The 72,089-nt window shown below is 42.9% G+C and overlaps 2 protein-coding genes across 4 annotated transcripts; both read right to left on the bottom strand.

Moving 5' to 3' along the window:
- Positions 1-5,751: 5,751 nt before the first annotated feature.
- ntn2 (netrin 2) lies at positions 5,752-50,218 on the bottom strand. 3 transcript variants are annotated; one of them, XM_042226009.1, is made up of 7 exons: positions 49,861-50,218; positions 35,721-36,975; positions 23,232-23,420; positions 18,763-18,912; positions 16,384-16,437; positions 11,316-11,390; positions 5,752-11,220 (listed from the first exon to the last, which is right to left on the bottom strand). In XM_042226009.1, the coding sequence occupies exons 2-7, from the start codon at positions 36,769-36,771 to the stop codon at positions 10,835-10,837; spliced, it is 1,905 nt and encodes a 634-aa protein (XP_042081943.1). In that variant the 5' UTR covers positions 36,772-36,975; positions 49,861-50,218; the 3' UTR covers positions 5,752-10,834. The 3 variants fall into 3 exon arrangements, with proteins under 3 accessions (XP_042081943.1, XP_005935583.1, XP_042081944.1); XM_005935521.3 differs by lacking the exon at positions 49,861-50,218 and adding an exon at positions 47,335-47,706; XM_042226010.1 differs by lacking the exon at positions 49,861-50,218 and adding an exon at positions 42,911-46,402.
- A 14,215-nt stretch (positions 50,219-64,433) lies between these two features.
- nog2 (noggin 2) lies at positions 64,434-67,202 on the bottom strand. Its single transcript, XM_005935518.3, has one exon. The coding sequence runs from the start codon at positions 65,795-65,797 to the stop codon at positions 65,138-65,140; it is 660 nt and encodes a 219-aa protein (XP_005935580.1). The 5' UTR covers positions 65,798-67,202; the 3' UTR covers positions 64,434-65,137.
- Positions 67,203-72,089: the final 4,887 nt, after the last annotated feature.

Below are 72,089 nucleotides of genomic sequence, written 5' to 3' on the forward strand. Positions count from 1 at the left end.
GTTGTTGTCTTGGATATATCTGTCCCTCAAACCAACAACATGATGCAGCTGCCACCATGCTTATGACTTGAGGCTGTAATTGCTGCCAAAGATGCTTTAACAAAGTATTGAGCAAAAGCTAAGCAGGCTATACTAGAATTTCAAGCTTTGCAGTTGTTGTTGTTGTTGTATGACAAAATGTGGAACAAGTGAAGCACTGTGAATGCTTTCTGGATGTGCTTTACAGTCTCTGGAAGTACATGTGGAATTTATATTTAGGGCAGTTTTAAGCAAATGATTCTATATATAAAATCATCATTTGAATGAAGGGGTTAAGCTATACAAGGCATGGCATGCCTTCATGTTCTTCCCACATATCCCTGCTTGTCCAACTGTTACAACACAAATCCCACATGGAAAAACTTTACAAAATAGACTTCAAAACTTGTCTTTTACATTTTTGATCATGTTGGGTTGCAGACTGTAGAGAATGACAGCATGTCCCATCTGGGACATCTCACAACTATTTAATCAACACTGGTTGACAATCAATCTTATTCCCACTTTTTTCACATAGTATGCCTTCCCTGATCACTTTCTTTACTTAACTTTTTTCCTCCTAACCCTGCTTACCCCCTTCTTGTTTTCACCCATCCCCCCCTTGCTCTGCTCTCTGCCTGTCCTCACAGATAAGTAGGAATCCCTCACCTTTCGCATAACGTCACATGGTAGCAATCAGAGTGGGCTTTGGCAGACAAATTAGGGCAGTTAATGTCGACCGGAGATCTGTGCAGAGGCGGGGAAGCTGGTGCTAAATGCCAACAGATGGGGCCTGAAGTGGATCGGTCCAGCCTGACACAGTCTGTTACAGTATAGCCTGAGGTGTAGAGCTTAAAAGGGCTTGAGCCTGGAGGAAAGAGGAGCGTTCTTCCTAAATTTATTAGGAAGTGAGTAATGGAAGACTTGGAAGCGAGGAATGTAGAGAGAAAGATTGGCAACTTTGGAAAAACTATTGAACCTGGGACCTACCTGTGATCCACGGTGGTGTCTCAAATCAGATTTTTTTGTTTTGTTTTGTTTCTTTGTGATTAAAAAACTTATTGTCATGATCATTCCTCCACCACCACCCAGGAGCTGTTTATACTGTATGTACTCCAAAAAAATGAGTCATATTCATCTAAAATGCAACTTCTCCTCCAGTTTACCCCTGAATTTTTGCATATTTCATCAAATCTTTGGCCGTGACGTTTGCATGCATCGCAAAGCCAATAATGCATAAGGATACTCCTCAAATGGCACATTTTCTGTCATCACTTCTAAATTATGAATGGATAACGCTCTCTGAATTTGATTTATCCCGAATAGATTATCCCTCTAAAAAGTGGGTGCCGCTACACACATATTTTTTCCTCATATTCTCACATATTTGGGAGTTAAGTGTTTGTCCACTTTGGAAACCCCCGATTTAGCCCACAGGGCAAGTAATAATTGAGATTCTAGTGTGGCCAGCTCATATTAATGCCAAGACTTATTGTTACAGTCACCATAACTTCAGAAACACTAATAAAAAAGCTATATTTTCTTTTTGGTATTTCCTCAGATTCCCAGGCGCGCCCTAATTTTTGTATTCAGCCCTTTTCCCAAACCTAAATGTTCACCCAAGGCCTGATCTCGATGCTGAAGTATCCCATCGCAATCAGACACGGCATTCTTAGCCAAGCACAATATTGAGTGTCTGGTTATTGTTGTTTTTCTTTTTTAAATACATGAATAATTTGGCACGGGCATGAAAGTTTAATAATTACTGAAGTGCTGAAGCCAGGACTGTAATTGCTTAAGCAATGGCTTCAAAATGCTCAGTAATAAGTGAAACAGCTCATAAAGGGCTTATGCAAAATTTACCAGTGTAATTTCTATTTGTCCATCTGCACACAATCCGCTTTTTGTGATCACCTTAATACAGACACACACACACTTTGACTCACACACACATTCCTCTTATGTTACAGGCTTTGAAGAGGCAGACTCATCCCCATTTTCAACAGTACCCAATCAAACACAAAGCTGAGGGGCGGATTAGGAACAGGCTTGTGGTCCACAATGCTCCTATCAGGGACCACACTGGTTTTAAATTACCCCCCTATTCCTCACTCATTTTCAATCACTCACTAGCCCAATAAAGTTTGTTTCTGCAATAAAATGAGAAAAAAGAGAGCACTGAATTCCAGTTTTGTGCGGCGGCAGTCCCCTACAATTCCCGACGCTCTCTGTTTGTGTCTGGAAAATCGCTGGCCAGCAAAAGAGATGTGATTAGCCCATTTGCAGCCTAGAAAGGTTGAACGTTGTGAAAGCGAGAAGACGATGTTTCCCTGGGAAAGATGAAGGCAAAATGGAAAAATGGAAAGTTGGAAATATGAAGAGACCGAAGGATGACAGATGTGCGAGCAGAGGTGTGGTCATTGTCACGCATGTTGTCAGATCCAGAGGGAGCGGCGTCTCTTCAGACGACAGCTGGTTTCACTCAGAAAAGGAAAAAAAACAGACACACAGCAGAGAGGAGAGAGAAAGAGATCAGACCTTCACCACTGAATATTTATGATCTCGGTCCACACAGATTTCTCGCCACATTTTTGTTGCGGTTTTCGGGGGGTTAGTACTTGCTGACCCACACACACACACACATACACACACACACACACACACGAGTGTTCACAGATATATCGATGATGGAAAAGAGATAGGGGCTGGGGGAGGGCGGCGTGAAAAAGAGAAATAAGTCCCATTAGATCATTAGGATGGTAAGTTGTGGTGAAAATAAAAGAAGAGCATGAGGGGAAAAGAAAAGTCTTAGGAAAGAGACCTGCAGACACATTCAGAGACCCCATGCTGGAAAATGCCGTTGTTGAGCTTTGAAGCACAGTGGTAATGAGGCTCCATTTAAATCCAATGAAGCCGCTTTGGCAGCTTATGAAAGCACAATTGGTAAGCCCCCTTCGTCTGCTGATGGGTGTGTGTGTGTTCCTGTGGTTGTGTGTGTGTCAGTAGAATAGGGAGGGGACAAACTGGACAATATTTGGCTTTACTTTAGTTTCTCTTTTCATCAAAGCAACAAATTATTCACAAAACTCCCGTAAGTCAGTTTATTCTATAAACACTAGTAAACAAAGCTTAAATGTGACAGTGATTTACACTGGCTATAATTGATGTAACTTTCATTATAGCAGTAATTCGCAATGAACCCTATGAGGGAGCCCCTTAGCTCTTTAGATCAAGGTTTTCCATTACTGATGCATTCATCAAGGTGAAGGAAACAAAATTAGCTGACAGAGATGAATGCAGCGTGAGAGCAGTGCAGGTGATGAGGGAAAGTAATGTAGATGTTTTTGATAAACCTTTATAGAGACAAACAGTAGGTGGGCTGCATTACTTTAGAAAACATAGTGTAGAAGAAGCTTGTTAAGGGGCTTTTTGGATCAAGTGCCACTTGCAGGCCTGAAAACTAAAGTCAACACCAAAAAGTGGAGTTGCTCAAGTGGGTACTTGAAGCTGACTCCAAAAATCAGTCCCCACAAGAAAAAGAAGTGGTTTTGGTCTCTACAATAAAAGAAGCTGTACTGGGAAGGATTTTGTGATTAACTGACTTGTTTGAATTGTATTAGAAGCTTATAAATTATTAGGAGTTTGGCCATTCTGAATGAGGGCTGCCGTTATCATCTAATTCTGACCAGTCAGCTGAACCTAGTCCCATATTTGTGGTAGCAATTATCCCATGTGTGACACACTTACCCTGGATACACCTTTCTAACCAAGCAATAGCTAATAAATTAGCACCCCATAATCTTTCGTCCAAGTGGCTATTTCTGATTAGATTTGAGTCTTCATAACAGGACTTTATAAACCAACATCGCCATGATCATCTTTATGGGTAAACCTTGAAAACCCTAAACCTTTCAATGAGGTTTGGCAACCACCAGTGGTAAGGGAAATATGTGCATTTCCCAGCTGGTCGCCAAGCGGTTGCTTGAGGTTGGTGGCAGTTGCTGTGAAATCAGTTGCCAAATCCCCAGCCACGCAGGCTGATCAGTGAGGTGTATCGCTGGAGACTGCTGGCAGTCGCAATCTGAAATTGGTTACAAAGAGGTATGCCACGTTGCACCAAAAACATACCAGCATTTTCTTTGCTTGCTAACAGATTTTCATGGTTCCCCTAGATTGCAATACACTGACTTGTCAAAAAAACATTTAACCGTTGCTCTCCGAGCTGTAGTGAAACTGTTAAAAGCGCAACACAAAACATTAACGGAGAATGTTTGCCTTCAAAGTCAAACTTCCACCCTTTGAAACATGTTGGCTGCCTCTGTGAATCACAGCTTTTAGCCACTTAACTAGTAATTTCCAAGTGTTATCATGTTGTCATCTTCAATGGAAACTACAGGCAATTGCAGCAATCTGCTAGTGACCAAAGCAAAAACAAGGACCTTTGCTGCACCCTCTTTTCGACTGATGTTCACCCAGCGATTCTCAACAACCAGTAAAGGAACACACATTATTCCCACCAGCTGGTCTCTAAGCCTGTGTGACTGAGGCCTTAAAAGTTTCGACCACTCAAAGATTAATCGCTAAAAATCGATGTAGCAACCAGCAGTTTGTAAAATGTTGTTATGAAGACTCAAATGTCAAATTTTCAATGTTGTTTCTAACTGAAGAAAGAAAAAGGAAACTGTATGTGACAGAATTCCCCTATCTTTGTGATTCACTAGTATAGTCTATGGATAAACCTTGCTAACCAAGGTAACTGGGACTTATTGATAGCTTAGGACTCCACCCTGCCATCCCAATATGTTAATAGTTAATGGTAGCCAAAAAGCTAAAGCTGAGGCTTCAAATGAACTTTACAAAATAAAGGGTGACATCAAAGTGGGTTTGGGGTCTGGGACTCGGTTATTGGTTGTCACAGAGATTACAAAAAAGGAGAAAGCTTGGTGCCTTGTAAAACAACATCTTAACATCTTTAGTTTGTTATTCATAAGAAGAAGCGAAGAACTGAGGCAATATTTTGCTCGTGTAAATGCTGATCATCTTTAATGACTGAATGTCCTACAGGACAAAGGGTTTCCAGTTTTGTTCTGGTTGTAGACGGTTTTTCTTTGGTGTATAGTTAACTGAACTCAATATAAACAGCAACTTGATAGAAGGCCAGGATGTCCAGGAGAGAGATGCTTGATTCAGAGATTCAAGATATGTTTCAGTGTGTGTGTGTGTCCAGTCTGTGAAACCTCTATTCTCAGAGCCTCAGTGGCCATGCCTGGGGAGAGTGATGATAAATGACTGCTTTCCTGTAATTTACCTTCAGGAGAATGGATGGAGCTGGCCTGTTTGGTTAGTGGGTGGGGAGATGAGGAAGAGAGGACACTGTAGGTGAAATAAAAAAAGAGAAAGAGAGTAAGGAGATTCCTGCTTTGAGCCTTTCTCTGGAGTTGGGTTTCCTCCAAGGTGAGGAACGCATTAAATTGTGTGTATATACTGTGTGTGTGCGCCTCATTGTTTATTTACAGAGCTTTAGCTCTTGCAGCGTTCATAGAGGAGGGGAGCCGCTCTACCCAATATTCTCTTCTTCAAACCCCCATCTAGCCCCCGTGAGTGGAAACATACCAGAGCAGTGCCAACTGTGTTTGAGCAATGGAGAAAACACACATGATCAATTTTATATAATTTCTGCAGCTAAGGCTAATAGCCGCTATTAAAGAGACAGATGATCAACACAACGCACAGTTCATTACCTAATAATTTATTTTTTACCATTTAGATTAAAAAGTCAGTGGTTCATTGCCTCAGAGGAAAATGTACAAGGAAGACTTCGATATAACAGAAGTGAAAAGCAGTGCTAGACTGAGGGCAGGATCCCTTTGTTCCCCCCAGAAAGGTAGGTGGACAATTTTTGTGTGAGTGAACCATTATTCCCAGGACATTAATGTAACAGGACATGGTGGGCTTTGTGTGTCAGTTTCCATCTGTACCTCTATGGGAAAAGCAGAGGGTCCAGTCAGTCACGTTTTTACTCCATTCACCTCAAAGTCATTTACAATTGGGTGGTTGTTGTCGTCTGGAAACAACATAAAACCGAAAGGAATACATTCTGTGTAATATCTGAACCACGTCTTCTGGTCGTGATCACGAAAGCATATGTTCCTGGTTTCTACATCCATATAACATCCATAATCATCTGGTTTGTACATCCATAAATGTGAGTCATCCCAGGCTAAGTGATGCTTTACAAAAGACAACATAAACGGCAGAGGCAGTTCAGTACATATTTACAATATTTAAAAAAAAAATGCATCAGGACGAGCCAAATGTGTGGATGAAAATGACGCATGTGCACAAAGAAAAAAAAAATAATAGTCAAAAAACAAACAATGGGAAGTTGACCAAGAAAATTTGTGTGATATAATTCTTCATCACGGACCGTTTCAGAACCCTACCCCCACCCAAAAACGCTAAACTTCAAATAAGTTTCCTCTCACCTCTCTGCAAGTTGTGTGTGTCACTTGTTTGCTCGGGAAGGTTAATTAAACACACAAACTCACACACCTGTGAATGCTATAAACGCTGTGGAAAAAAATACACAGGGGGGAGGAAGCAAAGTGAAGCAGTTATGGTCTCAGTTCCACTGCCAAGCTGCTGGGCTTGTTAATATAAAACAACAGGATGGCTCTCTCTATGAGGCTCACAAAATAGCTTTCACAAGCGCTACACTTCCACCCCCTAACCCCCCACTCAAACAAAATCTGGCCAATTTTAACCTATTTTGATTTCGATGTTCAGGGTGGGCACTTAAGAAAAGGAAAAGCTGGTTCGTAGTTTTCGATCATGTGACCTGTGCAGAGGCCTGCAGGGAAAACTGTATTTTTTTTCCAGCTTACATACCAGACCCTCCACAGAACTGCAGGAGAACCGTGTAAATATTTCATCTTTTACAATCCATGAATGTTTAGATCACCCTTTTAAAGGATTCACACAAAGATGTGATCCCGCTCCATTCTGGTGATGTTTTACTTGAACTCTACATGGATAAAAAATTTTGGACCACACCTTTTTATGAATTCAAGTGTTTTCAAACCCATTGCCACAGGTGTATAAAATGAAGCACCTAGCAACGCAGTCTGCGTTTACAAGCATTTGTGAAAGATCAGTTCTAAAGAGCTCATTGAAATCCATCACATTTGTAATTTTTCCCCTCTTCTGGATATTCTACGATAAGCTATCGGTGGTATTATCGCAAACATGGGTGTGTTTAGAAATAGTGACAAAGTGGAAGGCCATGTGAGGTTACAGAGCAACCGCTAAGGTGCACCTGTGACTCAGTAACTGCAGATTTGCAAACCTTGTTTGCTGTGTGCCAGGAGCTTCACGACATGGATTTTGGTACCTGAGCAGCTCTTGTAGGTGTGAGGTAAACTACTTTTGTCCATATAGTGCATTTAGTGGAGATTCCTTCACTTTACACTGCAGTGCAAAAGCACAAACATGCTTAATCTTGATTTGATTTGCTCTTTTAGATTTGAAGGTAAAAAAAGCTCTCAACTATTAAAACAAAGGCAAGGGCGCTTTAGCTAAAACTAGCTAGCTAACACATGGTGATCCATCACCTGCTGGCTTCAGATGTTTTATGGCAGAAGTGACACACCAGTAACATTTTGTTTAACATCATTATAGTGAAACTTATTTCCTGTTGCTATTGACAAGATCAGTTGCTGTGGTGGATTGGTGTGATCTGTCCGCAGTAGCTGCATGACAGGATGCCTCAGTATACCTTTCACGCTGGTCTGTTTGTGCGCCACAGGCAACGTCATCATCATAGTCCTAAACATTTATGGTGCAGGAAGCTGCTACAGTACTCCTCGGAACAATAGGTGTCGCTACTCTGAAAAAAAACCTCTGCATCGGCACTGATATAAGGGAAATCGCCTCCATCTATACTTTTTTCTCCACCAAGTCATCTTACAACATGTCCGTCTGATCTGTGACCATGTGAGCAGTAAAACCTGACATGATTGTACACTTTTATCTGCTTGGCTGGTACAACGGGGCCCTTAGGCTAAATGTGTTCCCATGCAGTGCCACACTCTAAAGATTTGCTGGCAGGATAGTTATACATGTGTATAGTTTAAGAACTATCCAGCATTTTGGGTAAACTGAACTGGCAAAAATGATCAACAGGCATCGGAAAAAGCCTCTTTTGGAAGCGTTCCTATAGTGTGACATATCACGTGAAAACTAGAAGAGAAAGAATTTTGTGGAATTCCTTCACGAGGGTGTTGGGTGCTCAAGGAGCTGAGGCAAATATTTTGACAATTCATTGTAATGCCAGACTTGCATACCAAGATGCGGACACGGGTGCTACTGTAACACCACCTGTCTGACAGGTCACAGAGGACAGCCGACACATAAATAAAGGACTGCTTCTGCATTTTTGAGAAATTCCATCAGTGGGATTTGTGCCCTCAGCATAGTGCCATAGAAAACTTTTTTTTTTTTGTCACACATCAGAAGTCGTGGTGGCTTATAATTCATTTTGGTTACAACTTGTTTTTGCATTGTATTATAAAAAACAAAAACAAAAAATGTCTTGATGAGAGAGAAAAGCATGAAGAGCCACAATCTTTTGAACAACATCTAGTCATGTTCAGAGTTCATAACAGCATCAAATATCATGCCATTAGACGTCCTCAGTTCTAATAACACTTCATAAACACAATCAGACCATTTACCTGTGTGTCTTTTCTTTGCAGATTGATTTACATTCTCAGAAAACAAGAACTACAGTGCAGTACTATACACCACAGAGGAGTCTGGAAGCCTCTTTCTGTGCTTTCACTTATCTAAAACACTAAATACACAACATGCAAAATGGGTTAAAAGGAGAATTCGGGGAGGGGGGGAAGGGGGGGAGGGAGGGAGTTTGTGGCTGACACACAGACGAGAGCAGAGGAGAGACACTTTTGGAGGAATGACAAACCAAACATGCCGCCAAAGCCAAAGGAGCGTAACCACAAGCTAGCATGAGATGCCTGTAGGAACACTCAATGCTATGTGAGCTTGATGTGCCCCTCAACTAAACTGTGTGTTTATATTGTACTCTATTTAAATAAATTGTAAAGTCGTTTACAAAATGAAATAACTGCAAAAGGCAGATAAAAAGCTTGAGAGCAACCAGATGGGTCTCTCTGCGGTTAATTCGTTGGTCCTGACTTTCATAGTCTCTTAATTGAATTTAAAAACTGACTACTCTTATTTGGCAAGGCATGACAGGGTTATGCATTTGGGGTGGGCAAGTGGTGGAAGATGACCTGGGAAGTTTTCCTTTGGATCTTCATGCTCATATTAGTTTACCTCTCTCTGCTCCCTGTAAGGATTTGATGGACCAGCAAAAGAAAAAAGAAAAAACCCCACAAACATGCAAACTTAACAAAGCACATGAGGACTGAAATATGATCCTCTCATGTCATAATACAATCAGTGAGCACTAAAAATGTTCCAGGCTCATTCATTTTGTCGAAATACTAAGCAAGGAATGAAAAACAAAAACGAAAAAACCCAACAACACAGCTACGTCTTTTCTTTATCCAACTTGTTTTTGTGTTTTTACTGCATGAAAAAGGAACTCTTGTTTCAATCTCTTGTTGTGGCAAACAAAAGCCTGCCAGTCTTCATCAGTCAATGCAATGAAATGTTCGGCCATTTTTAAAGACATAAGTGACGCTGGCCACACAGCAACGTCTGGAAGAGCTGTACCCAGCAAAGAGAATATCCACGAAGCGCAAAAGTCTCAATGGAAAAGTTGGTTTTGTTCTGAAATTCGGTCTGCGCCGCTTCATCTTCCACAAAGTGACAGGCCATGAGTCATGATGGTGACTTTATAAACCACTCATAAGAGGGAACAGTGGTGAAGAGGCCTGCGATGTGACTCACTCGTGCCCAATGCAACAAAGGGATACATCTCAAATAAGGATGTGGATGGCTGAGATAGCAAAGTAGCCACACAAGATATACAAACTCTAGTATGAGCAGTGACATCGGGTACTTGACCGTATAAGAGCCTACGTGAGCAGTTTATTCTGTGAGGGCTGTGTGGTAGTGGCGGCAGCAGCAGTGGTGGTGTGACTGAGGTTTGCTGTGGAAAATGTCCCTGCAAAGGGAGCCCTTGGTTCCTCGTAGGACATAGAAGTCCTATAGTCCAAAGAAGATACTGCAAAGACCTTGAGAAATTAGGCCTGTTTTGACAGGAAAATTCTGAAGGTCATCAGTGTGAGGTGGCCAAGCTGGAGATCTGTAGCTTGTCTTGTTGCTGATATCAGTCTGTGAAGTGATAAACACTCTATAATAAAATCCTCAGAGAACAGTGAGGGGTGAGCATTGGTAGTCTTGCATGGAAATACCTTAAAATGGCAGAAGACAGGCAGTTTTGACAGGTGGAGGTCAGGGGGTTGTATTTTTTAGCAGGGGGTTGGACAGTTCAGTTGCCGTCGTCGAGGGGGGGGGAAATGGCGCCTGCTTTTGTCTACACTTCACACCCTTTTTAATGGTCCCTTTTTAAGGCAAACCAATCGGACAAATAGACAAGTGGCCTTACAATGAAAAAAACTTGAAAAATAAAAATGAAAATAATTATACAATATACACAAAACGTGGTCCTTAAAACAGGCAGGGTACATGCAGTCTTTGTAATGTGCAGCGTTCCCACAATGGAGGAGAAGAAAGGACTCGAGTGGCCGGGGATAAGAGAAGTCAAGAGTCAGGATTTGTGATTGAGTGCTGTGGAGGGAGAGGTAGGGATGGACGCTGCTTTTCCCAATCATGCTTTGCTGCACTTCCCCTTCTTCTCCTTGCGCTGGAACTTCCTCAGACGTCTCGTCCAAACGTCTCTCCACTGGATCACCAGGCTGTTCTTATCGGCCACCAAGCCTATGCGCTCCGCCCCTGGACTGCTGGCTCCACCTCCGGGCCCGACTCCTGGACCTGCTCCTGGGCCCGTTCCACCTTCAGCGCCACCCATCACCAAAAATCGTTTGCTCATCTGGATTTTGGGACACTTGCAGGCAAGGTCCTTCATGTGTACCCACAAGATGTTGTCACCTCTCTTCAAGGGTTCGCCCCGGCTCTTGTACACAGCCACCACGCTAACGGAGAACTTGGCCCAGTCACCCACCGTCTCCATGTCCAGCACGTTCACTTGGACAGCTGGGAACACATTTGCAAGAAACACCCTCAGGTGAACACTCTAAACTCTTTACGCTTTTTAATTAATGGTATGGAAAGGAATTCTGCTCTCTTACCATAATCCTTCTTGCAGTATTTCTTCATGTTGATCTTCAAGTTGCCTTTCACTGGTTTACAGTAGGACTCACAATCTGCAAAAATAAGGACAACCAAGTTCACACCTGAAATGCAGGCAGTGACTCCAGTGCTTGTTTTCCACCAACATGTGGCTGGGGCCAGTTCTCTCTTGGTGCACTGAAAACCATCCTTCATTTTGACAGATTTGGGAACCAAATGTTGCATAGTGTTACTAACAGAAGTCGGTGTGATTTCCTTGGGAAGAATATCATGGTCAACAGAATCTGCAGACTCCAAATGCCAGTCACTTGTCCCTTTGGGACAGATTTTTGACACAAGTCATCAGTCTTCTTTTTTGTGGTGGAAATGTGTTTAAGCATTTATAGGCTAGGCACAGTCACAGTATTGGTGAAAAAGGTACCAAAGGAGCACATGAATCTTTCATATTTGCTCAGTCTTACTAACACGTTGTAATGCATAATTAGTGTCACATCACTTTAAAATATAAACCGCAGTGATCAAGCAAATATAAACATAACATTGTGATATGTGCTGATTTCTATATAGAAAGGCCAACTTTGACTCCCCGTCCCATTAATATATTTCACATTTTTCTATAAATACAAAAAATACACATCAAAGCATGATCTACTTTTTAAATACATGTGTATTTTTTTTCTATAATAACTGAGTAAACTTATACTTGCCTTTACAAACTGACTGATGTTGCCAAAGGCTGAAAGGAAAACTGGAGCAGCGCTAAATAATAGTTGGGCTTTGTGTGGTTTTTGTGTGCTAAAAAACAGCTTCTGACAAATCACACATCCAAATCCCTGCAACAGCCAGTGCTGGGAGGCAAGTGAAACATACCAGAGGAGTAAAAGTGTTCAGTTTGACATGTTCTCCGGGGCCTTGAGAAAAGGCAGAGCGTGGTGGAAGCAGGTCATGGTTGGATGAATGTGGATAGGCCTTGGCTGCCAGAGTGACAACTAAGACCACACACTGGACCAATGACCTCTGCTGACCATTAGTAGGTGGGGTTGCAAATGATGTGGTTTTTACGTTTATGAATATGACAGTCAAAATTGATTTCTAGGCTGGATGACCATTCTCTGATCTTTTTCTGACCGACTTTAAGGCCAGCCACGGTTTGGTTTAGTTGTTCTGTGTCCTCCAGCATCTTTTTCAATCCAGCTTTTCCCTCATGCAGATTTTGGCCAAAGAGCAGGCATGTGGCGCTGGAAACACTTTGGCGCTTGATTTCAGCATTTGGAACCTGAGCAGCCACCTTTCCTTCTATTATATGACTCACAGCTTACCTGCAACCTGAATCAAATTTAACAAAAAAAAAAAAAAAAAAAAAAAAAAAAAAATATTTTTAATTTTTATATATATATATATATATATAATATAAATAATCATCATATAATATATATATATATATATAATATGTATATATATATATATATATATATATATATTATATAATAATATAATAATATATAGTATATATATATATAATAATATTTTTTTTTTTTTTTTTGAATTTGTTTGTAATTTTATGTTGAGGAATAGCTGTGTACAGCAGTTTCAATGGACCAGAAAGGTCGGAAAGAAACTCTCAGTTGTGTTATAGAACCCTTCAAAGATTTGAAAGCATATGCATGTAATTACATCGCGTGGTTTATTTTCTTGTAGTCCTGAAATATTTGTTTTGCCATGTCGGTATTCTCGGAGATCGGAAAACATGTTTTGCAAGAACAAAGAGCAAAAGGAAAGGGAAACTGAGAAGATAAGCATGATTAAATAGGCTTAAACAGATGAAGTGCGCTAAAACAATGATAAGAATCCCTTTTAAACTTTAAAGCATTCACTGTGCTTTTAACTCAATTTCTGCCAATGGAGCTGCAGAAAGAAAAATGCTGTTGTTTGTTAGTAAGACTCATCTGTGGTTGACACAGGCTGCTGGATTCTGTGACTCATTGAATTTTGGATCCACAGCATAAAAATAAAAATCTATGAGAAGGATACAAAATAAGTTTTGAAAAAATGAAAATGGTGAACTGAAATTGCAAAAGAAACAGAGTTTTAGTCACTTCTAATGAAGGGACGTGAAAAGTTGACCACCAACAAACCACACGCTGGTAAGTGGACTGGTATCTCTCGTTCCCTTCAAGAGGAATAACTGTTTAGCCGTTTTTGCTTTCCAAAGAAAACCAAATAAAAATCGCTGGACATGAAATGTCCAAGTTTAAAAACAAAAAAAAGAGAAAAATGACCCTTTTGGGAATGTTGTATGAGTGAAAGGGTGTTGTATTGTTCATTTTTTTTTGTGGAAGAACTGAGGAGGAGGAAGAAACGGGGGACCGAGGAGCTCATTAAAACGTCCAGAAAGGTTGGCTGTATATCAGAGTGCTGGAGATTTTATTAGCCAGAGAGAGGAAAGAAAGGGAAACACAAAAGGAGAAAGAAGATGACTTTCAATACGCTGCAATGAGTGAAGGTGTGGATGAGTGCAAAGGTGTGTAGTGCATGTGTGTACGTTTTACTTTAAATAAATGTTGCAGAATATCACAGTCTACTTAAGGGCTTTCTCATTAGTACAGAGTATGTGGTATTCATGTAAGTATGCATGCAGCTGTGACAGGCGTGCATGTGCATGAGATGAGCATGGATTTCATTAGATCACAGCTGTTTTGTGTATGTAGGTCTCTGTTTTTGTATACAGTGGCTAACCTGCTCTTGAAACTCTGGCTGGGGTGACAGTATGCTCTTTCCCATGAAGCACTACTTACTGCTGGGTGATCACCTGGAAAAGCTCTCGGTGAATTGCCCAATGACCCAGAAGGCCAGCCTGCTGAAAACATGCACAATTGGCTCCAAGACTCTCGATGCCCTCTTTCCCTTGAGCCCCTTTCACTGTGCCATGACAAGGACAAATTGCATCCAACGCCCCTTACACAAAAAGATTTTGGGGGCCTTAGGTTTCTGATGGTGAAGCTCTTTCTGTGGTAGTTTAGGAAGGAGAAAGATGGGGGAAATGCGCTGGTGTGTTTGGTAGAAGCTGAGGTGAATTGACAATCAATGACTCTTGTGTTCTTAGACCCTGTAACATTTTCCCAGGAAAGTAGTAAACAAGAAAGGGCTGGACTCTGCTTCTTTGGGTTAAAAAGACCCAAGCGATGGCGGTAAAAGGTTATACAGAACAAGTTGTAAATGAGTGAAGAAGCTGCGAGTCTAAGGAAAATTAAATTCAGGACTTACAGTCACAGTAAAAAGAAAGTACACCCTCTGTCAGTTCCAATGTTTCCAAAGGAACTTTTTCCAGATGCAATTTTGCAAACTTGAGTTGTGCTGCCATGTTCGAAAGAGAAGAAGTTTCCTCCTGGAGACACTTCCAAACAATCCATACTTGTCCAGTCTTTTTCTAATCGTATTATCATGAACTTAACATTGACCATGCTGAGACACGTGCAGTCTGAGGTGTAGCCTTTCTGTTTTGAAGTTTCTCTGAACATTGTACGGTCTTGACTTTGGGGTGAATTTGCTGGGACATCCACTCCTGCGAACGGTTTTGAATGTTTTTCACCAGTGGAATAATCTTTCTCACTCTACAATGATGGATTTCAAATTACTAGTTCCAACTTCGCAGATTGGTGAGCAGCATCAGTTGCTTCTCTGAGATGATTTCTGATGCATTTCTTCTTTAATGTTGTGCTAATACACAATTGAATACTCCAGACCTGCAAACTGTCCGAACTTCAGCTTTTATAGAGATGCTCACACTGAGGGTGTACTTTCACACACACAATTCTGCGTTTTGCGTTAGTATTTTTAAAAATAATAACACAGTATAATCATGTGTTGTTCTTCTGAGGTTGTATTTACATAATTTTAAGACCTGATTTTATGTTTACTTTAACTACACTCACTTGTAAACATAGTCATGGTAAAAAAAAAATGAGATGAAAGATCTTTGGCTAGAATTGACCTCACCTAATTGAAATCATTTAGGTAAAGTTTGATCCCAATTAGATTTATTTTATGCAATTATCTGCTCTAAATCTCAATAATTAACCTACCACGATTAATCTGTTGTAATAAACCATTTCTTTCCCCCATTTTTTGTCCAGGATTTTTGCTAAGCTAACCAGTAACCGGTAAGCTTAGCTTAGCTAGTTTACAACATTTACCTCAGAAACTTCACGAATTCTCCACCAGAAGAATGTTTTTCATTTCACACTATTAGACATATCTGGAGGTTTTTATTTGGAGTGTACAACCAATTTTGGCCTTTTATGTGGACCTCGGTAAGAGCCATTATAAACATCTTGAACTCTATGAATCGAGTCCTCAAAATTTATAGCATGCAACCTCGAAAGTTAAGTCGAAAGTTAAAGTTTGAAAATTTATTGTGAGGGTTCTGAAAATACGTATTATTTTTAGAAGAGAAAGGACATAAAAACAAGAAAACCATTATTGCTTTAAAAGAATGGCAGTAATAGCAAATTTGGGAGGGGTGCACAGTCTGCCGCTTCAGTGATAATATATGATATAAATCCACTAATGAATCAACGTTTCCAAATCAACACCACCATTTAAATCAAACAGTTGTAGAATGAAAAATGCGGACAGGGTAATTGACCGAAGCCTAGAGTGTTAGAGGGAGTGACTGAACAAATTTCCCCCAGTTACTTGCCAACACTCTTTTCATGCCTCGCAACGTTCCCCTTCCACTATATCTCCCAACTAAACTGTAACTAATCACCTCAGCTGCCTATCTGCTGCCCTTGGCTTAAAGCTGCACTTAAAGTCTGAGCACAGCATGTCTCCACTAACTTGAGGCTAGCGGTTGGGGAAACTATGCCAAGGACACAGGTTTTTAAGACAATGTAAAATTTTTCCGTCCCCAGTGCAATCGTTTCCCTGAGAACTTCAAATGAGCGAACCCGCCCTCTATTAATATTTATTCCACGCCTTAATATTTAATATTTCTGGACACGTATTTTATGTTTTTGTTCCTCTCATAAAGTAGGGGTGCTCAAGGTGCAAGGAGTATATACTAACCTGCTGGTTCCTCTGTGCTGCTCACGACAGCTGTGGGGTTGACCACAGGGATTTCTGAAACACGCACAAAAAACACAAAGTTATTTCAACGATTAATTCTAAGTCCACACCTTTCAAGTATGTCTGAAATGATCTGGCTGCCGGCCTACAATGAGAGCACGTGTGGTCAAAGAAACAAAGTGTGTCCAAATTCATTAAATGTGATCCCAAATATGGGGGTGGGATGGGAAATAGTACTGAGAAGTAAAAAGTGCTATTTGAGGTCACTGGGGAAAAGAAGAAGAATCAGGGTTGCCACACAGTAGGTTTGTGGTGTACTATATGTCAAACTTATGAAAATACACAGGGCTTTCCAGACAGACGTGCTAGATAAACGCTAAGAGACTGACAGGAATACTTATTGGTGGTGAGAGGGAAGACCGGTTCAAATAAACCATACATGCCATAGACTAATGCAGTGGTTTCAGTGTCTTTTTTTAAGGAGATCTTCAGACTAACTGGAAGAAATAATCAAAGTCCAATGTTAGTTGATGCTTCACAAGAATCACACCATAAACCAGTTTGGAGGAGTCAGCGCATTGAAAGTAGGCACACAATGGCAAGGTGGCTACACTAGATTAGTTTCATCCTCCTCTAACAGATGTGGGGTTAACACTGCTGTGCAATCTCCATGCAAGCATGTATAGACAGATGGACGGATGGCAAAGGGGCAATTTTGGTGGGATCATCTTGAGACAGATACAGCCCTCCCTTGTTGTGCCCGCTGGCTACAATAAAAAAAAAAAAGAAAAAAAAAGTGCCTTGTAGAATTCCTCCAGGACTTCTCCTTTAATCGTATGCATCTTTCCAATACAAATGCTAATGCTAACAACAGGCCCCTCTCCTTTTACCGTAAACAGAATTACTGGAACGCCGGCTTAGCATCCACCCAGAGGATCTGCTTTTGATTGGATTTGGAGGTTCAGGGGTTGGACCGAGTGTGTGAGAGTGTGTTGGCAGGAGGTAGAGGGGGGTTTCTTGGAAAGCTGTTTTGAGGCAAAAGCAGCAGTTGTCTCTCTAAAATTATGGACACCCTGCCAACAAAAACAAACAAGGGCACGGAGCTTTGTGAAGGCAGGCACAGCTGCTAGAAGCCACTTTGAGACCCTTTGCCCCGATGGCCACATCTTGTGAAGATAGACAGATGATGAAAGGATCATTCAGATGTGGGTTGCTGCCATCATACTAATTGGCTTCTTAATGGATTTGTCTTCTGTCTTGGGATACAGTATCCTCCAGGGGTAATATGCTGACATCAGGCTATAATGGCAGACCGGGTTGTCATAATGTGCATAGCTTAAGCATGCCCACACCCACTATTCCTCTTGTTCTCGATAGACAGTTCACCTAATGGCACTTAAACGAGTATAGTCTGCCATCCATGACCACGGTCGTCTTCTCCTTCTTGCCTATCTGCCATCTGCTTCGGAGCTGCATGCAAGAGGAACAACATGGCACCGTGTGGCAGAGCTGGACACGGCACTGGGCGGCACGGCATGACTTGATTTGGTGGAGGCTATCTTTTGATTGTTTGCAATGTGGCACAGACACGTGCTGGGCCCACGGGCAAAATTCGTAACTTGCGTGGACTCACATTCGCTTGTTACAGGAAATCAAAAACCTAAACACAGCTACTAGAGCACACACACACACACACACACACACGGTACATAGTTAAGAGAAAGTAGAATAACAACACAAGCGTTAACAACAGTATGCCTCTTTGTTCCTTTAGCATGGATCGCGTTTCAATTTAACCCAACTTTATGCTGGGGCGCTCGTTTGGCTCACGTTTTGGGCTCTTCTCCATGAAATGTCATTGCAGTTTCAGTGGCTATGCAAGTAAACACACACACACACACACACACACCCACCCACCACCCCTAGTGAGGACATCTGATTGACTGACAAAAGGCTTTCCCTAACCTTTCAAAAATTAATGCCTTAACCATAACCCTTAGCCTAAACTTAAAATGCCTTCAAACTTGTGGGGACAGGCATTTTGTCCCCATAACTGACTGTTGTCCCCACAACTAGTGTAGCATTCCAATTTTTGGTCCTCACAAATATATCCAAATACGGCAGGCGCGCACACACACACACACACACACACACTTGGGTTATGTCTGTCCGATAGCCAGAAAGACTACATAAAAGTATGTTTTCACTTATGTTCTGTATTCTTCATGGTTTGGGTATGTGCTGCCTTTAGCTATGGATCATGCTTTTTGTCAGATTTTAATAGTCACAGGCAAGCTGATAAAATTAACCATGACGATCTGATCAGTGTCGCATGCAGTAACTGGTAGCTGCGTGTGGATGTGTGTCTGAGTTACTCACTGATGCAGGGGGCCACGGGCGAGCGGCTCTGCTGGTACCCTTTGGCGCAGCGGTTGCAGGTGATGCCCGTGACACCGTCCTTGCAGGGGCACTGGCCTGTGGTCTGGTTGCATGTCTTGCCTGCTGCACCCACAGGGTGGCAGTCACAAGCTGGCGTGGGGGGGTTGGGGGAAGATGTCAAAGAGGGATGGAGGGTGGTGGGGCAGATAAAAGAGATAAGAGATACCAGTTCATCAAACCTGCTGCAAAATGCAAAGACAAAACTCCTCTGACATTCAGTAAATATTATTGATTAATGTTTGGGGGCCCACATGTCTTTAGCCTTTATACCTAGGTTTCTCAAACTACTGCATTGTGAAAAACTGCATGCATATCCAGAAAACTGATGAGAAATAAGATATTTGTGTGGAGGACATTACAGGACAACTAAAAGCACAGAAAGCTATTAGATCGGGTGAACGATGCATGTAGTGCATCAGTTTCAGCAGGAGATGCAGACCAAATGCTCGTTTCCTCTTTCCTAAATGCTGCGTGCAGTCTAGTGCCTGCCTGGTAACACACGCTCTGCTGTTTCATCACTTCCCAAAAGTTCCGTGGATGCCCACCAAATGCCAACACCAACAGGCAATGCTCCGGTCACCTCACTTTGGCAAGACTTTTGAGGTTTGCTTTTCTAGGTGATTTATTTAAGCCACTTTAACTCATTAGTTTTTTTGGATGTATGAAGAGCAGTTAATCATATGAGGCCTAGAGTGTTGGTTGAAGCCATTTGACAAAAGCTTACAAGAACACAGGAAGTGTGAGAGCAAAAACACAATAAGCTATGAAACCCAGTAGGAAAACTCTGCCTTTTCCCCCTTTGTTTTCAGTCTGACACTTTGGAAAAATACTCTCAGACTAACAAAAAAAAAAAATGGCAAAAGCAAACTTGCAAGGGCCTCAGCTGTAACACAATAGTTGTAATTGTCCAGGCTTATCAAGAAAAGGCAAGAAGGACCAATATTTCATACAAGGGAAAAACCCTGTAATCCAGCAGACTTCTACAGAGCTTGCCAGGGAAAGGCAGCTGCTAACATGCCACGGTTTCTTCCCACCACCTGACGAAACTGTTAATGTGTTTATTTGCGCCCGGAGATTTTTTTTTTCAAGTTGCTACAACAAAGGAGAGGACCCTACCACCTGTTGGATCGGCAACGCGAGCGTTTAAATGGCTGAAACTGACCCAAGAGTGTCTGCATGACGGCAGGGTGTGAGGAGATTAGCTCAGCTCAGATCTTTAGAATCGTGTCGGCCAACGAAGTCTACAGGTGTCAAAGTGGCTGCACACTGTTTGAAGCCGAGATGTAAATCTGATGCTTCATCATGAGTGCAAAATCCCCATTATTTGAGTCACGCAGACTCCAATGGGAAACTTGAGCTTTGAAGGCACTTGGTAAAGTGCGACTGAACTAAGGACAAGAACGTTAAGCATGTGGCAGGGTGTGATGCAGGACTAATTCGGGTGCCGGGGGTCACCAGACGCCTTTTTATGCTGTGCCAGCAACCTCCACCTTCATTTAGAGCCAGAGTTTCTTCTGCTTCTGGCTAGGAACTATTTGGGATTTTCCTGAAGTTTGCATTCTCAATAAAACTCAAATGATGTAGTGCATTGGTCCGTCAACTTTTACCGTTTTTCAAGTAATGAAAAACGCTTTCAGACCAAAGGAAAAGCACATGTGAGATGACCCATGTCATAATCCCAAGTTGTTCCTGCAGAGACATGTGACAAAGGCAAGGAGTTTTACAAGCTATTGTCTCTGCACTGATCACTTAACATTGACAGGGCTGGTCAGTATAAACAAACTGCGAATGATGCACAGCGACCCCCTCGCTTCCCTTCTAATTGAGACTCGGACTGTTTGGAGTTCAGAGGTTACTGTCAGTGTTCACATTGTTCAGTAAATAACCAGCAACGGCCAGATCTGAACGAGCTGTCAGGGGCAGGCAGGATGGAGACGGGGGTTTGGTCGTGTCAGTGTAACCCCCAGCCTTCCTTCCTCAAACTGTTTTTCTGAGGTTTTATGTGCAGAGGCTAGAGCCAGTTAGAAAGCTGTAAAAATGTCCTCAGATGTTGATGGCTTTTCAAGCCCATGTGACTGCAGATGTGACAGGCGCTGCATTGGGATTTGCAGTCCCTTTCTCAGGCGTCTGCTTGTTTTAAGCGATTCAAGTGATTTTAAGTGACTGTGTTACTCAACTTGTGGTGACTGCACTTTGTTCATTTCAGTTTTATTTATGTAGCGCCAAATCACAAAAACAGTCACACCAAGGCATTTAATACTTAAACCCCAACCAATCAGATGATCCCCTATGAGCAAGCGCTTGGCGACCGTGGGAAGGAAAAACTCCCTTTTAACTAGAAGAAACTTCCAGAACAACCAGGCTCACGGCTGGGCAGCCATCCGCTGAGAGCAGTTGGGGGTGAGGACACATGGAAGACTGCCTTTGTCTGCTGTCATGGAAAGTAGCTTTCAGATTTGCGGACTTAAAATATCCACGTTACTTCCGGAATCCCGGTTTTGTGTTTAGATTCCTTCAAATACGCCTCACACTGTGAACAGACAACTAGACCTGGACAAGTTTGATCAGTAACAGACACAACCCCTTCTAGATTCTGTACCGCCCACCAGCCTCCCTCTATTCCCGCCTCCTCCTCTGAACACACCTGTATTTTATTGCAGTAACTCCATTTCAGACATGACGACATGACACGCACCCCCTTCAACAATACCACACCCCTGACCTCTGTCGCGACTGGGTCATAGGCAGAAAGGACATGGAAAGCAAAGGGCTGGAAAGAAAATCATAGATGCTGGTATGAGAATAAGAGGAAGACAAAGGTTTAATGGGTTTGTAGAAAGGCAGAGTGAGGGAAGTCATAAGTCAGGGTGCAATCAGAGGTCCTGGTTGTAAACCATCTGGCAAGACAGAGATGAAGAAAAAGAGAGCAACAGAAAATGACATCTCCTAGAATGCTGTGGATCAATCATGGAGCTGGCCCCCTCAGCTTTATAAATGTAAGCTTGGATTCTGTCACATCTGGAGCTTTTGGAAAGGAGGGCGTTAAACTGTTTATAACCTGATCACTTGACTTGGATCGCAGACAAACTGTAGTGTCAAGTGGCCTGCATGTGTGTGAAAACATTATGCTTCCAGGTACTGCAGGAAATGAAAGATGAGAGAACTATTTGCACATGGGGATGCACATCTCAGAGCGGATCTGTTGTCAGGGGTGCAGCAGATCCCTTTCTGTTATTGTTTCAGTGCATTAACAGGTCAAATGACTTAAGTTTTAAGGTATGTGACCAAGTCGCTGTGGAGGGGTTTTTTTTTGTAATTTTTTTGGCCATTACACGATGAATGGCTCAACATCTCATTGAAACTACCATGGGCAACTGCGGCCTGATATCATGCCATTTCTAACCTCTCGGTGTTATATTACAGGCTGCAGAAGGAAAACTGACGAGAAGCCAGTGAGAGATTCCCACCGTGAAATTACAGCCAGGAGATCTTCATGGCTATGAGTGTTGGCAGCTTTCACTAGTGCCGTTTTTTATGTTCTGGAAGTGATTTTTTTTTTTAAACCTTCATCTGGATCATACGGCTACAAAACACTCTTATTTATTTGAGTATTTTCTCGAGCATCAAATACAGGAAACAAGTGTTATTTTTGCAATATTTCCAGCATAATATGGGGCTGAAAAATATCACTGCAAATGTGAAATAATGAAATCAATTTTCCATGAGACATGCATTGGTTACATGAAAATATTATGTGGTGTGTGGGCAAGGGGGGGAAACATTCGGTGGGGTGGCCAGAAAGACTCCAGGCATAGTATCAAATCATTTCTCTCTGCTATGGTATGGCAAATCAGACATGCTGATTTTTTTTTAAAAATATATACATATATAGTAAGAGTTGCCATGACAACATATGTTTCCACTCATAAAATATTACTACTTCTCCCCTTTCTCAAACACATAGACTGGCTCAATCAGTGTTTGTTTGAACATTTTGTAAACATTTAGCACCGAGTAGCGCCAAAGAAAAAGCTAAACTACATTTAAAGTAATAATCTGGGACATTTTCATATAATCACATACATCTATAAACAAATATTTTCTACTCCATTAATGACTGACATAACGCGAAGCGATCCGTGCTCGTGACTTGTGGTTGGTAATTCTTTCCCAGGAAACCACTTGTGTGTTATATTTCTGACAGCAGATGAAGAGCGAGCTCTGATCATAATCAAGGATAAATGAATGAGTGCTACAGTTCTGCAGTATGCTTGACTGAAGCCTAATAGAAGTATAGAGGAGGAATGAGCTCATGCAGCAAATAGCACAGACTATCTTGAAAGCCACGCTGGAAAATTAGTAATAAAGTTCTTCATAAACACTACTGTTACTTCTTGTTAGATTCTCACCTTTGCAGGCTCGCCTGTGGGTGATTGGTCTGGCCATGTCCCTGTAGAAGCCCTCCTTGCAGTAGTGGCAGTGGCGTCCTGCGGTATTATGGCGGCAATTCATGCACACTCCGCCACTTTTCCTCCCTGACAACTTGTACAACTCCATGTTGAATCGACACCGGCGGGCGTGGAGGTTGCAGTTGCACGCTGCGGAGGGAAAGAGCAAAGCCGTTATGGTATCGGCAAGGGTGAGGAGGATAGATGCAAAAGTTTACAATAACTTCTCAGTATTTATCTTAGAGTTCAAACAAAAATTTAGCAGGCTGAAATGTTCACATGGAGCACGCTCAGCAGTAAAATATATCCTTACGGGTGGGGTATGTATATCACAAGAGAGCTGGGAAAGATTTTCAAGTAAGGCAGTGTAATAATAATAATAATAATAATAATAATAAGTGGTTTATAATCTATGCTGCATCTGTGGGCTTGGCTGCTATTCCAGAACTCATCAATCAAAAGTGATATTTGCAGAGCTCATTTTCCCCATTTCATAATTAATGAATTCGGCTTCTCTCAGCCCATTAGTTATTAATCACTGGAAAGAGAGACATTAATTTCATGAATCACTGATGAGTAAAGACTTCTTAGATCTATTAAAAGCGAGACCAAATCAGATATAGGAATGGGCTCGAGCTAGCTGTCTTCTAAATGAGGCGAGCAGGATATATGGGACATGTGAGGGGTGGTTATAGCTCTCCCAGTTACCCTTGAAATCCAGCTGGTTCCTTAATGTCTCTTTTGCTCACAAGTCTTTTCCGTTGATTCCTCAGCATAAAACTGCGTTCACCAACTCTGACATTATTGATAAACTCTTTTCATTATCTAAACGTGGGGGTTTTGCATTTGAGAAGTCTAATGAGAAACCCACACTTCTTGCTTGTGTAAGACTTTGATCCAGAACTTCTGCTGGTTAAATCAAAGTCAGACCTGGAACCTGAAGACTTGGCCGTGGCTTCAAAGTCAACTGTCGCTGAGCTTAGCTTTAGCTCAAAGTTATCTGCAGATACATTTGAAAAGCGGTAAACAACAGCAGAGCTGTTTGAGTGAAAATGTCAACAGTTGTGGCAAAGCAGAAGTATTAGAGGATCACAACAGAAAGTGATATTCATTAACTTTAGTCAAACTGGAGAGGCTTCAAGGAAATAGATTTCACTACACAATAAATGTTTAGAATAAAACAAAAAGGATGTAGCAACAGAGACTAAGTTAAAACACACTGGGTGAGGGTAAGGCGCAGAGGGGTCAGTTACAGAAACATGTGAAATGTATATTTTCTGTCTTACCCACTCACTCCGTGTATACATGATCATATTTGCGGGGCTACAAGTTTGACACCATCCTCATGCCAGATGGATAAACATGAAGCTAGCGAGAACAGCCTCTTACGAGGGCCAAACACCTAGCCTGGCTCTGACCGGAGGTAACTAAATCTGCCAGCCCTCACTAATTAACACATTATATCTTGTTTGTTTGTAGAGCTATTTCTTGCCCAGGTGCAGTCACTTCATGAGGACACGTCACCACTCTGAAGTTGCTAGGCAAAAAGCCGAGCTACTAAGGTACTACGGCTGTGTATGAATTAAAGAGCATAAAAATGGTACATAACACACCTGCAACACCTGTAACCACAACATGGTACCTTTACACCTTTGTGTTGAGTAAGTAAATAAAAGTTTGTAAGAGCTTTTCACAGACAGTATGTACAAATACATTGTACACAGACACAAAACAGTAAAATAAATAAGAAAATTAAGTAATTAAGTGCCATAATGGGCAATGAAAACAGGTAGTTTATAATCATCATCATCACTACTACTGAATAAAATTTTGTCCAACGTCACTTTTATGTTCTATGTATTCAACCCCTGCTTTTATACGTTTTTAGTGTTTATATAAAGACCAATTAATAATTAATCATCTTTTAAATGACTCTGTCACTCCTTTAAAACAACAATGCTGTTCCAAAGATTTGGGAAATATCAGTTTTTTTTAATTTTCAATTATATAAATAATCTTTTCAGTAATTAAGTTTACTACTGACAAAATAAGAAACCAGTTGTAGAACACGTAACAAAATAAGTTTAAAAGTTCTAAGTTCGTAGAAAATGAGATCTCAGTACCCATTTCAATACAAATATGTAAAGGTGGACTATAAATGATTTAGAAAAATAGAGATTTACGCAAACTGTGTTCAGAAACTACCTTAAAAACGACTTATAAGGGCCTTCCATAACGTCATGTCACAACTACACAGTCCTCATCTTCAACAAAGCCCCCCCCCACTCCACTCCATGACCCTTTACTTCTTTATTTTTTGGTTTGAGCCTGTAGCTCTGTAAAGCTCTTAGCTATACATCTGAAAAAAATACTACAATCAAACTAATGTTTAGTGTTGAATGGATGCAGTACACTTTACCCACTCTTGCCTGATCGGAAAACACTGTTAGCATGTTGCACAGCTAATCTGGCTACTATTTGCACGACCTGAGTATATACGCCTACTCACCAGCGTTGTGTTAGAATACAAAAGGCCAGCAAAAAATGCCTTTAATACTGAGACTGCTACAAGTGGGTATTTTCATGTCTCTTCATGTCCTGTGGTGCAGGCTAAACTCAGTTAGCCCGATTGTACATAAGTGGAAAATAAATAGCCATAATGCAAGTGATTTCAGAAATGGTAACTCTATTATGTGAAAATTTAGTGCAGCATTTCATTCTGTAAGACTCTTTCCTTGCTCTGGGTCCAGTTCTGGTTCAGACGTGTGGCTGAATTCTGGAGTTTTGTTACAAGACAGTGGGTAAGTCTATACTTACAGGATCTGGGCTTATGGCGGGTAACCAAAGTTCTTTTGCTTTACTTTTCCTGTTCTGAGATATCTATTGCAATGGCAGGAGAAGGCCCAGCGCTGTTCCAGATAAGCTGCCACTGCCAAGGCCCCTATTTTATTTAAGGGAAACTTTATAAAACACAGCAAAGACCGTGTTTGTACAACCACTGCAGGATGAGAAATCCGTTTTGTATTTTAAGCTGACACTTGACATGCACATTCTTGAGAGATATGAGACTTAGATGAACTTATAATGATAATGGTATAATGTGTGACCTTTAAGATATATTTCCCAATAATTTACAGATGATTTTGATTTCTCTGCTCCAGCCAAGGTCAGTTCTCCAGTTCTATTAAGTTCAATGATCTGAGCTTTTTGCAATCACTTAAAGGACAACTTCACTGGAGGAGAATCCCTCAAGCGCAAATGTTAAGCAATAAGTACCCCGCATGTGGTGAGCAATACATATCGCTGTCCACACTCAAAGGAAAGCCTGGCACCTGGTTGGGAAAGAGGCCAAGTCCCCCCCCAACCCACCCTCTTGCGGGCCCTGGAAGAAAAAGGGGAGCACATTCCCAGACTGTTTCCCAATTCCATCTGGTTATTATGTTGCCCAATTTGTATGGAATCCTCGAGCTAATGAAAATACTGTTTTATGTATAAATTCATATCAAGGCAGCGCTGTTTGTGTAGAGACCCTGCTGGATTTATTTGCTGTACTTTCATACTCTGGAGAGTCCAAGATCAGAATTAATTCTCAACCCTGGAGAATTATCCAAAATGGAATATGAAGGCAGTGTTAGGGGAGCGGGGCAATTTAATCCTGAACAAAGTTTGAAAAATGAGTTCAAAGCCTTTTAACCCTTAGTCTGCTCTTAGATGGCGAGATGGTTGGTCCCAGGTTTGAGTGGGAAAAACAATATACATCGACTGGTGAGAGACTCCCTGCATGTGTGTGTGTGTATGTGCATGTGAAGATCTAAACAGCCTGTCCAACTTCTTCTAAGGGAAATGTGACAAAGAACACACACGTCACACTGAGTGGCTGGGGCTGCAGGGGTGGAAAGCGGGTGGGGGCATGGAGGTAGGGGTCTGTGATTGTGATCAAGCATCTCAGACACACACACAGCTGTGAGCACTTGTGACCATTAACACCTTGTAGCAGAACATGAAAGCGATGGATCGCGTTTTCTGCCCAGCTGAAGTACCAGCGGACCTCTTATGGCATCCTCTAGATTTACAGCTGTGCAATAAGATCGGCCAACAAAGACCGGACTGAGCTTGGACACGCTTAAGTGTGGAGAATGTAAAAGAAAGCTCCAGAATTTAACCTTTAAATGATTTAGCACGTGTAGCTGCAAAGGATTTAACGACATCCAGACATTTTGTCACAGGAAGAAAGAATTGGAAAAAGTTTAGTATCTGACAATAAAAGAACGACGCAAATGGGGATGGATGCAGAAAAAAAAAAAGTGCAGGAGAAAAATGAACAAATCCTAGAAAATCAGCACTGAAAAAAAAAAAAATTAAAAGCAAGTAGGTGTTTCTATGCTACCTGCATGTGGTTCTTTCCTGCACTTCACACCCTGCGTGCTGTTAACTCAGAGCTACAGCTGCCCCAAAGATCCTGGAATGTTTATGGGTTTGTTTTGAAGTGCCTGCACGCACGCGCGCGCACACACACACACACACACACACACACACACCACCTCCCACCAAAATGCCACCCCCTACCATCATCACCACTGCACACCCTCTCAACCAAATTAGGCTCAGCGGGGATAACTGAACTCTGTTGAAGACCATTTTTCAATTCATTAACACATCAAAGCTTCCGTAGTAGTGCTGTGCATAAAGCCTCATTTTTATCTAAAGGAGGAGGGGGGGAAAAAGGCATTTCAGTATTGGGGGAGGACTTCTGTGGGTGGCGGCAAAGTCAGCAAAGAGTCTGTGATCGCCCCCCAAAGTGAACGATTTTCCTCCGTGGGTCAGTGTCCAATTCGAGGATGCGTAAATCTGGTTTCTCGTGTTGTCGTGGAAATCAAATAACAAACACAGGCTACAGGCTTGGCAAACGGAGGGATGCGGAGACCAAAATAAAGGGAGGGAGGGAGGAGGAGAACCCTTTGGAAAATTTTAGAGCAATGAATTGTTTCACCACACTGTCATCAAACCGAACGGTGCCAAGTGCAAAACTTTCATCTGCGGTTCTTGTTTCGACCCGGTACCTTCCCCCTACACAGTTCGTCATCTTAGGTGATCTGTGTTTTTCAAAACAAGAGGAAATATTTCGAGATCGAGAGGAAAAAAAATTAAACACACACCACACCACCTAATTTCGGTTATTGTGTTGAGATGCCTCTACGAGGAAATGTGCTCCGAAGAGGTTCGTGTGTTGACTCGTCAAGTACGAATGACAAATTGGCCATTAAAGACTCTGCTCAACAACAACAACAAAAAAAATGCGAGCGTGTTTGTGAGTGCACCACCCCTCTTGCATCCACTCCATATCTCCGGGATAAATCTAACCTCGATTTTCCTTCAGGCTGAACAAAAGCCAAGCCGTACGTATACAGTGAGCACAGCCAATTGATTTTGGATGCCTGTGCGAAACACAAATCCCATGGCTAAAATTGGTCCTTGAAAATTGGAGTGCGCTCACACCAACCACCTTTCCCCTCTTGGCCCATGCCACAGTCCAGACTTGCTTGCAGCAGCCCCCCTTGGGTGCTCTCTTCGCCTGGCCAAACAGGCTCTGCTATATGGGCTGCTGCCATCATGTGTGTGTATGTGTGTGTGCCAATGCGTGTGTGTGTGTGTGTGTGTGTGTGTGTGTGTGTTTGGGCCGAGTTCCACCTGGCTGCTCCAGCCACCTGCTCAGGGCACCAAGGGGAACACCCGGTTAATTAGCTCCTTATTATAGCCAAGCCAGTGTACAGTGTGGACACACACACACACACACACACACACCAGTGATAAGTGCCTCAAGAGGTAATAACTGCCCACAAAATAATATGGACTGAGGGTAAAAAAAAAAACAAAAGTCATAAGCAGATGTAAGCTCTGCTGGATCTGTAGACTCTAATGAGTTGTGGACATCAAGCTGAGACAATGACTTAAAGAGTCAGAGCTGAGGACTAACAGGAAATCCGGCTGGGTGCATTACACACTCGGTACAGTATGCAAGAGCTTCTGCCTCTGTAACAAAGCCACATTAACTCCATTTGTTCCCCCACCCCCACCCCACACACACAGACATCTTTCAATTTCAGATATGATACCACGTCTCAGACTTCCCCTCCCTCTGATGGGTTCTGTGGTTAGCCTCACGCCGCTGGCTTAAGAGCAAGCTCTCAGGAGCCCTTTTGAACTTAAGAGTCCCCTTAATACCTCTGCCACCCCTCCTCTCTTTTTACTTTCATAAGACCCCATCTCAAATGCTGGTCGCTCGTCTCTCCTTTGCTCGTTTCCTGCCTTGGCCCTCGCTCTCGTCCACCTTTTTCCTGCATCTCCACTTTCTCTCTCTGGATGGCATCAGGCAGGGAGAGATTTTAACAAGATTAGTCTGGAGGGTTGCCAGGTTGGGGGCCTGGTGTCAGTGAGATTTGAGTCCTTAGCTCTGTTTCCCCTCACTGGTCCACTTCACATCCCTACATCGTTATCTCTGTCCTGCCACTGCCTTTGCTTTCCGTCTCTTACTTGCTCTTTTTTTCCTTGTCACAGTCAATAAGATGCAATCAGGAGAAGCAGCAGAGGATGTTGTGCAATCAAATCATCATGGAGAATCAGTAAGAACCAAGGTAAAGTGCAGCAGTTTTTACTTTTTGCCTTGACTCTTGGCACACACATGCATGATGTAGCCTCTGGGCATTGCACGAGATGCCCTGTTTGGGTTAGAAATAGAAATAGAAAGTGACAGATGGAACATACTGTGAAAATTCACCACCTTGGCCAGAGATGACAGCAGAAATGGTGGAGAACCGTGGCTCAAACCCCAATAGTAGCTGAACATTTGAAGCGGCTTTGGAGTCGTAAAGGTGATGTTTAAATCAGCAGTGAGAAGCAGAGGTAGCCTGACTTACAGATCCGGTCTGTAAGATGTATTCATGGGCTGAACTTCCTCAGTGGAGATGGATGCAGTCTTCTTTTGACTTCACTTCAAATGCAGTACACAAAATGCAAACGATGCCAGCGACTGATTGCTTAGATCAGTCTATTTCCCCACCGTCTGAGTCAGGTATAGACATGAATGAAAACCTGTTAAAAGGGAGCTCATACTAAAACATACTTTCTTTTAATACCCTCTGAAACTTGTTGCCACCAGCAATACCGGCTGGCAGCCAAAATACTACTTCTTTCTTCTTTTTTTCCAGGCAAGAGAACACAAACACTTGCAACAACATATGAAGAGGAAAAACATTACGAAATGACGAATTCAGCAAATAGAAGGAGGAGGCTGATATCAGTGAGGCGAAATAGATGAAATACAAAACAGCAGGCGTGAGTTTGTCCAGGCAGAAGAGGGAACACTGAAGAGTGTGCTACAACGAGGACAGAGAGCAAAGACAACGCTGGAGGTGAAGGGCACCTCAGGAGGTGATTGCTACCATCTGTGGGTGAGAGTTGATGTGGGCCTGGGAAAGCAGGGTGGGCACACACACTGCAGCTCCACCAGTTTGCTTTGGCACCGGGATGAAATGCTACATCACACTTCCAGATTACATGTGGCTCTCACACATGCACAGACGCGAGGAGATTCGTACGCACACTAACGCGCACTCCCTTGGCCTCGGGCAGCCGCGGAGCATCCAGCATTTTAACCCGGCTGACATTAAGCGCTGTTATTTGACACTTTGCTGTCCTGAACGTTTGTTTAACCGCGCTTCATTCTTGCCAGGAAGCCTTTATGGGTGGCTTTGCCGAATGAGAACTGCATCAGTCCCTTGCGGGTTGGCCACGAACCAAAGCTGCAATACTGACAGAGGGAATAAAAGCAAAGAGCAAAGCTTACAGTCAAAGTGACCAAATCCTGCTGTCCTAAAGGGCCTGCTTCAAATTCTTAAAGCGCGCGCACCCCACCAAAACAGAATTCAGAGGTCTAATGTTATGTTTGTTGGCCTCGCCATACCATAACTCTCGTGTCTCACGCTAACTACCCCAGAGGCATGATTTTAAAAACAACATTCTGCGGCTGTGTAATTATTTGAAAGCACAGGAGGTTTCTTTAAAAAAAAAAAAAAAAAAAAAAAATCACTTTCTTTTGCTCACCAACCCCCACGCCCCCTCAACAAGCACACATACAAACAAAAGTAACTGAAGCATCGTTTCCCCCTTTGCCTCCATGGCAAAGGCAGCGGAGGTCACTTAGTGAAATTAGGAAAATGGAACAAACATACATCCTTAGCCATCTATATTTAGCATCTTACTAAGATTCATTTCATAATGGCCTCTACAGTCAGATTATAATAATAATAATTAAAAAAAAAAAAAAGTTCAGCTGACCATGTTGTACCAGTTTAAGGTACCAAGTGCTCTGGTGATGTTAGCTTTTCATTTCAAAATAAAAGCACACAAACGTTGCTCATCTGTGAAATCAGTCGCTGATGCATCTTCACGCATACTGTGCCATGCTTTCATGTGTGGGATGTTTAAGAATGAGGTCATTTCTAACAAGTAAGTTTCTAAAAAGTGTCTTGATGAATCTGCTCCATGACTGGAACGCGGGCCTGACCTCTGCTTGGCCTTGGCGGAGGTGAAGGCGGAGGAGGACGAGGAGGAGGGGTGCTGTGAAAGGATGGAGGCCTATTTTGAAATTCTAATAAGGATTGAATAACCATCTGCCCCTTGTCAGTGAGAGAAATGAAAAGGTGGAAAAAGAGATATAAAAAAAAAAAAAGAGGAAAAAAAAGCGGCGAATTTGCGCTTCTGTGGTCTTTCAGAGTTTCCAGCTCTGAAAGCTTCATCAGAGTAATGGTTCTGAGCATGTGTTGCTGGCCGGCCTCTAGCTTTGACACCACTGCTGGATCACACTGCTCTCCCTAAGAAACCCATCTGTCAATGTCCCCCTAATTCCAGCTAATAGTTTCCAAAAAACATAAGCTGAGCCCACAAAAAGCCACAAGCCCCCTGAAAAGCTTGAGAGGGTTTGTGACAAGACTCGCAAAAATCTGTCCGTTCTGCTTCTCCTTCCTCTTCCGCTGTAAAAGTCACATTTTAATAAGACCACTGTTTCATTAGTGAAGCAGACATGATCTAATAGCATCTACGTATTATATAACAGCTAATAACTTTTTTCAGAGGTAATAACTAATTTGTGGGATTTCCTTCAGGTGATGACATGGCCTGAGGTATAACGAGAGTCTACAGTGAAAAGGTCTTTGACTGATTGGTTGTTTAATTTCAAAATTAAACCCTCTTGTGCAAAAAAAAAAAAAAGAAAAAAGAAAAAAAAAGAAGAATACCATATCATTCATTCCCTCCGTGGACCCAGTGTGTCAAATTTCCTACTCAAAACATTCAACACCATGCCCAAAAGACGTCAGCAGAGCAGAAACACTCGGCTTTCGCTGCTAACCGCAGCTCACCTGCATTTCTGGTAAATCAGACGAAACAGCAGTTCAATCAGTCTTTAAATGACTTCCCTGTTTAATGCATACCAGCGCGCCTGGCTCAACACTGGAAGCAGATCTGGCTCGGTGGGCCACTGGGGGATGGATGGTGTCTGGCCCCGAGCTCGCAGCGTCCCAGCAGTGCTCTGGACTTCCTGCAGGTTGAGTACAAATGAGGGAGAGGAAGGGCTGGAGAATAGAGCAGCTTGTTGTTGCAGCCAAACAGGGCCGAGACGGCTGTGGACCCAGCCAAGAACAGAGAGCTACGAGACCATAAATTATCATCTACTCAGGATGCCACATTGTCGTTGACTCCACAAGAGGGCTCTTCATCTTACGGTGCGACTTTGGCAGATTCAATTTATGGCATGATCTAGTGTCTCATATTTTTAAGTTAACATAAAGTATTTACATTACGAGACCGGCCACGCCAGCAGAAAAGCCTACACTCCATCACAACCACTAACCAAATAGCTCTTATCCATCTGTTTCCTTATTCTCTCCTGTGGCTCGGACGCAGAGCAGATAAATCACAGATTTTTCCATCATGTCTCCCTCAATACAAACAGACACAATCCTTTACGAGGCTGCCCTCTCCGACTACTACAGCAGGGATTTGTAAACCAATGTCTCGAGGCAGGATTCATAGAGAGGGAGGCGGCAGATGGGCGTGTGTGCGCATGGCTTGTGTCTGGAGACGCTATGCGAGTTTGCCAAGAGCACAGACAGAAATCCTGGTGCGGGGCATGTCGAACATTTAGCAAAACCCAAGTTCTGTTGGAGGCGATGTTCACGTTGTGCATGTTAAGATTTAAGTCAAGGCCGATAAGACCAAAACCTTGCACAACATTTAAAAGGAACTTGAAAGGGTAAAAAAAAAAAAAAAAAAAAAAATCAGCCAAGAGGCACATAATTTCTCAAGAGCCGACTCGGCTTCAGTGGCAGGGTGCAAAACAGCTTTTGATGTGGCTCCAAATCTGCCCACTCTGAATTCCTCATTACCCACAAACCACCTCCCAATCAGCTTAACTCCGTCACCCCTGCACGGAGGATCGTGACCTTTCAGACTCTCCCTCCAAACCCAAACAACCCCAGGACCTCTTATGACACCTAAGGGACTCCTCCACTATGTAACTTACCACTCTTACCCCCCCAATCAGTTTGTGTAACGTCTCAAAAAGAAAAGCAAGCAGAGAAATCGACAAGGCACGGCAGCATATTTTTTTCTTAAGGGGCTTTATTTATACACTGAGAAGCCTCTTTAAAAGGCCCTCCTGCTACTTTAAGAATATTTTGGAAGTGGTTTCAGTGGAATAGGCTGTAAAAAAAGAAGAAAAAAAAGCTTGTGGAACGTGAAATTAGGGACAACTGGGACTGGTTTGTTGGCAAATCAGGATGTGTGATCAGGTATAGCGTGCGACTAGCAAAGACCTTTAACTGCCCTGTATCAACACCGGGATTAGGTCATCGTAGTTGGCCCGTGGAGCCGGGCTGTTTAGGCCAGAACTTCTGGGTAAAAGTGACATATCAATCCCACAGAGATGAGATCTACGGAAAGCGGGCGTAACACTTCACAAACGGCTACGGGACATTTGAAAGAGGGCGTGCGCAAAAGTACGAGGGCGAAATCACCCAGGGATTGACAGGATATTGTTACAGAAAGGGGTTAGGTGTATGTGTGCCTGCATCTGTGAGCCGAGAAAGCGAGGGCGTCGAGGAGGAAAAGCCAAAAGTAAGGTTGAAATCTCCCGTGTCAGTTCTAAGTCCAGTCTAAGGCTAGAACGGCCTCGCTTCTCTGGCTCTGTCACTCTCTGTCCCCTTTAAACAGATCTGGCTCTGTTCAATGCTAAATATGAACTCAGGCCAGCTCACAGGGCAATTACAACATGTTAGAAAAATATACTGAGTTTTTCAATGTTCTGCTCCTGTTTCTCCCCCCTCCTTCTCTGGCTGTAATTTTATTTCATAAAGGTTAAAGCAGGGACAGTGGTTTCTAATATGGTTTTATTTTGCTACGCTAACACATTTTTATGACAAGCAAAATTGACCTGAATTGAGTTCAACGTAAGTCTATTCACACCAACAGATATATATATATAAAAACCACCAAAGAAACAGCCACACATTAGAGGATGAATCCTGATAAAAACACTAATGTGACATGTAAGCAAGACCTTTGTACAGCCATAAAATTGGTGTCATAGAAAGGCCTAATCCTATACAAAGGTAATCCACAAATTGCCACAGAAATTGCCATGATTTTTCTTGGCATGCTTTCAGAGCATGTCTGGATGACTTTTACTGAGTGTGTCGTGAGGTGACGGCAAACGCTGCCAAATAACATTCTTGGATGTCTTAGCCGTAGCCGTGTGCCAATGAGTCGAGCTGTTGTCATCCACTGTTTAGACTTGCTTGTGCAAAACAATTTTTTCCTTTTTTAAATAGACAAGTTCAGGATGTAGTTGAGTGCAGTAGCCCTGTTTTTCTCTACTGGAACAGTAAATGCAAGAGGCTGATGAGAAATGAAAGGAACGTATGGGCTTGTGTTTTGAGAGACATTGCCAAAGTTGTCAGCGCACAACTCTTCACCTGTATAAACAACATAATGTTCTGGCAACATCATTAATTACTCTTATGACAGTCAAACACGGGTCTTCCAAGTCATATTTATCCTTTTCTACAGCTCGCTCTTTCTCTGTGTTGCTTCTGTATAAAATCATTTTTGGTGCCCTCTCAGTTCAGCTCACGTCCTGAAAATAACTGTGCCGTGAAAAGACGCAACAAAATAAACAAACATTGAAGACATGCAATCAGAACTTTAGATGCAGCCACTGTTACACTGATTTTTGCGCCACAGTGTTGTTCAAATTCAGACTTTTTTATGATTGTCTGCAACCTCAAGTAATGATCCCATGCAATATCCAGATTATATCCACGAGATATTTAGAGCAGAAAAACTAAAACATTGTTAAAAGCACATAACGGATGACAGATAAGAAGAGAGACTTACGCAGACATTCATTGGCCTCGCGAGCATTGGCCCTCTGCCAAGGTCGGTCATAGTGAAAGGGCTTGCAGCGGTCACATTCAGGTCCCTCCGTGTTGTGTTTGCAGTCACACACCAGTTTACCTTCCTTGTCTTTCAGACAGCGTGAGGCATGGCCGTTGCACTTACACCTCCCGCCCACCTGGAAGTCTCCCACTGCATAGAAATAAGTTGGGAGTGTTGATGTCACTGCCATGGGGTCATCATCCCTCCCTCCAGTGTTGCCTCCGGCCCCTAGTACCAACTCCCGGGGCATCTGCGGCCGGCTAAAGACCACACGGATATCAGTGACGGTGACCCAGTCCTGAAGAACTGGGCTGTTGTCAAAATCTTTACCAGAAGGCCGTCCATCCAGAGTGCTGAAAGCTATAAGCCCTCCAGACAGTGGGTAAAGGTCAGTGTGACCATCTGTGCAAAGAGCTTCCTGCTCATTCTGCTTGGTGATGGTTGCTTTGTTGGGTCGGTTGTACATGCGGCGGCACTGCGAGGAGTAGAACTGGTAGGGCATCCAGCTTTTGCCATAGTCCATGCTTTTGTATATGGCCAGGGACTCGGGTCGTGGTGAACAAAACTGCAGGCTGACGTAGGTAATCTCAAATTTTTTACCCAGCGAAAGGGTGAGAGTCACATTGTACGGAGAGGTGTTCAGATTCTCCGACTGCCAGCAGGTGAGGTTGTGGGCCGAGTTGAGGTCGGTGAGGTAGGAAGCCGGGTGGGCACGGCGAGGGTCGGCTGCGTCACAGATTTGGCATGTGCGTACAGAAGGCCGCTCGTCGCCCCGCTCCACCACGCTACAGGAACGGGAGGGAGGTCGGCCACAAACGCTGGAAACCATCACCTCCTTGCCGAAGGCAGCATTGATAAACTCAGGGATACACCGGCGTGCTGCACCGGTGTCATCATAGCAGGGGTCTGGAGGAGTCTGCTGTCCTGTGAAGGGATTAGCGGCACTGTGGGTGAAGGTTGAGCATGCCAGGAGGCACAGGCCCAGCAGGTACCTCCAAGGTTCCCTCATCCTGCTCAAGGGGCCTGTGTTTGGATGTCTATGTGCAAGGATGAGGGTATGTGTGTTTTCCCAAGTGTGTAAACTGAGTTTCTGTGTCGTTGCACTGATGTGTCAGTGTGTGACTCCCCCCCCGTGAGTGTGTAATTTGTGAGTCAGTGGAAGAAGAGTGTCTGAGCTCAGTGACCCTTCGCTTCAGGCTGACCAGAGCCTTTCCTGTAAGAGAGAGAAATAAACACAAGGGTCAATGCCATCGACATATTTTACCATAACAGGATAGAAAATGGAAAGTGGCATTGATGTACTGCATAAAAAACAAGCAAACAAAAAACCCAATGTTGTGTATCTTTAAAACCAAATTATACTTCCCCTTATAAAGGAAATTAAATAAAATCTTTTACGTTGTACGGCCACAAGTGAATGTTTTCATTGAAAGCCTGTCAAAGGATCAGACAGATGAGGGAATGTGACCATTTAAAGAGAGACATAAGTGGCTGCAAGTAGCTGCATCCTGAATTTCAATGCCGGCCTCTCATTCACTACTCGAGTCCTACGCTATTCAGGTCAAAACTGGCCAAGCCTTCTGGTCATGCTTGAGCAGCATGGCAGAAGTCACCCCATAATCCCTGGTGGTGCGGCAGAGCAGTGAACCGTGTGTGACCCTGGTCAAAGCACTGCTGCAAGCGTTGGTCCTAGAAGGAAAAAAAAAAAAAAAAAAAAAAGATTCTACATACGAAGACCAGGCTGTAGTTACTTGCTAATTTTTGAGGAATTTTACAGGAAATCAACCGTTGCAACGCTATTGTGACACAGTGCTGACCGCAAAGAAGGCAGCGTTGTGTTTATTCGCTGAACCAGAAAATTCACCAAAAGTGATGGGTATTTGAGAAATGAACTCCACTTTAAAAGAACTTAGTCTGTGAGACACTGAGGCCTTTCTAAATCTATGGGTCAAGACAGGTACCTGGCTGGCTTCTTTCATAAGCTGAGTGCTTGACGAGAGGCCTCTTGGTCCCCGAGAAAGATCGAGGGGCACAAGGAGAAAAAGCCCCAGAGCAAAGAAAGCAGACAATAGAAAGAGATGTATATGGCCTGAGGTTTCTTCTTCCTTAATCCCCTTTTTACTTCCCTGGATGTCAAGTCTAGAAGAGCCTCATTTTAAAAGTGACAGCGGAGGGGTTGGGAAGGTACCCCAACCGTTTAAATTCAATTACAATGCATCACACCCACCTCCTTCTACCCGCACACTCTTTCTTATACTACAGAATCGTTCTTCATCTTTGTAGAACAAAAAGCTGCAGCTGTGGCCAATCAAAAAAAAAAAAAAGTCAATTTTTGTGGATTTTGTCCATAGAAATCCTCAAAAAAACCAAAAACCAAAAATAACACCCAAGTGTCCTAATAAATAGGATGTCTCTTCTGTGCTTAAACACTATTCAGCTGATTGTCAAGCAGCATTCAGATGCTTAGATTAATGTGATGAATATCGATATCAATCTCTGTCACGCATTACAGAGTGCAACCTGTGTGGTGTTAATTTTAGCAACATTAAGCAGGTAATTTTTTTAGGTTTAGGTTTTTTATTTTCAGTATGTGTGTGTTATGGATACATGCAGGATAACATTGGATACAGTTTTCACTCTTAAAGAAAAGAAAAGTATGCTGTTAATAATTTTAAAGTAACAGGTACATTTGGAGTATTTAAAACGAAAGGAGATAAAATATCATAGAGGTGTTTTTCTATTTAAACATACAATGTCATAAGGGAAATGCAGTATCTACACAGTATTATAAAAGGGTTGTGGGCTGTATTATAGAGTATCCTAATGCCCCTATCTTAATGTGAAATTACATAGTTTGAGGTGCAAACTGTAGTACATGCATGTTGTGTTTATTTTTTTTACTAATTGGCATTCCAGGAACTAAATCAGTCTTTCATTTTAAAGACCTGATTTAAATCAAATAAAATCCCCAACTCGTCTTTTTGTTCTATTTGGTTTTAACAAGAAGACTTGTCTTTAATATTTGTTTAGCGTTGATTTTAACCATATGCGTAAAAGTTTACATTGCTGTTAATTAATTGTATGTTGTTAAAAATGAAATAAATTTATGTTATTTACTTTTGTTGACTAGACAAAAAAAACAAAACAAAAAAACAACAACAACAACAACAAAAAAACAACTTCAGGTCTGAAACATATGCCTTATTTGAATGACACAAAGTATCACCACCTTTAAATACAGTAACTTAAGCACATTAATTACAATGTAAAAAGATGCACTTTCAAAAATACCTTAAAGGTACTTTAAATTAAAACATACTATGATCTTATACCACAAAACACAGTGTATTTGTCTCTTTCTTTAAACATACCAAATCGTACTCTGTTGTCCTTCTGTACCTACTGTATGTACTGTATGCATCACAACTTCAAATAAAAAGTTCAGAAAAATTACAGAGAACTTTTGGGACATGACAGCATAAGTTGTAGGATTTGGTATAAAGTGATATAGTGGGAAGTTCCCTATATGTGAGTATAGGGAAATACAACCTAACACATCTAAGATGTGAAGCAGACATTCAGAAATAATCTTCTTGGCAAGTTAAAGACCTCAGCATAAGAATAAAAACAGCACATTTCCTCTTACACTATGCACAGTGGATTGAGAGGATGGGTCTGCTCATTAATGACTGGACTAAGAGGTCTTGGCAGGATAGATAAGGACACAGATAGGTTGCATGTGTCTGCGGTCAGGGAGGTTAAAGTGGTTACACAGACGGGAGTTCATCAACCAAACGTACTCCATCAAAAGACCGGTCATGGTAAGGCTGGTGGGCTTGACACTCAATGGGGAGGGCGCAGAGAGGCGGCCGATAGAATTAGCAACTCATTAGCATCCAGGCCGGGCTTCCATCAGCAGCATGCTCATCTGGGAAAATAAACTGTGGGGAGTCTCTGAAGGAGAGAGGAAATAGGAGTGGAAACAAAATAGGAAAAAGGTCTAGAAATTATCACAGGATTGAAGATTTTATGGGCATGTTTAGAAAGAGTTGGTGGGTGGACAGCAGACCAAAGAAAAATAGATGGCATAATCATATATAAGAGTTTTGGTAGGCAAGAAAGGAAAGGGACATGGGAAGGAGAGAAACAGTGAGGGGCACGACAGTGATAAAGCAGAAATGACTGGAGGGAGGGCAAGCAAGGACAGAGATGAATGGGAGCAGTAGGAGAAAGAGGGAAAGTGACAGAGATGGAGGGAGGGAGTTGAGGGAAGGACATAAAAATTGAGAGAGGGTGCAATGGAGGGGAGACAGATTAAGGTAGAGGACTGCACGGGTCTGTGTCTGGACTTTGGATGACTAAATATGGTGCGGCCCATGTGCCTGCCGGGACTCTTGCAGGGTTTGGTGCTGTCAGGCGCGTCTGACAGACGAGCGTGTAGGTTAAACAGAGACGGTACAGTGACACGGCTGTTTAATTCCACTCAGTCCGCCCTCCGAAACAGTTGCCAGCATGCACGAGAGACTTATCTCACTTCCACTAAAATCAGCCTTTTGGTATTTTTAATCTCTGCTATGACATCAGCACTGAGGTGTAGCAGGTTGACCTTTTAAATACTAAGAATCTGTTTCAGCAAAAAGTTATCTGCCTATAGCTTTGGCCGTGTGTTTAACAAGCTATGACTTCCCCTCAGTGGGAAAGATTTAGCCTCTCATTAAATGTGGTTAAAGTAGCAACAGCTGCAGTCCAGTGTCTCCGTCTTTCTGATTAAGACGACGAATCCCACACAGAAATGTTGGGTTAGCAAGGAGAGGCTGCAGCTTTTAAAGAGAAACAAAAAGACTTGCAGATTTGCTTACATTGTTCTAGTAAAGAGATATTCTTATTGTTGTGGGAGAAAATAAAATCATGCATGCAATATTTTTACATTATGATTCCTGCCAAGAGTTAAATGAGATGATTAAAACCACTCTCGTTCAAGTGAGTGTAGCAGTTATTCTGGCTCTGTTTAAGTGTTGGAAAATCTGGCTGCCACGTTGCCCAAGCTCACTAATTAATTACATTTGAGCGTAAAGATGTTACATTTAACCTGAGGGTAATGCATCGCTTCCCATGTTGATCTCCTATAATAGCTATGCTTTTGCATTTCACGTTAAAGTTGGCCTGCTTGCAAACCTACTGGCATCATTTAAGTGAGAAAAAAAGAAGTAATTTTAAATTGATTAGCTGGTCGAAGTGCGGTGATAAATACAAACTGCACATTAGGCAAATTGTCACAACAACATTCCTCTGTGGCATAACGGCGATGAAAATCCTGAATGTGCAAACATGCTTTGATCCCAAATCCTGGGCTGTGGCAGTGTTAAATTATTTGCTTATTAGTAATATAGACTCCTTTGGAAATGAAAGAATGAAAATAATATGGGGCTTTTAGAGTGAAAGCCCTCGCTCTCCCCCTGCATAGCATGTTTTTCCTCGCCATAAAGATTACTCAGGCCATTTGGCAGTCGGAACAGATCCAGCGGTTTAAAAATCAAACCAGTGAGCCCAATTAAGGAAGGCTGATGATGAGGGGCAATGGGAAAGGAAATTAGATTAAAGAGATGTGGGCGACGAATAGAGGGAGCAGAAATCCAGGAAGACAGACGAGAGAGAAAGGGAGGAAGAGAAGAACAGGAAGATGACAGGGTGGTCTGGTGGTTTCAGCGGAGACATTCCAGGGAACGTTTTTTCAGCTTCTCACTGTCACCGGGAGATCATCCCATGTTGAGTTGTCTCTCTTTCAAGCGTGGGCGCCTCTGTCAGAGTTCACAGATTAGGAAAACAGAAGTGGCTGAGAGGCTTTATTTGGCTTGGGTGAAGAGGAGGGCGCCAGGGGAGGTGAGGATAGGAGAGGGACCAGCTGAGCCACTTTGTATCCCAACTGGGAGCCGTTCCTGCTGTTCTGGAGCGACGGTGTGCTGGCTGCACTCAAAGTGGGACTGAATGGAGGCCTTCTGCGACGACCGTCTCAGATGACAGCAAGCTGGGGTCCAAATTGGTACCCTGCTAACCCTCCAGCCTGCTGTATAGTAATCCCTAATGGGGTTATTACCGGCTGCCCGGAATCATGATGGGATTTTTAATAGGCTAACAACAGGGCTACCTCCATTCTCATTATCAGCATGGAAAGATACACTGTATGAATATTACACCGCTGAACAGGAAAGCAACAGGAATCCCCTACATCTACTCCATCCCCTCAATCTTATCCATTTATCAACTACTAGTGTTCTATTTCAGATATCAGGAAGTAGTCACGTTTCACAAGGTTTATTTTAGCTTTTGTGCCACACCTATAAATTATTAATTGATGCCATTTATGAGAGAATAACATAAATTTATATATTTGAGAAAATTGAACCGGCCATAAATGACAGTTCTGATTAATCATGAATCACATCCCTGTCCACTTTGCACCCACAGACAAACACACACACACACACACACACACACACACACACACACACACACACACACACACACACACACACACACACACCTGAAAGATAAACAAACTTGTCCAGACCAATCAACATGACTGACAGGTTTCAGGTAACAGGGGTCAGATATTATCAGCCTGAATCCCACTTAGTGATGTCCATCTCCACGGTCATGAAGATCCTACCATTGGTGTGTGTGTGTGTGTTTGTGTGTAAGTTTGTGAGGGTGAAGGAAAGTCTGAGTACCTCACTAGCATTCATTAGGCACTGAAGAGGCAGGGGGAGGGCTGAGGAAAGAGGGGTGTAACCTCTCACAGCTGAGGGCGTCATTAGCACGGGGATCACTAACAAATTTTTAAAGCCTGCTTATGTCTCAGGTGGGGTGTGTGTGTGTGTGTGTGTGTGTGTGTGTGTGTGTGTGTGTGTGTGTGTGTGTGTGTGTGTGTGTGTGTGTGTGTCAAGTCCTCCAATTCCAACCTTCAAAACTACTCACCATCACCTTACTGCTATATCAAACTCCTGTAGCTAAACCCGAGTCCATGAGATAGTACTGGCTGTTTCTGGGATAACACAAAGCTGTTTCAAAGTGTCTGTGTGGCTCGAGACGCAGCAGGCAGATCCACAGAAGATCATAAAACATCCAAGTGAAAAAAAAAAAATCTCTACCTTTCTATCTGACAGAAAGAGACACCACAGGGAGAAACCCTGAACGCCCAGCAGAGGAATGCAGCAGCTTCTCTGGCCCAGCCCACACCGCCGGCCCCGAGTCTGACAGCAGTTCTTTAAATCAACAGAACCTGATCCAGAACCAAACAGGAGGAGAGACGACAGACAGAGAAGTTAAGACGGCTCTCACAGACTCTGGACGGGAAGCTGTACTGAGCTGCTGATCCTTGTATTTAGTGGAAAAAGTCCCGAAAATTGCTGATATGACACCTTGTTGTATATTTTTGTCTGTTAAAAAGAGGGTTCAGTGAGGTGAGCCTGCTCTCGGTGAGAAAACGAGAAGCGTAAGGGAGTGGAGAGGACATGAGCAGGCAGAAAGTTTTAGGCATTACTCATGAATTTACACGGGATTAAAGAGGGTTAAACTGTGAGAACAGAAACAGGCAAAAATACACATCAAATGAATACACAAGACCTTTGGTTTTAGTTGTTTTTCCAACTTAGAGCCTCCACACATCCGACTCATGTGTTTTCTGCTTCACTTTTAAATGTGACTGCACGCATAAAAAGCGAGAAGAAAACACAGTAAGTAGGGTGAAGACGAGTATGAGCTCTACAGTTAAAAAAAATATAATAAAATATGATGCATTTAAATAATTTCTTTTTTAGTTTTGACCTTTTTTTAAAAAACATTTAGTCAGTGACACAAACCAAACATCTGTGGTAAAATAACTGATTTTAAGACTAAATCCTACAGAAAGGTCAACCTTAAATCACACTGCAAAATAAAGTATCTGAGTTAGCAGTTACAAACTCTGAATCTATTTGAGTCACAGCCAAATGGATCATGGATCATTCTGAACATAAGTATGTTGTGTTACAGGATGTGGAACTATTTTCTTGAAAAAAAAAAAAAAAAAATCTCCATGAAGCTCCCACGAGGAACAACTTTTCTTCTGGATTTTTAGCTGACAGGGTAAAAGTTTGGAGTACAAGGACCGGCGTCCAAAAATTTATAGCCACCTATGTCACGCTGTGATCTGTTTTCAAATACAAGAAATATTTCCCCTACATGTGCTGTCAAGATGAGCTTGAGAGAGAGAGAGGGCAAAAAAGATGGATCATATCCTCGGACCACGATGGCGGGCAGACTAACAAATTCCTTTAACAGTGGATGAAAGCTATCAAGTAGCAGGATTACAGCGATAATACAGACATGTGAGAAATGCTGAACTTCCCAAAGTGTGGTGTTTTCAGGAAGCGGTTGGACTGGAGGGCTGCCCTACGGAACATTTCCCATGGACATAAGCACAACCCAGACCGCAGCTTGAGAGGCAGGTGAGCCGTTTCTGGGTATGAGAGGAAGTAACTCGTTCAGAGGCATGGAAGGATTTAAGGAGAAGAGAGGTGAACGCTCCTTTAAAACCCTTTGAAGGTTGGCTGCGGTAGGCAGAGCCGCGGTTTTCCCAAAAAGCCCCCCTAACAGGAAAACCGGTCTCTTTTCCTCTTTTTTTTTTTTCCATTGCATAAGAGCAACCTCTACCCCACCACAGCCAAAAGCACGGACCTACTTTGAACTCCAAAGGGGGTGCAAATCGTTTTACTAAGTCCTTGAAATACTCCGAAGGTTGCGTTCATTGACAAACAAGTCATATTTACAAGACACTTTATCGGATGCCAAAGCTTGTGACTCAGACAAGCCTGCTTCACCTCTTCCTGTTCTTTCCTCTCCATCTTTATTCATTCTCCCTTGAGGGCGATGTTACTACACCCCAGGGGGATTTCTGTAGGGGAGTTGCCCACAGGTCAGAGGTCAGAGTGTAAAGGCACTAACACTTTTCCATCACTATGGATCTGTCTGTGTGTATCCAAGTCAGATAAGTATACTGATAGGAAATAAGTGGGGCCAGATATACGCATGTGGACCTCACACACACACACGCATGTATACACATCACTCTGCATCTGGATGAAATCTGCAGCTAGCAAACGCAGGCCTAGCGTTTGCTGGTGCAGGAAGTGGTGGGATAAAATGTGAATCTCTGCCTCTGGGTCCTCTTCCCACAGCGAGAGCCATCTTGGGTATCACGCTGATGAATGATGGGTATTTTAACAGAGAAGGTAAGCAAGTACAAACACCTAATTTGTCACTCAGAGAGATATCACACAGGCAATTTAGTCAGCAGTCAAGATAGTATTTCAACTTCATTCTCACCTCTGAAGTGGAGACAGATGCTGCCTGAGTGAGTGCATGTAATGTGGGTACTCTGTCACACCACATTCAGCTCATGGGCTGCATATAAATGCAAGGTTGGAAACAGAATATATCAATTCTTCATGGATTGAAATCAAACTCTAATTCTTGGATCTTGTGTTTTATCCCTGTAGCTACCAGAATCTGATATGATAGCTCCTGACAAACAGCTGCATCGCGAGTTCAATGATAGCCTCTCCCACAGGCTCGTGGTTGAGCAGACCTTATTAATTAATCAGCCTGCACAGTTTATTCGAATGCTTGACTCAAGGGGGATGAAGTTACACACAGTAAAAACAGAGCAGTGTATGCGACTAGGAGAAACAGATATAGCATTACTTTCCCGCTCTCGTCAAACTGCTGAAGCCACAGAAGGAAAAATATAGTGGAAGTGTTGACTTTACTCGCTCAGGTGGACGGAGCCAAGATCCAGAGGAATCCTGCTCTTCAAGGCAGAAGAAAACAGTCTGCTTATGTTACTGCAGCTTTAACCATCCCCATCCAGCCGCACTTTAAGGAGTTAATAAAAATCTGTACTATGTTGCTCTGGATTAGCCTCCACATCATGTGCCTTCAGCTGCTCCTGGCTCTACCTCCCTCGCTCTGTCACTGATGGAAGCAGGGTGTGATGCAATTAAATAATGATGATTAATTTGCAAAAACAGGGAAGCGGTGGCTGCACTCCAGATGAACAGCCCTTCGCTTCAGATGCATTCAACTCCCCCTGCTTTCCTCTGGCTTCAACTTGACATTTCACATTCTTTCTGACCTTGGCGAGCGGCAAGGTTTCAGAGGCCCTCATCGTGCACCGATTCCAGGCGTTTGCGGCGAGAGTGAGAAGTAGGTCAAGTGGCTGACACTGTTTCAGAGCGCAATAGGGGGATACTTTAAGTCTATTGAAGCAGTTAAGATAAGCCATCGGTATGGGATTCTCGCTTTCGCTTCCAGGCTTGTACCTGCTTGAGAGCAGAGAAGTGGATGAGCTCAGGGAGGGTGAACCTCATCAGTATTGTAAAGGCTATTGTTTCCCCATCACACCCTGACAGGAAGTGTACTTAAGTGCAAAAATGTATTATCATCATTTGCTATTTAGAGTTTAGAGCACAGGTATCAAATTAATTTTACATCATGGACCACATACACGTTACTTTGATCTTATGTGGGCCGTACCAGTGAAACTCCCCTTTCTGTCAGTGTGCAGAAGCTTAACTACACATTTAAACCCAGAGAGATTTTAATATAAAAAAAAGAAAGTCAAATTTCAACAGCATTTCTAAATGATAAAGAAATGCTGCTGCAGTAAATGTATGAAATCTGTCAGCACAACTCTTTGGGCTTAAATTCTGTGTAGCAGTAATGTTTAAAATGATAGAAATCTATTATTTATTTACTTTGGGGTAGTATGAATGGTAATGGGGAAGGTCTGGATCGGTAGAAAAAAAAAAGGCTTCAAAACTAGTAAAAGGACGGTTAAAAGTCATATATTCATGTCCTCCTACACATTTTCCATCAAGTGGGCCGGATTGGAGTCTTGGGCGGCCGATTCTTGCCCCTGGGACTTATGTTTGCCAACCCTGATTTAGACAGATTTTCCTGACCTTTAATAATAAAGACAAGTTATTTCTCCAAACGAGCTACTGTGTCTTAATTTAAACATTTTTAATGCATAAATGTCCCTTTTTTTTAAACCACAAGTTGCACGTGGTGGCGTCGAACGGAAAAGGGGGTAATATTAGAAGCGGCCAATGCACCGATTACGCGCCAGTGCCCGAACCTGGAAGCTGTTGCATGCAAGCTGGCTTTCATATAGCTCGCCTCTGGCACCTCGGCACGGGCTGACATTGTAGTTTTGCCTTTGCGGCGACACGTGAGCCAGGTGTAAACCGTGGAGGCTGACACCTGTTCGTGATGTCCGCCGCTCTGATCCAGCGCGTCCCGGTGATTCAGCAACCCGAAACTTACACGACCTCAGTCTGTAATGCGGTAATAACAGTCATTGCCTGCGTTTAAAACAAATAGCAGGTTTGGACAGCCCGTCACAGCGAGCGCCGTGAGTCACTTACTAGGAAAATAAGCGGTGCGTAAAATTGAGATCTGCTCTCCGCAGAGACGCGCACACGCCGGGTGTGTGGAACAAACAGGCACGGTGAGCCGCAAATTATAAACTTACCCCAGTGTCACAAGACGGTAGAGCCGCTGACTTCGTACTTTTAAAAGACGTCCTACAAGCGAGAGATCCACCTTAGCATCAAGCTTCGTGCTCCGTCAAAAACCGTCCTCTCCAAACGAGGGGGAAAAAGTGAGGCGTACTTTCTCACGTTCGTCTCCTTTTAAAAAAATAGTTAAGCACAAGTGAGAAGATAGCGGCGGGAGGAGAGATGAACCACCGAACTCATCCCCGTCCGAAGCTCAGAGCGACTGAAGAGCGTCCAGTACATCCATATGTAAAGAGAGCCCGGGTTAGGCTACTCCCCGTTAAAATCAAACCCAGATTTCCCCCAAAACCAAGAGAGAAAGAGCGCACCCGAGAGAGAGTGTGGGTGTGAGAGAGTGTGGGTGTGTGTGTGTGTGAGAGAGAGATCTGCATGTCCAATAGCGCACAGTATTTGGATAACTTAAGTTTCATTTTTCCTGTAATTTGAAGAGGCGCCCAATTAATAAAAGAAATAAATATGCGCGAAGAAAAACACTACTTATATCATTTGATTTCATTCCACGGTCTCACTTTTACAACAAATACATCTCCGCCACTTTACGGACCGGCAGTTACTCTGCTGCCTGCTCTAAACGCTACGTGCTGGGCTGTGTTCACAGGCAGCCATATGGAGGTCGTAATGAGCGCACAACGCTGAACTTGTTGAAACAGAGTCAGGGGTTAGCGGGGGCCAAACAAACAAGAGGCAGATGCAGAATGTTGTGATTTATTAATCCCAATAATAGTCCAGCACACGCGGGATTTATTTGCGTCGAGGCACCGACTTTCCCTCCCTTTATTAATAATAGTAACATGGAATCAAACACACCAGGACTGCCTGTTGTGCGCTTGTGTAAAAAGAGGCTCGTTCTGGCAGAGAAAATGTGGACCTGCGCCCTCGGCTATGACAGCATCGCATTAACTCATTAACTGCCTTCATGTGACTTTAAAGAGCATGCGGTCTGTCGTGATGAGTGCTGGCAATTTTATACAGCCCGTCTGGGGAGCGCGTGCCCAAAGGCGCACTGGGGGAGCAAATGGATTTTCGGGGATTTGAGAATTAAAGCAGGTATCGCAGACGTAGGTAACGGCAATTAGAGCCGCTGACGTTTATCACAAAACGGCCAAATAAAATAGGCCGTGTCGGGACTTCTGGGCAGAGTTCATTTAATGTAAGCACAGAGGATAACTTGTCACACGTGTAAAACCAGCCCGGCAGAACCGCGAGGACGGGCCGCAGTTCACTTCATAATTCCAGGTAATTTATAGGCGACAGCTCGCGTGTTGCTCTACGTGTTATTGCAGGTGCAGCCTGCCTACCGGTGGGTAGGCCGGTCATTAGTATCGCGGTCGATCAAATCCCGAGAACCTCCTGGCCCGCTGTAAGCTGATCAACATTCCTCCTGTAGGCGATTTACTGTACCATCCTCTGGGGGGAACAGCACAGCACGGCATGGCCCAGCTTGGCCTGGCCCGGGCCCGGAACCGCGCTGCCTTCATCCAGTAATTCATCTCAAACAAAGACCGTTCAAACACGAATTCAAAGCCGCGGATAATTAAAATTAATAGGCATTAACCCCCAACCCCGTGCGCGTGCGTTACGCCCACGGAGCACACCTGCAGCCAATACTAATTAACAGTATCAGTGAACACAATGAGACACGGAGAGGGGGGAAAAGGAAATTACTCAAATCAGTTAATGGATTTAAACACAAAGGGGAAAACGGCTCAGAAAGTGGGCTAAAATTAATGAAGTCTGATGAAAGTAAGTGACGAGCAAGGGCAAGCATACAGGGGAGCCGTGCAGTGGAGACAGAGTATTGGGATTTTTCGATTTGCTTCCAGAAAACTTAAAACACAAAGGTTTATCTGACTCCTTTTGTTCAGCGATTAATACTTTATTTATTTATATAAGAGCAATTTAGTTCTTAATCTCAGGTGGTTTGTCTCCACTCTTTCCAAATAACTCTCCAAGAGTTAAGCTTCTAAATGGGATCTTGTAGTAAATCTTAATATTTCGGATGCATTTCTATCCCAGTCTTATTAAAATCTCTCAGATTTGCAGATTGAACATCGATACAGGCGCTTCAAATATTCTCCAGTGTTTTGAATTAAAATACTTGAGTTTAGTGCTAAACGTTTGAGAAAGTAGGGCAGCAAATGGAGAGAAGCTGACACAAACACAGCAGGCCTTCATCAATTGTTCCAACAAACTGTCCGAAACACAAAATACTCAAACTCTTTGGTTTGTTAAAAGGAGGAAAAAACAAGTAGGGGCATTTTGCTGCCAGCGTTTCTGTTTACAGGGGGGCAGTGCAGTCCATGTTCACGCGTTTTATTTGAGAGAGGGGACAATTTTGACGCATTCCTGTGAAATAAAGGAGCTCCACCATCCAGCCAGTAATCTAGGTAGATTATCTCTGCAGTTACAAGTGGGAGAGGCTGGACTGCGTTAAAGACAGAATGAAAGAAAGCAAGACTAACAACAGGCAACACACTCACTTGCTGTCAGATGGGATTCAAGCGGGGAGCTCTCCTCGGTCCTTTAGTTGTTGCACTTGGATCAGTCTGCTGATTGTGTCTGCAAAACAACCCCGTCTGTCTGTTCCAAGCCCGGGGGCTCTCGGCACTAGGTTCCCTGTGGCGGACACCCTGGAGAAAATGTCAGCCTCCGACTGTTTCCTCGCTTCATTTTTTGGCACCCCTGCTGTCGGGCGCAAGGAGAGATGCTTACCTTATCCGGAGGGGAAACCCCCAATTGGCTTTCAGTGGAGACGGGCCTCCCTCTTGTGGCGAATACCGTGTAATACTCAGTCAGACTAATAACCTGTGCCTTTAAAAAAAAAAGAAAAAATCTGCCACATGCCCCAAAGTACATAAACGCAACTCACACTTAGGTGGCGCTATAGTACTGAACATTTTCCTTATCACGGGGTTCTAGTGGCGGCTCTGCATTACCTCAGAGCAAGATAACGTGAAAATGATACCCAGTCATGTCACTAATTAAGCTGGTGAGTTGAGTGGATTTCCACCAGGTGCACCTTTGTTGACGTTTTATCAGCCTCAGATTTTCTGAGACAAAAAAAGATTCGTGGTTGTTTGTATGGCAGTAAGCAAGAGAGCATTTCCACGATATAACTGGATCAGCTGGCGTGGCCACCGTGGAGACATGTATGTCTTAGCATGAAAACAAGTGTTACTGTTAAGATTAGGGCTGTTTCGTTCAGTTACCCAAGTAAGCAGCGTTATATATGAACTAACACAGTACCGATCATCATTATTAACGTTTTTGACTAATCAAACAGATTTCAGCGTGATGACACATTTTTTTTAAGTCTGTAGCTCACAGCTGAAATAAAGTAAAATACACAAAGAAAAAATACTATCATTTCATGTCGGGATTTCTTTGTGCTGTGTTATAGGTTCAGATAAGTTGTTGAATTAAACAGATCACTTTGCCATATTGTTTGGATTATTTGTTTTTCATTTACTGCTTTTCCCATCTTTTTTTCACTATAGCTACACAAGGAAACTCACCAGAATGTAATGAAATCTTCTGTTGGCACTTAATCACAGATAAAGTCACTCTGTTAGCACTGACTGATTTGCAAAGTCTTATTTTTTAATCCTTGAGGTGAGCGTTCTCACTGTTAGTTTTTAAAAGCAGACGTCATGAGCACAGAGGGGGACTCTTTGCTCATACTATAAGTTATCAATCACAAGTTAGGCCCCACAAAGCTTTATCATTCTGCTGGATACACAAGAAGATGACAATTTATAAAAATGAACATAACGTTGCATTTATTAATACTTTAAATTTAAATATAGGACATAGGAAACTGTTTACTAAGGACCCGAGGAGTTCACCCCTGCTGGCCTATAGAAGAAAATGTGGGCGTAAGAAACTTTTTAACATGCAGAACTTATGAGCTCTCGCTGACATTTTAATATCTGTAGAACCCACAGACTGTATTTTAAAGATGCGCAAAGGCACTTTGATGTCACCCACTCAATTTTTTGCTGATATTTTGAAACCCTCAGTTTGGCATTTTGGTTTCTACAATTGTTTTTGTTTGTTTGTTTGTTTTTTAAACAAGAATGTTAAAAGAAATGACCATATTTGGACAAGAAGGATGCTATCAGCTAACATTAGTTCTTTCTATCCAGAGTGGTTAATAACTGGGATGTGTATTGTACTGTGACAATAAATGGGATGCTAATTTTCTGAGCAAAAACAGGATGTAAATGTTTAGACTGTGTTTAAACTGTGTCAGTATCTTTAAGGCTACAGACACAAATTGGTTGGAGAGTGCAGCACGACTAAAATTAGCTCAACCGTGTGTGAATGGGTGGATGACTGGATATGTAAAGCGCTTTGGGGTCCTTAGGGACTAGTAAGGCGCTATATAAATACAGGCCATTTACCATTTACCATTTACTTGAACTTCGGATCGAGTTGCCTTTCAAATGGTTGTTTCTAAGACGGGATTCTGAGAGGTTTAACGCACAGCAACTTAAGAAAACACCAGCAAATAGAAAAAATGCCACAAAAGCACACGAAACACAGCAAAAGTTGAATGAAACACAATGGAAATGGAAAAAAATGAAACACAAAAACGTCTTTTGGGGAGACAATGATGTGATGTAACAGAAACCAAAGCATGTGAAGGATTGCACTCAGGTGCACTTAAAAGAAGCTGAGGATTCATCTGAACTGTGAGCAGGAACAGACATAAAATAACATGTGCTTAAACGCATCAGTCATATAATACTATAGATACATGTGTGCTATTAGGCAGTGCATTTGACCTCTCAGGGCCACCGTAGAATCCAGGTCTGCAACCACTCGCAGTCAGTTGCTGTCTGCAAATGGACTTTCATGCATCAAGATGGACATAAAATGAGGATAACGCACAGTCAGTCTTGATTGAATAAGCTCAAGTTTCAAATTAGATGCAATCTGTTTGTATTAATGGAGTGAATCTGCGATAAATAAGCAAAAACTGCAAATCTGTTGCCATCTACATACTCAATAACCTTGTACACTTGATTCAGTTATATAAATAGTGACATAGATGCTACAGGATGTCAATTTAAATGCAAAATGAAATAGCAATGTAGGAATATAACCAGAATACACAATGCAACCAGTTGAAAACCAGTTGAGATGAGTCCCTTATTGCTAAAAGATGCATCAACTCAGACAACTGCAATCAAAACTATCGCATCTATTTGTAAATGGTTGCTAAATATGAGAATATTCAATGCAAACACAGTAAAACTACCAATTTTACAAGTTGCAAGGATGTTGATGTCCTGTTTTCACTCTGAAATAACTTAGCCAAAACGTAGTGCTGAACAAGATAACATAGCACCCAAGTTTCACTCAAAGCCTTAATACAGTTTAAACAGGCGAGTTAAATAAAAACATGCTACTCCTGAAGCTAGCGTCAAGCCTTTTAACTTCATTTTTTATCCCAAAAGGTTGTTGCTTGGTTGAGTTTTCAGTCTCTCAGGAAGTGTTGGCTCACATTTGTCTATATAACCTTTAAATACTTAAATTATTAAGCATAATTAGCTCACGTGGAGGTGAATGGAGCAGAACCTTAAACAGATTATGCCCCTTATCTAGACTTCCAGCAATCTCAACTGTTGTTAAACAATAATGTGGAGCAATTAGGGTCAAAAATAAAAAAAAATAAACAACTCGAGCCCATTTTAGCACACCCCCAATTACAACAGCAGTCTCTTGGGGAACCCCGCATGTTTACTTTCCCTCTGCCAGCTCAACTGAAGTCAAGACGGCGGCATCGTGGTATACATCTCGCACATTCACTTGCCCAGGGCTCAGCTGTCACTTCAAGACCCGAAGACCTAAGTGGGAACGGAAGTGATATTAATGGGTATAATACCATCATGTCCTTGTCCACTGTGTGTGCACGAGTGCAGGCCCTCTCTTTGCCCATGTGACACAGTGCTTGGGGTGTGAATATCAACATGTCAACATTAAGGAAAGAGAGCTATCAATAGCTCTTCTATCGGTATTATTGTCCCATCCATCATTTTGACGTTACGCCGCCGAAGGTGGCCTCTTCCGAGCTCACACTGATGACTCAACCACGGAGAGTTTTTAAATGAGGATACCTTGAGGTCGCAGCTTGGAATCAGCTGTAACCCAATCTGCGCTGCTGAAGACTCAAAGGATGTGTGCTCTGTGGGGGGATGCTGTTGACCTGATGTGGGATTTCTTGGGGGGTAGCTGCTTACATTTGACAGCAGTGACTGTCAGGAATGACGGTGGGAAATTGGCTTTCCCACTTGGTATGTAGTGCATGTGTGATTAACCCACAGAGAGAAGCTATGACTTGGAAGTCATACATGTATGCATGTCTGTGCATTAAGGAGGTGGTTCAGGTGCCTCTCTGGTGGTATTTAGACCCTTCATTTGTGTGGAATCCAGCATCATTATCCCAAAGTGTTGCCAGCTGGAAGTGCTTGGGAGTTCCCATTTGAACTCTATGTGTGTTCTGAAGATGTAGAACGACTGAAAGAGTCAAAACTCTCTAATGAAAGCTCATGTTCTGGTTTTCATTCCACCCTGATATTCATGAGCAGCAGAATCTGGCACTGTCTTGCTGATTAGCTAATAAATTGTACAGCTACAACAATGCCACCCAAGGCTACAGAGATGCTTTCTCAATTATTTGTAATGCAGTGAGCTGGAAGTGGATGATGGTAAGGGTTGAAGTCAAGCATATGATGGTAAATAATGGGCTAATAAATCTGCAATCAATTCCAGGAAAACTTTAGGTGTTCTAGTATTTCCTCCAGTGCAAGCTGTTCAATATATGCTTATAAAATGGAAAGAATTGTTGCAATTTCTGCAAAACACGAAGACACTAAATCAGGATAATTGGAAATTTATTGTGTTTTATGACCTTTGTGGTATCAGGCAACCAGTGTTGGTGTTGGTATCACATCAATATCAGCGCGATAGGATCAATCCTTTGTTTTTATCTTCTAAGTTTAGTATGTAGGCCACGGAATTGCGACTTAGCTTCAAAAGTGAAAATCACAGTGATTTTGTGGTCGTTAAAATGTGTTCAGAATTTGAATACATATTAATCATCATCCCTGATGACATGCTGCTCTCCCAGCCTGAGCCAGATTAGATTAGAAGTATAAGTACAGGCTACGCTGGCACGGTTTTTATGGGATCATCTCAAAACTTCCATTACTGCACACAACTAGACCTCATAAATAATTTAATGCCTTTTCCACTTTTAATTAGCTAATTTTAGCTGATATGCATGCTGCATATTGCGGAGTTTTCCATGCAAACCAGTCTGAATGACAACTTACTGCAATATTAAACTGAGAATAGGTTATTTTATGTATTTGTTCGTCCTTAATCATTGAGTCAGTAATCTGATTATTGCAATCCCATGCAATCCATGGCAAATATGGTCAAGTTAACAGCCCCTAAAAATAAACACTTCAGTACAGCTATGTGAACATGACAGTAATACAGACCTCAAGCTTGTAAAACAGTAAAAGGTCAGCTTCTTAACTGCTTATCACAGATAACCACGGTGTGGTCATACAGCTTTACAAGCTTATTATACTGCACACATTTTATTGGAAGAGATAGCTCCTCATTTCCCCACTAGATGACAGTGTTGATCTAGCTTAGCGTGTTTCTCTGAAGCTGAAATAGGTGACCACTGACCAAGGCCTAATCCATACTGTCAAAAACAGTGGAGATTAACAGCAGGCCTGCACAGAAAAGCTGCCAGACTGATCCCAGGTGTGCTGTAGCTCCTGGGATAAAAAGCTTCTACCCGAGGATTTCAGGCCCACCTGTAGCTCTCTGTCATCAATTTACCACCCTGCAGGTATAAAGCCTGAAAAAAAAAAGTCATTTGTGGTGTAAATGAAAGCATATATTTGAATCAGACCCTAAAATGTGTGATTTTTGACTGGCTTCAGACCAGCAGATACTTTATATTCATATTTTCTAAATCAATCATCTTAAATTAAATCCTTATTCAGTGTGTCGTTAATTTTTCCTGCACGGCTCAAGTCTCAAGTGTCTATGGAGAAACATTATTCTTTGTAGGGCTCAGCGGTCAGCTTTCCGTAGTCATTTCCGTTCACAAAAGAGGTATTTACCTTCAATATGGTTTGCATAAGCTTTAAGGAGGCTCAGGGTGGGTCAGTAATTACAATGCAATTTAAAACCAGCCCTCCCATTACCAAAACGATGCTTCTTCTCATCAGTTGAGAAATATTAAAGTGCATAATGGGTGGCATGAATTTTACAAGGAAATCTTTAAAATAGGAAAACAAGAGATGCTTTTTTTTTAAAGCATCTTAATGTTTTGTTGTTTTGTAAAATCACTGCAAACAGTAAGATGTTGTTTCATTTGACTCAGGGAGAGACTCATTTCTCTCAAGTGAAACATACTACACAATTGTCCAGCCAATTACTAGAGTATTACATTGTCCCGTTCTTTGTGGGCTCATTCAGTGTAACTCGAACCATTCCTAAATGCGACTAAATGCTCTCTGATTCAAACAAGTTCGTAGCGGTGTTCCCATGGGGTCAGCCCTTGTGCACTTTGTGCTGAAAAGCATCCTATTTGCCTCTCCCTTTACATTCAGATCCTATTGAAAAGTGCATGCAGACAGACTCGCACGCACACACGCACACACACGCACACACAGCCTCCCTCTTTGAGTCTAAACCACTATAGCCATATATGTCCATTCCCTAATTGGTGGTTCTTCTTTCAAAGGAGTGATTATGTGTGTATGTGTTTAGTGGCGTCCTCTCTTTGCAAGGCGTCTCGATTCAGTCCATCTCCAACGCCAGAGGGGACAAAAGAGGCACCCGTTCCTCCTCTCGGGGCAAGGGGCCATTGACACCAATAAATCCCCCCTTCCACTTCCTCCCTGGTGTGTTGGGGTTATGTCAGGAATGTCCCAGGTCCTATTGTCCCCTCGTGCTCTGTTTTTGGTAACCCATCACCAGGCATTCTCTGCTGTTCACAGTGCCACCTCCCTCCCCCTGAGAGACCAACAACACACATGCATGTCCACACCCTTCGGGCTTCTGTGTCCCTTGGTCCCTAACCCTGAATAGACCACCTCAGCTGAATACGACAGACAGACAGACAGGCGTCAGGACATCAGATTCAGCGGGCCGAGTCTTGCATAGTTGCCCAGTGGGGGAAAAAAGAGCCAGTTATTTATTTTCACCTGTTTGGTTGCCTCAAGCTCTTTGTCTAATGGAAGGACGAAGATAAAACAATGGCCTAAGTGTTTTAAAATCCACAGTTAATACCTGTTCTGTACACAACCCCCTTCCCTCATTGTATGGTGACTGCTGAGGACTCATTAATTTTATATTAATAGATCATAACTGAATAGACAAATTTAGGCTTCTAGATTCAAGATCATTTAATTGTCTGCTTATGTAGGGCCCCATACTGCTACACAATAAAAGATCCAAAACCACAAAAGAAAAGAGAAGTAATTTAGTCATTAAACAAAGCTGGAGGATGACTTCAGACATCTTACAGGCTCAGGAGAGAAACTGCCCCATGACCTGGTGATATGTTGGTGGATCGTTCTTTATAACGTGCCAGACAGGAGCTGTAGATGAGTTGAGTATTGCCATTTAGTATCCTTCGGGCTCTGCTCAGACACTTTTCCACTGATGCTCAGTAGATGGTTTAATCGCCCACTGGAGAGGGCTGCATATACCAGTTTGTTTCCAGTCAATAAGTAACTTGAAAGCAAAGTACCATCATTTTTTTGACTTTCAGGAAGCTAAGGTGACACAGAAACAACATTAAAAGACACACATACACATGTCTGAACATGTCTAATTATCAGGGTTACTGTGTTCAGTGCACAGCATTAAAGAGCATTTTTGTAACCGCTTATGGGTTAACTATTATTAAGGGATGCATCTTGTGGTTGTGTTTTAATATAATACATAACACCAGCCATCCCAGTAATAACACTGCAGTTGTCTTATTAAATAAAATACCGCACACGGCGGGGTGGCTCCAGTACAGTGGGCTCACTGCAAAAAGGTGAATGGCTGTTTGTTTTTTCTGAGTTAGCCCTGTGATGAACCATTCAGGGGGCGCCCCGCCTGTCCTCCAGTGTCCGGGTGGTTAAGAAAATGAATGAACTGATGCCTTACTGTATGATTACCCCCGGTCTCCTCTTGTTATAACTCTTGTTGCAACTTGTTTACCTTTTAAGTCCATGAATGTGCTCATTCATTATTATTGATAGCTTCTCCATCTCTTAACCAGGAAGGAGTCGTCTCAAATCCATCTTGTCTGCATAATCTGCTTATCCAGGTAAACTTCATCCACTCTCTGCCTCACAAACTTGCTCACACGGTGCTTCGGACACATTCATTAATCTTTCGCGTTCCCGCAAAACCACGCACAATCCTTCAAAACACCACGAGGCCGTTCATTCCAAGAACCCCGTGCATTCGTTCAGCCTGTCACAGTACGCTCCCCTCAGATGCTTGTTTTTCCCTTTTTTTCATTCATTCCAATCACACAGGAGGTAATATCGCATGCTGCTGCTGCTGCTGCTGCTTAATCGTGTCACCTGCCTGCATTCGAGCTTGCACCACTGCCAAACCCCAAATACCAGAGGTTTGATTTGTTGTTTGGTGGTGGTGGTGGCGGCGGCGGTGTAGGGGGGGTGTTGTATGTTTTCTGTGTGAGTCTGAGACTATGTGTGTGTGTGTCTGTTTAGGAGTTCGAAGGAGTAGGTGGGTTGTACACATGTTACGAAGTGAGGCGCCATTGCGGCCTAAAAAACTATTAGGCTCTGTAAATACACACTGTGGCAAAAGTAAACATTCTCAGCATGCCATCTAGGCGCACAGAGGGGTACTGGGAGACAGCCGCCGGACAGGCTGTGAGGGGGAGGTGTGTATGTGTGTGTGCGTGTTTGTGTTAGCGAAGAGAGTACAGCAGCAATCAGGGAGCAGAGCGGAGATGGAGATGGAAAATATAGATTTTAATTGGGGGAAAATTCAAGTGTGTGTTTGTTTTCATGTTATTGGTATCGCGATTGGGCTGAGTGGTCAGGTAAACAATTTAAAGATAGTTTACCTGCGTGTGTTGCTACGATGACCAGAAACCGTTTATGTATGAGGACACTGGAGTGTTTGTGTGTGCTGGTGATGAGTGATAGAAAAGTGTGTGTTGTGTATATATGTGAGCTTTTTATTCCTCGTTGTTCTCCCCTGAGTGGTGTGTGGGAAGAGAAAAAAAAACATGAAATAAAGGCAAATTAATTGAGTTTTTTTAATGAATAAGAATGTATGCACTGATGCAAAGGGACTATTTTCTTAATTTGAGACCTTTATTGGCGATAAAGGCACAAGTAACCATGGAAACAGAGCTTAGACTATGCACTATTCCCAGCCCTGAGAACGCCACACCACCCATAGCTCTATTTTTAGGCCTTACTTTGAGCTTAAAATATCTGTTACATCTAACAAGAGTTAAACTGAGTAATCAGCAAGCGTGACTACAGAAATGTGACTCTGACACTGATTAAAATGGTAGCAGCGAGAAAGCATATAGAATGACCAGGGTCTCACTGCATGTGTTTGCCTGCGGTGCATTTAAGGATACAAATCACATAAAATAGACACAAGTTCTCTTATAGTCTTCACATTACTCACATGCACAGATTAGAAATGGAAACTAATAGTAATATGTGATTAATAGGAGCAGTTGGGTTCAGGGAGAGTACAGAAAGCAGAGGTTATATGGAAAGATTAGTCCAGCTAAACCACAACTGAAATACAACTTCATTAAAAAGTGAGGGGAACTGAGCAGAAGTGTTTACAGTTAGTTAAATTAAGAGATAAATGCTAATGTTACAGTAAATGTTATGCTGCAGTCACACAAGGAAAACAATGGTTGGAGACCAGAACATGACCAAAATTATTGCAATCAACTTTAACTTCTGCTCTTGTTTCTTTTGAAATGTTTGCTTTGAAGATGGGGAGCAAGTTTCCAACCACTATTTATCTGTTGCTATCTTCTTCTTCAGTCTGCTATCATTTCACTTTCCAATGGGGGTCAAGCTGGCAATTACCGCTCCAATTGCTGTTTATAATATTTAACTGTTTCTGTCTACATGCACAGAAATCCAGATTAATTACTTACATCCAGAGTCCAGTCAGAATCACATAGATTTGAAACGGAAATTCAGAAACTCCTCCACAAATACTGACATACATGCTGCAGGATGCCAATTTTTAACTAGAAAAAAAAGACATAAGCACTCAGTAACCATGCTTTAAAATAAGAAACATAACCAGAATAGCACCACTTTTCAACCAGTTGAGTAGAGTCCCCCATATTAAAGGGACAGGCTGCAGATAAGTTCCACTCACTGACTCATGCAGGTTGATTGCAACCTGTTTGCGTTTATAAATTAGACGGCAATTATTTTGAAACACTCACCAATCTGTCTGAGAATGATTGCAGCCAGTCGGAGTCAGACAACAACCGTTTGGAGACAGGTTGCCTCCCATCACATGAGCGCTGCAATCACCTTGCAGTCGACAGTCGACGACCAGAGGTTAAGGGTGCTGCACGCTCAACCCCTGGGCAACCATTTAGTTGTTGCATCATAGTACAATAATCTCCAAAAGCAAACAAACAATAAAAAATACAAAAATTCAATGCAAACACAGCGCAACCGTTGATTTTTTTTTCCTGTTCTCAAGGAGGTCACTGTCCTATTTTGACTCTAGTGACTGAGCCATTAGTTAAACACTAGATATATCTATGAATAAGCAGGAAGTTATTAACTGAAGGTGTGCTAATCAGCAGAAATTAGACATAAACACATAAAATTAGAGCAATGCATGGATTGTCTAAACATTTGAAAAACTAGTTGAACACTTTGAATAAATAGAGAGGAATATTTGGTAGAGGTTTAGCTGACACTGTTGGCCGCAGCTCGTGAGAGTTGTCACTAAGCATAATGAATAGATGTTCCATTGATCAGTAATATAAGTAAATGAATGAATGATTGGCATAATAAGGAAACAGTATGAATAAACAGTTGATAAAGTTCACTAACCCTGGGTGAGCTGAATGCCATCACTAGGAGTGAAAGGTAAGCTGGAAGAAGTGTAGATACAACTGGAGCTTAGTTCAAGTAAGCGTGGTAAGTGGTACTGATGAGGGGCTTCTTGAGTCTATCTGACGTGCCTGTGAGGTATGTTAGATGAAAAAGTCTGGGAGCCACTGCTGTAAGAGGATGGTTTTTAACAAAAGAAGGCATTTGCACTCTTCTGATCTGAAGCTATGCAGTTGAACCTAACATCCAGACCAAAACTAGCAGCAATCCAGTTTTCAGAGTCTGCAGACCTGTATTAATGAATGCATTCATGACTCTTAGTAGCACTGTGCTCATCTCCCAGCTTTCTGCTTAATTACCATAAGCACCACTTGCTGGCAATGGCTGGAGTTTGATTACAAACACCTGTTATTTGACTACAGTCACCTGTTGTTTGTCTGCAAAGATGGGCCACTGTGTTGATGCAATGGCATGTTATGAATTCTATGCCCACTGCTACTGACTCCAGGTCAGGTTTTGCGAGCTCTCGCAGCGATGGATGCCTGGCATCATAAAAGCTGGATCAGCCCGGCAGAGGTTTGCAGAGAGGCATCTGTGAGTTCCTTGAAGACTTCCCATCTTAAACTGGCCGCACATATGAAAACACAGACATCCATTTCAGGCATTTGAGAGAAACGGGGACCTGGAAAACCCACTGTCACAGTAGCTTCTGCTCTTCTCTCTCACACACGCTCTGCAGGCACACTTACCAGACAGAACTCGTGTACAACATGAACAAATGCTTGACACCTATACACACACATACCATCACACACCGCAAGCCATGGATGATGGTGTGATGGAATTCTGGGTATCATCTGCGGTGAAAGCGTGTGTGTATGAACGTGTGTGTGTGTGTGTGTGTGTGTGTGTGTGTGTGTGTGTGTGCCCTCCCTCCTCCCAGTGCTCAATCTAATACCCTGTCATCATCAATAACCTCACCAGTGCTGACTCACTGGCTTTTACAACTATGAGGTTTGGGCCTTACTCACAGCCACAGACCCTCGTCTCCATCTCTGTCTGTCTGTCAGCCCACTGCACACACACACACACACACACACACACTGGAGTTGTGCATGTGCCTGTGGAAGATTTTATGCATACATGCAATCAGCATGCACGCTCACTTGCACACATATTCTTCTATAAAGATGTGTCCACACAGGTAAGGATGTGTCACTTCAAACCCTTTGCCACCCACACACACAGTCACTCCCAATCTGACCACAATCCATCAGAATAATTTACTATCATCAGGCAGACACAGACTCATCATCTTTACCACTAAGCATGTCACCCCCTCCTCCCACCTACTCCCCCATCATCCCCATCCTAATTGCCTCCAGGCTTTCATTTAATTTTCTTTACAGCCAGCAAATATGGGAGTTCTTTTACATTCACGTGAGGCTGTAGATATGTACGGAATGTGCACATATCTACCAAACCATATTTATTATTGTAGCTCACTTCGCAGGAGGTCGGTGCTGACGAATGTGGAGACGGGCGGTGTCAGACGATGATGATGCTGAGCATCTGATGGGGTGAGGCCACACGAGTCTTGACATTTTTAAGGACAATGTGATGATGAATGTGTTGATGGGAAGGGTTTTTCTTTTTTCTGATTTCCTCCAGCATAAGATGTCAGTCAAAAGTCTGTTCAAAGCCAATAAAAGGGTTATAAATTTACAAACCCAATTTCATGATGAAATTTTCTGATTTATGGATTTTAAAAACAAAATGGACACATTTGATCAGGGCATGTAAAGCTGTTTGTAGTCCAGCTCGTAGTTTGGGGGGAGAAGTAAAGACAGCACAGTTACCCATTTTAGGACTGTTTCCCCCCTTGGGTGTAAGAAAAAGAACACAGGTCCACTTTTAACATACGGCTGCATCAGACGCTTCTATATTAACTCTGTATTGAAAAGGTTTCTATTTGTAGAATGGGATAAAGTTAGTGGATGTGGACTGGATTTGACACTTCAGGCGGACAGATTGAGCTAGGAGATATGTGAGCTTATCTAATTAAATGACAACTTCAGGACAGTTATCAGTTATCAAACTGAACATTTCTGTTCAGTTTAAATCTCCAAACAAAGTCGTAAACCTGCCACTGAAGAAGAGTGCAGAAACCTGGCGGTTGTGATCATGGTCAGAGTGCCAAAATGTGCGTAATTGCAATTGAATGTTGTTGTTTCTTGTCAATGAAGCACTTTCTTGACATTTTAAGCACCCAATCCCCCCTGGAATCCCCACAAAGGCCACATGGAGCTCCCCGGACCCCACTTTGAGAACCAGTGATCTGACTAGCTGGCAAGGTCTGTTTCTAAAAGGTGCGCACCTAACTGGCTGGAGCCAGGGCGGCGTATTGCCTTTCACACGCTTCTAAAATACTCTCCGGGCAGAGCCTGAAAGGGTTACTGTTTCCCAAAGTGCCTCATTCTGCGCAGTCGAGAGGGGGCGGCTGAGTGGCGCCGTCGAGTCAGAGACGCAGTTTCTAAAAACCCCGAGACATCATCAAGAAAGAAGCTGACAGTAAGGAAAGCAGCCCCTGCTCCCCTCCCCTCCCGCTCCTTCTCTTCCTCCTTCGCTGGCATGCTGCCGTTCTTCTCCTCTGCTTACCAAATCCCCCCCCTAAGCGGTTCTGTCACAATAACCGGGCGGCAAGTGTCAAATGCGGCTCTGGCCGCAAGAAAACACACAAATGGCTTAAAGGCACACAAAATGCGCTCAGTGGAAACACTCCGCTTTCAGACGTTTAGTCATAGCTCTGTTGAACTCGTTGATTGTATTTAGACCAATAATATAAACACAATTTAGAAAACCCTACTTACAGAAAATTACTCAGCTCTTTGATTTCACGGGACTTCGTTGCCCCCCCCCTTCCCTCCCTGCGCGTCTCCAGCGCGTTTAATTGCCCATATCTCTTTAACTTGCAGACAGCATGCCCAGGCTCTCCAATTAATAGTCTGCTAACGTCAAAAACAGTTGACCATTGTTTTATGGGCTTTGTGTTCTCTCTCTCTTTCTTTCTCTCTCTCTCTCTCCCTCGCTCTCTCCAGGGCGGTCAGACTTGAATAGGCGCCTGTCTGCTCCAGTCCACCTCTATACAAATACCTCATTGGAACTTGTGTGGAGCTTCCAGAGTAAAAAACACAGAGAGACCCCAGACACTGGAGGCTTTGCGCGTCTGCTCTTGCGATTTCATCATCTGACACTGTTTGAAAAGGCTGAATCATATTTTAGCCATTATGTTAACACCTCGAAGCTCATGAGCGAGTTGGAGATGAATGCGTGTGCGTGGCCTCTCCCCCTCGCTCTCCCTCTCTCTCGCGCGCTCTCCGGTTGAGACAAATGAATGCCAGGTCTGTGGAGGCGCTTGAGGTATGCGTTGCGCATTAAGCAGCGTAGTAAATCAGCCTTTTCTAAAATCGCTGTGACGGCGTGGAGCGTCAGACAGTCCACACAAAGTCACCGAAACTTTATAGTAGTTTGTAACTCCACTCCACTTCGGAGCCCGGCCGTCTACACTGTAAAAAAAATATATCATTTGCAAAAGTCTTTTCACCCTTTATTATTTTAATAAAGCGAGGTACAGTTTCAGGGGTTTCCGGTTGAAAAACACACGAATATTGCAAGAATACTTCAGCGTCATCGCTCTGATATGTGAAATCTCTTCAGTCACCCCGAATGGAAACCAGTGAAACGTATCTCTGTGGCAAGGAAAGATTTTTACAGCTTAATGAGACATTTTTAGATAGCTTTTTTTTTTTTTACAGTGTACACGCCCCTTTGGATATACACAGTGGTGTAAGCATGGGTTGACACTAACACATGTTGAAAAGATGGACTTTATTGCTAAAACGTGTAACCATAACATGTACACTGATATGTTGGGTTTTTTGTATTTATTTATTTATTTTTTTGTCATTTTTAGAAATATTCAAGTAGACATCTCCCATATTTTTTTTATTCTGGTATACTCTGCTATTCTCTGTCCTTATGCTCTATACTCACAAATCGTTAAAATAATAAATAAAACGTACAGATTTGTTTATTCCTACAATACTATGTATTCCAAAAAAAAGCTGAGTTCACGCCTTTATATATATCTTTAACCTCAACTTTTCTTCTTCTTTTTTTACAATTTAATTATTATTGATATTAATATACAAAAACTCTAGGCAGCATCGCAGTGAAATAACAGTCAGCATCAATGTTCAGTTGAAGAAGAAGAAGAAAAAGGTCACCTCTTGGAGAAGTGTAGCATATGCAATCCATTTTCAATGTCTCTTAAAAACAACAAAACAAAATGCTCCTTCCTCACGAAGTGCTCGTGTTCCCCTCCGAAAAAAAATGTCAGGGTTGAGAATAAAATATGGTCCTGGTTCAATTAGAAAAAATAGCTGCATTTTTCTTAAATATGTACAATGTTGGTATTTCACTTAAAATGCTATATAAAAAAATAGATTTGCTATGGTGCCCACCTCTGTAGAGAGTTAACAGTGCAATAGAAACCGTATTTCCAGTCCACTCCCCCGTCGACCACCACCACCGCCGCCACCACCACTACTACTACTTCCTTCCTTAGAGAGAATCAGCACGAACACTTGCACTCTGAGATGATTGGGTATTGCACCTGTATCCACGTACAGTATTTCTGTTTTAGAAAGCCTTGACAATACCACCGGAGGAAAATCTTGGTGATTGACTTGACGGGTTTGCAAGACATCCCCTCGGGGAAGGAGCACGAGCGCTCAGAGAAACAGTTTCCCTCTTTCATGTAACGTGGCCAGAACCTCACACCCAAATCTTTCCAGGTGTACACAACCGGGCAGTGCGTATAGGTCCACAGCCACTGCAGGAATTTCCTACGGGCTTTCTTGCCCACTTTTAGCCGCTTTCCATAGGGGGTCTCTGTAAGGTCCAGCTTTTTAATATCGTTGGGCATGGGCCCCTGCAGCTTCACCTGGTTATCTGGCGCGGAGAAGTTCACCAGCATGGGGGGGCTGATGGACATGAAATTGGGGTCAAAGTTACTGCCGAGTCTTTTCCTCAGAGTCCTCTCGACCAAGTCCTGCTCCCGGGGGTCGTACTCCGGGTCCGGGTCCTCCTTCAGGTCGGGCACGGGGAGGTGATCGCTGGGCGAAGGGCGGAAGTGATCGCTGGGCGAAGGGCGGAGGCGAAGGTAATGCTGGGAAACTCCGAGGTGAACGCAAACCAGCGCGTAAACGAACAGCGTTTGAGAGAAGCCCATAATTCCTCTTGTTCAACGCACGGGCTCTTCTCGCGTGAATAATACTCAGTTCTTTTCCCGGTTACTGTGTTCTGTGGAGTCACCAGCCCGGGGCTTCATAAATAGTAGAAGTTCAGTCACCAGCAAGGCGATACTTTTAATAGACCACGTCGGGTTTGAATGACATGGAGCGGAGTGCTTTGCTTTTTAGGGCTCCTTCAACTTTGCAATTTACCCGCTGATGCAAATGTGCAGCATGGAAGCGGGCTACCCCGCTCTCTGCAGAAAGAGTTGAGTCAAAAAAAAAGAAAAGAAAAAAGGGAAAACTCGAGCGCCTATTCACGCTCTCTCCTGCTTCACCCCGCTCCTCAGATTCACTTCGGGTTTCTCTCGGTTGTCATGGTTACCCCGAGGACTCGAAGCCACGACGAAACTGTCTGCACTGGATGACAGCGGCCGAGGCGAGAGCTGCATGGACTGAAGTGTTTTCTGAAAGGGACAGAATAGATCCGGAGCTCCCGGGAGAGAAGGGCGCACAAAAGAGCACTTCACCAAGTTTTAAATGTCACGCGCCCGGCAGCGAGGGCTACCTTGGCCAATGTTATTTTTACGCACGGCTTTTAGAAACGTGGCTTCTCTTAACGTCGCCTGGCGCTCTCGGGTTTGACAAGGTCCCAGAGCGCACAGTCCACGGACCGAGGAGAGGGGGGCGGGGAGTGGAGTAGTCTCTGCAGCCAGTCTCCTGCGGTATTCCAGCCCGTCGATGCGCACTTTCCCTGAAAATGACAGAAAACTTGGAGGAGCCGTGTGGCACAATCTCAGTTTTTTTTTCAGGACGCAACAGCCGCTTATCTTCCCAGAGGATGTTCCAAATCGCAGAGCAGCTCGGTTTTACATGTAAAAGTCTCGCTTGTAATATTCCCACAGAACTCTGGCTTTTGCGTGTAAAAAAAAAAGAAGAAGAAGAAGTAGAAGAACGATGAAAACACAGCTTTCCAGCGAAATGCAGCCTCACTGCACGTGAAATGCAAACTGCGTAAAGACAGAAAACGTGGTTGGGTCAGAGATCCTCTCAGTGTGGCATCGCTGAATCTTCACAACACCAGCAACAAAATAAAAAAAAACAATAAATACATTCAAATAATATTAATTTCAAAAAGAAAAAATCTTCTAATCGCAATGTCGGTGCATGACGAGAGAGTCCATAATCTGCTTTTTTGTTCCCCGGTCTATGAAAGCGGTCAATTCCTTAGGGAGCCTCTCTCCTCCTTTGATAACTGGGTACAGCCTGGGTACAGCAGCTACTAAGTCGCTCCTACTTCAGGAGTGTGAGAGACTTGGCGCTGGAGCATTTCTTTGCTTAGGCACACTGTGTGTGAGTGTGTCTGTAGCGAGTGGTGCTCAGTCCCAAGTTAAATATCCCCCTCCGACGGTACAAAGTGTCAGAGGGGCCTGCCCACCCTGGCCACTTTCACTATGATTGACAGCCCCCCCCCCAACCCTCCCCTCACAACGTGGAAAATATCAGCCACAATGAGGATCAACTGGGTCCTAAAGCACCAGCCTTTTTTTAATCGCATTTAAGAGCAATATTCCCAGACACACAGGATAATACAAGATATTTTTTAACCCCTCTCTCTTTCTTACACACTGTAAGTATAACAGCAGCTGCTTCTCCTGCGGTTTTCATCAGCAGAGTGTCTCTGATGCACTGATAGGTTCAATGCGCTGTCAATACTCGGCTGAAGTGTAAAAGAGTTTCGTGAACTTTACCATGAAAATGATGGGAGACGTTTGGTCTGCGGAAAAGGGGCATCACATTCCACCTTTGTTCATCGGGATTTGGGTCTACACAGGAATTGGCCCGTTGAACTCGGGGGTCACAAAATAGGCGCATAATTAAGGGGCTATAAATGGCCGTGGATAACTAAGCGGTACCTTTCCCATGCTAAGCAGTCATTAGGGGAAAATCAACAGAACGTTTTTTTCTTCTTACTATTAAACTATGTTTATTTTCCCATAATCCAAATTAGAATTTACACAAACAAGTGAAATTTATTGATAGTCAAATCGCTTAAACATGTTCGGTAGACGCACTAAACTGATTCAGGAGCCGCGTTGAAGTCGATCTCCATTCCAATGAACATTTAAACATTTTCAAAACTTTAATAGACTTAAAAAAAAAAAGAAAATGTAAACATGCTTTGAAATTAAACTTTGCATCAAAAGCTGGTCAAACTTCATCAGCACGCGCTTGCTCTGAATTTAAACCTGACTCTTGGTTTCATTTACCTACGCAGTCTGGATGGGCTGTGATTGTGCTTGTCTTTTGTAGTAGTCACTAGAGGGCGGTGAACTAGCATGGTGAGGACATGAAGCCAGGGGCTCCCCAGACTCGCCCTCACAGTTTGACTACTCATGTTTGAGTCCATGGGGAAAGAATGTTCACTCGTAGTTAGGGTGCAGCTCAAGTGAAATTGCTCAGCAGCTCTGTAATCAAACTTCTAAAAGACTCCACTGAGGGCAAATGAAGTAGTTAACTGGAATCATACTCACCAAGAGTATAATATAAAAAATTCCACAGTTGTGAGATGGAATCATTTTTATCACAAGAAGTGCTGTAATTTCAGTGTCTTGCACAGTTCTTCAACTTCATTATCCAGGTCTAACCAGATGGAAAAAGTTGCCAGCAGTCTTTGGCATCCTGTGAGTAAATTCCCTCTGACCCCCTCCTAACATCTATCCAGACACACAGAGTCATAATCTGGTTAATGATTAGGGTGCCGGTGTAGACAGAACTCAGTGGGCTGCAGGGACAGTGAGGCTGAGCCGGCTACTGTAGTACCGGCTATTCCCATTGTCTTCCTCCACAGCTCTTGGTGTGCTGGACTGAGAGAGAAACCCCATGCCGGGAGAAACACTTCCTCAGTCCCACGCCCAAATACTCTAGAAACCCAGCAATGAGTCAACCCCCATTTACTGGCTAATTACTGGAGATAAAGACAGGGAAAGAAGAGAGGAGGGGACCGGTGGACACAGTGGGGAAGGGTCGAGGTGATGCTGAGCATGTGTGGTGGTGGTGAGTGGGGGAGATGGCAGAGGGGTGGTGGTGATGAAGAAGATGGATTCACCAATGGGGTAAGGGTGGGGGTGAGAGGGTAGTTTTAGTGCTGGATGACAGTTTGCTGTGGAATGGCTAATTAAATAACGGCGTTAAAGGACCCCGGCTCGCTTTAACGAAGCCCGTCAACCTCTGACGAGCGGGTCAAACTATGGAGGAGAGAGCGGGGAGGGGGTCTGGTGCTGAAAATTGGCCTTGTATAACAAGGGGACTTAGTCCTTTGGTTGTGCAGTGATTGTTCACGCTCCCTTAGGCCTCAATAGGGCGCATGTGAAGGGGTGCTGGGGCAGCGGGGGTGCCCTAAGGCATAGATTTGACTCCCTTCTCCTTTTTCTGCTATGAATGCTATACAGACATACACTCCCACACATAGCTCACCACAAACACTTACACACACTAACACACCTACAGCTCCATACAAAGGCCTTTACCGAAAGTCCAGACAGGAGCTTATGCACTGCAGGGGCACAGCAAGGGGCAGCCCAGGCCAGACTGGCCGACTGTGCCCACTGAGGACTGGTAGAATGGCACAGATGGGTAGATGGAGATGGACAGATTGGAGAGGAGAGAGAGCGGGGAGACTAAACATAAGAAACTCACAAACTAAGACGACAAAATATTACCTGTCAGAAGATTAGTTAAGGAAAGTCATGGAATTTGGCAAGCTGCTGTGGCTATCTGTGGCTTGAGTGGCAGAGATAGAACAAATCCCAGAGGCCACACCCCATCAAATAAAAAGATATGCCCGGAGAACGTCTCATAATTCATTTTGTGTTGTGGCATCTACAGCAGAACACTCTCTGATGGGACTTTGGCAGTCTGACAGATTTCAGAACCAACCAGAGCCTGAACATTTTGTTTTTTTGAGCTGTCAAATCAGTAGAAGCATTTGTCAGTATTTCAGATAAATATTTGCAGAAACGTTGAGATTAGAACAACGTCTAATGTGTTGGAAAGTCATTTTAAAAGTGCTTGATGTGACATATTATGTCCTTAGACTTGCGAGACCTGCCTTGCAGCAGCATACACAGAAATGCTCACAATGCAAACATAGCTTTCACCATTGCTTGTCAATATTGCATATCCCTTTATTCCCCGCTGCCCTGTCATCTTCTTACTCCCCTCTTCCTTCTCCCCCATATTCGACTCTGTCTCCGAGCTTTAACTGAAAGCAGATGGCTTGGGAAGCATGTCAAAAATCTGTCTCCCGTTAACACTACTTTTGAAGCCCCCCCTCCCCCCCTCCCTTCTGCTACATTTTTTTCCCTCTCCCCTAAAATTCATCATAAAGTTATTTTTGCAAAAATATCCAGTAAACAGCATCAAAGTGATATTTCCCCCCCTTTTCCTCTAAGAGAAGAAAAGAAAGCTGAACTAAGTGTAAGGCTTGTTATTGAAAGAGCGCCGCGCCACGCTGTTGTTCAGTCTGAAGTCAATCTGAGCAGGGCCCCGCATCCTTTGTGTCTATTACGGCATTCCAGTCGCGATGGAGAAAATGCTGCTCCACGCGTGATCAAAAGCTGTGATTAATGGTGATCATATCGTAGACAGCTCATTGGCTTTGTGATGTGACTGCAGGGCCCACTTTGAACTCTGAGACTGAAGAACTTGAGCTAAGCCAGGAAACTTTACTGTGGCACAAGCACTGTGAATATGAATGTTTTTCTTTAGGTTTTTGTACGTGTTCAGTCACTCATTACCGAAGCTGTTCAATACCTGAGTTTTCCTTTTTATGAAGATTTCATATGGCGGTGCACATGCAAAGGACGGGGCCTGAAAGCTGAAGTCACATTTCTGTCGTATTGACAGCTAATCCTAAAAAAACAATCCTATGATCGGAAAGTGAAATGAAATTGGAAAAATGAATCTTCTTTTACTTTGTTGAATGCAGTGTTCCTATTGAGGAAAAATTAAGCTCCAGCAATAACAAACACAATGCTGGTTTTCAGCTGTGATGTCACCCATTGGCTGGTGGAATCCCGCTTCTTTGGAAGAGACAAGGTTGCCGCTCACTAATGCAAAATACTAGAACAAGAATAGGCAAACTTAAATATTTTTACATTTGGTGACCAATTACAAGCAGCTGTTGTGACCAATTTGTCACGGATTAGTTGAGCGTGCAACACCCTCGACCTCTGAGCAACCATGTTCAATCTCAAGGTGATTGCACAGGTCGCCTGGTGGGAGGCAACCTGTCTTCTGACAGGCTGCAACCACTCTGCCATCTGCGTACAGATAGCAAATTAACTGTCTTATTTCCATTCAATCCGATGTCATGGCACAGCATGTAATAGACACCGGCATGTCTATTACAAACATTATTAACATATTTACATTGACATACATATTAGCTGCCCAGCTTAATTGTTTCTGACAATTAAGGAACCTGGAATGTAGTCATGCGTTTTTTGGATACTACCGACTTTTTTGCTTTAAATATATTATCTCCCCCTGCTGGTAATGCAACTTCTGCATGCATGTCCATTTCATATTCTGGAAATGCAAGCATGAAATGGACACGGTGGACCTGCATGTCTATTACACGTTTTGGTGTGATACCGAGTTTTTCCATTTTATTGCCATCTTTACACAAAACACCTCTGAAGACAGCAGCTGATCACAAGTTGATCAAAGACCTCAGAACTTTTACCAACCTCATAAATCAAGAGAGAATATTAGACTTCTGTGCAGTATTACATAGAGCAGTCGCCCCCTGCTGGGCCTGATAAAGAACTTAGCTTCCTTTTTTCTTACCAATATAGTAAATGGAGCCAACAGCCACATAATCACAGTCTGATAATAATGTCATTCGTTTTTAAAGTAGTCATAGACCAAAGTATTTGTGATTACAAGTCATAATGATTTGATCAAATGTCATGGTAACTTAAAAAAAACAGCTTATTATAAGAGAAAAAACACTGGACCTCAGTGTGGCATCTGTGTAATCTTTAAAGAACTTGCCAACATTTTTCACACGACCTGAAAATGTGTTTGTTTCGGCGCAACAATGAAAATAAGGAGATTGCCCAGTTGGGGCAGCTGTAGCTCAGCATCTACTAATCAGAAGGTTGGTGGTTCAACCTCTGCCTGCTCCAGTCTGCCTCCAGAACTCCTTGGGCAAGATACTAACCCCAAGTTGATCTCCAATGTATCCATTGGAGTATGAATATTTGTAAATGTTAGAGAGCACTT

The sequence above is a fragment of the Haplochromis burtoni genome, unplaced genomic scaffold (genome assembly GCF_018398535.1).
Source record: "Haplochromis burtoni strain Fernald_Lab_line unplaced genomic scaffold, NCSU_Asbu1 Contig_192, whole genome shotgun sequence".
In the NCBI taxonomy this organism is placed as follows: Eukaryota; Metazoa; Chordata; class Actinopteri; order Cichliformes; family Cichlidae; genus Haplochromis; species Haplochromis burtoni.

Coding starts and splice junctions, on each gene's coding strand:
- ntn2 (XM_042226009.1), bottom strand. CDS start 36,771: ATGAGGGAACCTTGGAGGTACCTGCTGGGCCTGTGCCTCCTGGCATGC. Junction 18,913..23,231: donor CCACAGGCGAGCCTGCAAAG/GTGAGAATCTAA, acceptor CCCCCACGCCAG/CTTGTGACTGCCACCCTGTG. Junction 16,438..18,762: donor GCCCGTGGCCCCCTGCATCA/GTGAGTAACTCA, acceptor TGCGTGTTTCAG/AAATCCCTGTGGTCAACCCC.
- nog2 (XM_005935518.3), bottom strand. CDS start 65,797: ATGGGCTTCTCTCAAACGCTGTTCGTTTACGCGCTGGTTTGCGTTCAC.